General features: G+C 35.8%; 2 protein-coding genes, 1 long non-coding RNA gene and 2 pseudogenes across 3 annotated transcripts; 3 read left to right on the forward strand and 2 right to left on the reverse strand.

Annotated features, from left to right (window-relative positions):
- The first annotated feature begins 2,869 nt into the window (after window positions 1-2,869).
- Window positions 2,870-5,339, forward strand: LOC143532865 (NADH dehydrogenase [ubiquinone] 1 beta subcomplex subunit 2-like). Its single transcript, XM_077027786.1, has 4 exons — window positions 2,870-3,006; window positions 4,080-4,125; window positions 4,439-4,504; window positions 5,150-5,339. Exons 1-3 carry the CDS (start codon window positions 2,900-2,902, stop codon window positions 4,502-4,504), a joined length of 219 nt encoding a protein of 72 aa, XP_076883901.1. The 5' UTR covers window positions 2,870-2,899; the 3' UTR covers window positions 5,150-5,339.
- Window positions 5,340-7,012: 1,673 nt separating this feature from the next.
- Window positions 7,013-8,162, reverse strand: LOC143532854 (uncharacterized; annotated as a pseudogene).
- A 7,418-nt stretch (window positions 8,163-15,580) lies between these two features.
- Window positions 15,581-18,052, forward strand: LOC143532855 (protein FAR1-RELATED SEQUENCE 5-like; annotated as a pseudogene).
- A 12,489-nt stretch (window positions 18,053-30,541) lies between these two features.
- Window positions 30,542-35,519, forward strand: LOC143532866 (uncharacterized). The gene is made up of 6 exons (XM_077027787.1): window positions 30,542-30,793; window positions 31,395-31,574; window positions 33,275-33,356; window positions 33,435-33,542; window positions 33,649-33,807; window positions 35,274-35,519. Exons 1-6 carry the CDS (start codon window positions 30,542-30,544, stop codon window positions 35,468-35,470), a joined length of 978 nt encoding a protein of 325 aa, XP_076883902.1. The 3' UTR covers window positions 35,471-35,519.
- Window positions 35,520-47,476: 11,957 nt separating this feature from the next.
- LOC143532867 (uncharacterized) lies at window positions 47,477-57,278 on the reverse strand. The gene is made up of 2 exons (XR_013135256.1): window positions 57,055-57,278; window positions 47,477-47,845 (listed from the first exon to the last, which is right to left on the reverse strand). It is a non-coding gene; the product is annotated as an uncharacterized LOC143532867 (long non-coding RNA).
- Window positions 57,279-72,089: the final 14,811 nt, after the last annotated feature.

Genomic DNA, 72,089 nt, shown 5'->3' on the forward strand with positions numbered 1-72,089 from the left:
AATGAGGCTCGCCGGCGCCGTGTACCGGCGGCCGGACTTGCTGTTGTGAAACGGGGTGGGTTAGGGGGGCTGGGTGATTTGATTATTATTAAAGTATATTATTTTAAGCTTAAATTACATATTTGGTCCTTGTACTTTCAATAAATTTTAGTTTGAAGGATAAGTTATAATTACCAAACGGACCCTTGATCTTTAGAAATGGTTTTAAGACCAATAATTAAAGTACAATTCACAGGTTGTACCCCGGACCTCGAAATATATTTAAATCGAAATAATGAATTATGAACTTGGATACTATTTGTATTATTCTCAAATAGTTTGCAAATCTGTTTAATCTTTAAAGCTTTAAACTTTAATCCCGGAGTTTCGTTAATTGAACAAAAGGAATAATTAAACAAACGAACAATAATCGTAGATAATCGTGAATATCGGATTAATGATAAGCAACTATTCGCGTAAATAAGAAATCGGGTCGACTTAACGAATTCAATGTAAATCAACAAACATAAAATTATTAAACGAAGCTTAATATATATATATATATAAACAAAATCGAAAATTTTAAAATGGGTCGAGTTTTCGGGTTTGAAAAGTAAAGAAAGTTACAGAGTCAGCCCTAGCTATTCCACGTGGCACGACACATGTCAGGTAACGTGTCATCATTGCGTGACTTCCATGTCGCGTCGCGCGAAGAATATTTTTGCGTCGCGCGAAGGACAAAGGACTTTTTGGATAACTACTACGAGTTCGCGTAGCGCGAAGAATCTTAACCTCATGCCTTCGCGTCGCACGAGCGAAGTGCAAAGTACGTCATCAAAGTGCCACATTGCGCCCGTCGCACTTCGCCCGAGCCCGTGCGCGTCGGGTGCTTCGTACCCTCAGCTAGGACTACCGGGTGTGATTTGGCACATAATAATATTATCATGTGAGCTCTCTTCCTTATAAAGAGCTTACAAGTTTTATAATCTAGCAATGTGGGACCAGAATTAGAAATCTTATTTATACCATGGTGGAAGCCTTACATTTTCTTTCCTCCACCAATGTGGGATGGAAATTTTTTCCTTCCTTTTTCCTTTTTTTTATCTCGTCTCTTTTCCTTATTATTTCTTCACTTCTTCTTTTGATTATTTTATTTTTATTTTTGAATATTCTTGTGGTTTGTTGTATCAAAAACCCTAAATTCTTTGCATTAAGCTTTTAATGAATAATCAATGAGAAAATTTTAAAGTATCATCAAGTCTTTGTTTCCTTGTTTAGTAACTTACTAGTGGATTTCGCCTGTTTTAATTAGTTTCTTTCAATATTTAGTTTGTTCTTGTCTGATTATTATAATAAACAACGATCTTGGCACAACAATTTTCACTTTGTTGTAGTCGGTAGACAGTTTGTAATCGAATACACGTTCCACAATTCAAATCCATTCTACAAATTCATCTAGAACACTCCCCCCTCCCCGTTTTTTCTTTTGTTATGCATGACCTGACCATAATGACCATCCTCATTTGCCTCATTCATCAAGTTTAAAAAAAATAATTTATTTATATTACAAATACATACTAAACTAACCCATTTAAACCAAATTCAACCATTCTTTCCTACAAGATTCCTATACAACCCAAAATGAATCCCAACATTGACCCCGTCCCGGAGGTAACGCAAGGTTTGGTTTTAGCTTTCGACGAATGGCTCAAATATAACGCATACCTCCAATAACAAGGCATTTCAAGTCAAACCCTTCAAACCGAAGAAGATGTTCAAGAGGTAGTACCGGAAACCCAACCTGAACCCGCGTAGAAGAAGAGTTCGAAAAAGCAGACCACTAATGAAACCCAATCCGAACCCATTGAATTGCCGCTTACAGAAAAAGTTTTCATGTGGAATTCGGTCGAAGAAGTCGCTTTGGCAAACTCTTGGGTTAGCGAAAGCGAAAATGCGTCAAAGGGTATTGTTTTTCATTATATAATTTTTTTAACGATCTCAATAGTTTAAATTTGTTTACGTTTTTACATTTTATTTAAATGCTATTAGGTAACGCACAAATGGGAATGAATTTTTGGAAGGCCATCACGAAGAAGTATCATGAAATTTTACAACTCTCCCGTGTATCGGTCGCATGGTTCCATAAACGGAAAGTGGATGGAGATGAATAGAAAGGTAGTATGGTTCAACAATCATTACATCAACACGAAAACTCATCCAAAGAGTGATAATATTGACGTCGATCTTTACAAGTTGGCAAAAGACATAAGCATGTTTTTCCCTACCCAAAAGTTTGGAAATTGATCTGGGTTTGTTCGAAGTGGCATCTAGTACTGAATGAGGTTGAGACGACGAAGCGGACAAAAATGTACGAAAGTGAAGAATATAGCATGGGTGGTTTGGATGGCCGTTGTAACCAAAATCTTAATATGGAGTTTAGCGATGACGATGCGGTTGAACGGGAACGCTCGATTGGGAGGGACAAGGCAGAGGCAAAGGGACAAGGAACGGAGTCGTCTTTAACCGGTGACCCGAAATTGCTTTTTATATAGGATGAGTTTTCAAGTTTTATAGAGTTTCAAATTGAGAAAATGAAAATGAGGCAAAAAATAAGTGATGAGGCGGTCGAGATCGAACAGAAAAAAAATTGTTTATTGGAGGTCGAGCTGCAAGACGAGGCCGGGTAGAAAGATTTGATCTCTTAATGCAAGATCTTAGCCATCTTCACATAAAAAAGCTAGACTTGACGTTAGCATTGAAACGAAAAATCTGTCAAAACCATAACATAACTTTTTTTTTTTTTTTTTTTTAGTTTTATTTTGTATGGTTGGTTAAATAAGGAATCCCAAATACGGCCGACTCAAAAGTATTCCCCATTTCCCCCAAATCAAACAAAACCTAGGGCTCCAATTGAAGATCGATGGCAGGAGGTCATGGGTATGGAGATGGAACATACAAAGGCGTCCATTTGCATCAGCCTAAGCGCTGGCACACCATCACCGGAAAGGGCATGTGCGCCATGATGTGGTACTACGTTTTCTCCTTTTCATTTTCTTCGGTCATTCGATTCACTTGTTTGTTAATTTCATGTTTTTCGTTGCTTGGCTGGTTAAATGCGTCGTAAGTTCGATTTTGTAAGCTGTATCCATAGGATCTAATCAGTGTAGTGGGGTACTGACTAACGAGATTAATTGGATTTGAATTTTATATCTAATTTTTTTAATACTTCCAAGAATCAATCTGACTGGTACCGATCTTAGGTGAAACCGAATCCGAAGGTGCCTTCACAAACTACATTAACGGAAGAAACAAAATGTTTAGACAGTAGTTACATTTGGCTATGAATTTCACATCATCTTTAAGTTTTTTCTTTTTCTCTGGAAAATATTTCCGATCTAGTACTCTTTGAATTGTTAAATGTAATTTATGGACCGACCAACATGCACAAAAGCATACAGTTTTCTTAACTTTAAAGATAAAGAATATAGCAAATGACCACAGATGTCAACTGTTTTCTTATCAAATCCCAGCTGCGATTTGTAATTTAAACTTGCAGCCTTGGAGATAACAATCAAAATTTTTAAATGGTGTTATCATTTTTGCAATGCCTGCTATTGCCTTGAATTGCTCGGTCAACTTTAATGTTTATCATGATAGTGTATGATATACGTCCCATCTTCTATTGTTTGAAACTTTTTTTTTTGAAAGCACTGCATATGCTGTCATCTATATGAGTTTTCTTTTATTAATTGTGTTTATCATGTATAATGTTTACATAACGTTTATGCTTGTAATTGTATTGCATTCATTTGTCTTTTACAATTCCAACCTATAATGCTTGTCTATACTTTTTTTTTCTCAATTCTTTGTTTAAGGTAAAACAACAGAAAATTTTCAGTAAACATGATGACATATGCGATGTTTGCAAAATGTTTCAGTAAACAACAGAAAATTTTGAACTCCGAAAGGTTGGTCATAAGGATTAGATGCAATGAGTTGTTGATCACAAGTTGCAATTTTATGTTATGTTATGACATACTGTACATTGCATGATGCGCATTAACTTTTAATAAAAACTTACTACATGCAATTTGCTTCAGGTTTTGGATTCTTTATCGAGCTAAGCAAGACGGTCTTGTGCTTCTGGTGAGCATTAATCAATTACTTCATTTAGTTTATTAGAAACTGCATGTACATATACTTAAATAACTAAAATGGAAAGAGTTGAGTGATTTAACATTTTTTTTTCATAAAAATGACTGTTCTGACCCCATATTAGACGGGAAGAGTGGTCACATAGTAGATTACTGGTCACCTGTCACTTTTTAATGGGTGGCCTCTTAAGCTGATTAGAACATATTCTTCATGTCATATTCTTGTCTTTCAAAGGTTAAATTGGTACAACATGATAGAAGTAGCTTGAAATATTAGTAAAGTAAATCTGTTTTTACACATTTAGGGATGGCGGCATCCTTGGGAAGGACATGGACATGGACATGGACATGGACATGAAGATGAACATTAGGTAATAATTATCTTCTGCTGCTTATGATATATATGCGTTTGTTAAATTAATATCAGTAGTTAAAATGTGAAGTTATAGTTTTGTTGGTGCGATATTTATTGCCGCCAATCATTTGATTTCGAAAGGAATATTGTTATATGCCTTAAAGCAGCCAAATTAATATTTTATTTACTTAATGTCGCTGATATTTGAAACAATAGGCAACAATCATAATTACCCACCACTGTCCTTAGCCACCATATGAAAATATAGTGGGTGAACCTATTTCAGTATGTTTTTCTAAAACAACTCATTTCAACCAGACTCTGCCTTTTGGCCAGAACCTGTTTTGACCCAATTTCAATTTCCTTAGAACCATTATTGACTTGAACTCGTTCTGACCCATGACCCAATCCGTCTAGTTTGCCAGGCTTATTTGAAACCTTTTCTTATGTGAAACTGGTCAAAAGTTGAAATGATTCCTGCTATTTAATTTAAGAAATAATACTTAAGCCTCAAAACATCAGCCTAAATTTAAGGCATAAAATTTTTGACACATGTTTTAGTCATTTTCTCTCATTGCACTGATGTTTTTGGTCTATGAAGCATTACTTTGGTTTATTATTAATAATCATGCATTTGATGCCATTTTTTGTTGAAATTCAGGTGTTGTGATCATCAAAAGAGACCATAAAACTATCATGTGTTTTATTTAATGATTGTGCATTTGATGCGGTTCAACACAACCTATGTATCTGAGACACCATGCTTTTGTTTGTTAAATAAAATGATGTGACTATGGAACCATGTGAACTGAGTTATGTGATTTTTTTTCTCAATCCTAATGTGGACTTCTACACTTTTAAGGTTGGTACGCTTGTTAAGGTTGGTTACTTAGACTGTTAGACATATGTTTCAGGTGCCCAAAACATAGCTAGGCAACTAGCTATACCAGCTTTATTACACATACAAACCAGCACAATCAATAAACTTGAAACATTCAAAAGTATCTCGGCTTTCCGAGAATCCACCTCTGACCATCTTTTACTTATGTCTGGGTTACTTGGGTTTTGGTGGATCATTTATTCACACAAGACCCAAATTTGTGGCCACAAGTTATTCGGGTGACCTGAATATGTATTTTGACCTAGAGTTTTTATCTGAGTAGTTAATTTATATATGTAGGGAATGATTTATATGAGAACCAAAATTGAATACGAGACCAAGTTCGCTAATGTTAACTGTTTTAGGTGTAGGAAAGAAACGAGTAAAGTCTAAAGAGCGTGTAATAATGCGTAACCATATTTACCTGTGTAAAAAAGAAATCCAGGTACTGGAAACTGTTTGGCAGAAACCATTTAAAAACCAAATCGAACCAGTTAGAAGGCTGAACCAAACCAGTTGATAACAGAACCTATCCTTTTCCACTTGCAGACAGGTTAGAAACCGGAATTGGTTTAAGCTAACAGCGATTTTGACTTCTGTTGACCCAATCAGAAACCGGTTTGGGTAAAGACCCGGTTTGTACATCCCTAAGACCCTAAGGTAGCGTTTGGTATGGAGGCATAACAGGGGGAATTGAATGATTCATTATTGTGTGAGAATGAAAAGTGGTGTTTGGTTGCTCAATGGAATGGAATCACCATTACATATGGAATCTCATTTCATCAAAACCATTCTTTCTCACACCCCTTCTTTTTTTTTTTTTCATTTTATTCCTCTATCTACTTTCTCAAAAAGACCACCACCATCATCACCACCACCACCACCTGACCGCCGCCTCCACCACCTGCGCCACCACCGCCACTGCCACCAACGTCGTCGTAACCACCGCAACCATTGTCAACGCCGCCACCTGACCATCACCGCCACCACCAGTATCACTGCCTGACCACGACCACCGTCGCCGCCATCCTACCATCGCCATCACTACCACACAGCCGTCACCATTTTCGTCGCCGGAGCTACTATCACAGTCGCCATTGCAGTTTTTTTTTCTTTTTTGTAAAAAAGTATTTTGAGATATGGGTGTTTTTATTATTTATATCTTATTTCTACAATTTTTAGATATTGAACAACATAAGGTAATAATTTCATAGGTTAACCAACCAAGATAAAAGAATGGTAAGATTCATTTCATTCTCATGTCCATTTCATTCCTTCTCTCATTCAATTCCCCCTTGATTCCATTACATCCAACCAAACATACCCCGTGAAAACATGATCTCTTGTTTCATTTTTTTTGGAGAGGATAGGAAAAGAAAGCGAGGATCACATTGCTTAATGTATCATACGGTGCTTAAAGTTCAAGAGCGCAAGTGTTCCCTGAAAACATATATGTGGTTTGTAAGTTGTCACAAAACCAAATAGTTCGCACACTAATCGTTGCAAAATTAGGTTTTTTTTTTCTCGCTGTTTTTGATTTCTGGTACAAAAATTAATTGCAAAGCGGACTCAAGACCAAGCTATTTGCTTTGGAAATTTTCCGTCTGTGACGGTTTTGACCATTTTACCCTTCACCATTATCACTCATGGCAAATAACTCTCTTGCTTGTCATACTCTTCCATCGTGTCAAATTCATATTTTGGTTCTTCATTATTCCTATAATACCCTTCACCATTATCACTCACTTCTTCCACATAACTACTTTCCTGATTATTCCCATTGTTGTTTGTACCATAAGAGTACTTACCATTCTCCAAAAACCTTGTGTCACTCATTCCTTGTTTCTCCATCATGTACCCGTTGCCATTGTAGCCGTTGCTTTCTTCTTTAGAGGGTGTGTATCCATTGCCGTTTGTGAAGGTCATGTAATTGTTGTTGTTTCCAACGAAGCTATTGGTCTTGTAACCATTGTTCTCATTCATAGAGCTTGAGTATTCATTGTCATTGTCTTTATAGCTGTTGCTATACAGCTTCTGGTTGTAGCCATTCTCGTTATTCTCATCGTTGCTGTAGACGTTCTCATTATTGTTGTAGGCATTCTCGTTGTTGTAACCATTCTCATTGTTGTTGCTGTTGTAGACATTCTCATTGTTGTAACCGTTCTCATAATTGTTGTAGCCATTCTTCTTGTTGTAGACATTCTCATTGTTGTAACTATTGTAGCCATTCTTGTTGAAACCATAATGGTTGTAGCTGTTCACGTTGGTGTAACCATTTTGGTTATAGCTCGAGTAACCATTATTGTTAGCAGAGTAACTCTGACTACTTAGCAGCTTCTCAAACGGTGTCTGCTTTTGTGAAATGAACTCATCAACATCATTAGTTTCTTTCTCCTCCAAATTCGTCCTTGGAGGTTTCATTTTCAGAAACCTCCAAGGAAGTCGTGCGGTATTCCTCTGAGGAATACTCACTCGACCCTTTACCATAAAGACCATAACCATACTCCTCTTCCGCTGGTGCCGGAGATGGGGCCAATAAGAATGGCTCTGTCTCTGGAGCCGGTGCTGGAGCCAAAAACACTGGCCCAGCCTCTGGCTCCAGACCTGGAACCAGCACTGGAGCTGGTGCTGGTGCCAATGATGACGGTCCTGGTGCTGGTGATGAGGAGGTTATTGGTGAATTTGAAAGGTAATGAATGACTTGGGTGAAAAACTTGCTCTCCCTAGCATGAGGCTGGAGGGTGAGTGAAGAAAATATGAGGAAAAAGAAGAGTGTGTTAGCAATGGAGGCCATGGCACTAAATCTGAGTTTGGCTGGCAAGGGTTTAAGTTCACTAACAAAGTGGTAGATTTATAAGAAGATGTTTAACCGGATTCACAGGAGGAGATTGAGGTGGTGGGGTAGCTTATAAATAATGGAGTCTTCTTGCATGTTCATATAATGAGAATGTTTAAAGTGGTGGGGTTTTGGATGCACCCAATTCACGCTACCATATATTATTACAACTTATTTTTGTTAACTATGGCAGACAAAAAAGGTACTACATTAATGTTTTATATCCATACCTAACTTCAAAGAAAACCTATATGTTAATAAATATTTGACAAAATAATTTGTGTTTTAATAGAGGAGAAATTATCAAAATAGTCATTTTGACAATCACATCTTACCAAAATTACCAAAAAAAAAAAAGAAAAAGAAAAAATTGACCTACCATCTCCAAGAGATTTTTACCAAATCTCGCCTCTTTTAAAAAAATATAATTTAGTTAAAAACATTTTGTGAATACCTTGTAATTATTAATAGTTTTATCAAAAAGAGTATAGTTATATTAAAATCATTTATGTATTCTTTATAATCTCTATATTTCAATACATATTATTTTTTAAACAAATTTATAAAATCTCACATTTTTTTTAAAATGTCACTGTAGTAATTTTTGTATAAACTTATTTAAATCTACTCTGTTTTTCTATAAGTTTATGTATAAACTTATAAATTTTATAATATTCTTTTTTTTAATATAACATTAAAATTTACTAACATCAATAAATTTTTAAAAGTTTGTTATGTTTTAATCTAAAATGTTTTCAAAAGTGACCAGATTTGTTTTGTCTTCTAAAAGGGGCAAGACTTATACAATAAATAAGTTTTTGATTTTAACATGTAATTAGTTTTTTTAATTATAATTTTAAAATTTGATTGCATTTCCATTTTTAAGTTTATAACAATCTAAAATCTTTTAAAAAGAAGTGACAAGATTCGTTTTAAAAAAGATGATCTGTTTGTCTTCATTTTTTTTAAGAGTGGCGAGATTTTCCCTTCTATATTTATAAAAGTTAAATATTTAATGTTTTTCATTAGTCCTATTTATTAAAGAAATTTAATTTGAAAATTCATTTGATTTTCTTTTTTTTTTAATATGATGAAAATTGAAATACATTTTTTTTATTTTTAAATATTTATGAATTATTTTAATATTTTCTATCTTATTAAAGCCTTAGCTTTTTTAAATTATTTTTATTAAAGAATTAAGGGAATTACATAATTATGAAATAATTATAATTTGAAAAAAAAGAAGTTAATTAATTTTTTCTTTTCATTTGAACGCTGAGAAACATATATTTTTTTTAAATGACGAGATATTCCATAATATATCGTTGAGTACGCGATGTCTAATTTAAAAATGCTTTTTTCAAAATAAGAGTGGCCAAATTTTATGAATATTTCTTGCTGAAATTGCGAGAAGGTATGAAAATCCCATAATGTTTTTTGACTGGCTTGAAATGAACATGCGGAGACTCTTGTTGATTAAGTAAATTGGTAAATTTTAAAGCCAAAGTTTATTTTGTATTTCGAGTTGGCCAAAATATTATTTGGTGATTTTCTTTTGTAGGTATAGAATATTTGGTACCAATAGTGCGTATAACTATTAGCAATTTGTATACCCATTATGACTTTTCTTAGGTTGTTGGATCAAAATCTTTTCAAAAGAATATAAATGATCGTACAAATTGCTCCCTCTTTTCAAGTTTTTCAAAACAACAGACAAAAAGTGAGCATTAAAGATATTGATGCATAAATGCTTGTGAGTTATACGTATCAAATAAATTCACAAATTAAAAGGTGACTATGAAAAATTATTGCTGATGATACGTAAAGTTTAGGTTATACCTTTTTTTTTTTTTTTTTTTTTTCAAACGGCAAATTTCATTAAAACAGCTAGCAAGAAGCTAGAAACCGAACAAAAAAAAAACAAGATTACAACATAAAATTACACCAATCTTTCCACAACAAATTTTTGAAAGACGAACGATTTTTTATCCAAAGAAATCCCAACGATTTAATATCTTCCACAGTTTTGGCGAAACAAACCTGCTTATTTGAAAAGATGACTTCGTTTTTAGTCTTCCAAATACACCAACATGCTGTGAGAATGACCTCGTATAAAACCTTGTTTTACTGAGTCCGCAAAGTGCTAATTTCATAATAATATAGCAAGTCGCGCATCGAAAAAGCATAGATGGGAGGAATGTGACACCAATTGCTAACAAATTGCCAAACTAATGTGGCAAAATGACAAGAAGTGAGGAGATGATCACTCGTTTCATCGTATTCTCCACATAATCTACAAGTCACCGAACCTACCTCAATGTTTTTTTTGGATAAAGCCCCGAGGGTCGCTAGTCTATCCATTTTCGCCTTCCAAGCGTGAATGTTTACTTTTTTAGGCACCCAACTATTCCACTTAAAAATAAACGAAACACCCAAATTTGAGTTATTGAACAATATCTTTTTCATGGAGTATACCGAAAAAATTCTGGAAGGTTCGCTATGCCAAATCCAATGGTCTGGGTTGTTGCTTAAAGAGAGTTGTTGCAACAAATTTAAACAACTCGAGAGTTCACTCGATTCACAATGGTTCAATTTCTTTCTCTTCCACCGCCATTTCCAAACCGTGTTGTTGACGGTTCCCTCATAGCACGATATCACCAAACACGCCTTAACTTTTTCATTCAAGAAAAGATTAGGAAAAATAACTCTTAATGGATGTTGCGTTATCCAAGGATCAATCCAAAACCTTGTTTTGTCTCCAACACCCATCTTCCCTTTGATAAGACTCCCCAAATTAAGATTGGAAAAGGCAAGGTGGTTTTCTAGATTAGCTATGGAATTCCACGTACCCGGCTGGTTTTTTGAGTGAGGGAGAGTAGGCCACGACCTATTAGAAGAGTGTAAAGCTAAAATCACCTTTCGCCAAAGAGCATTCGGTTCATTCTTGAATCTCCACCACCACCTAGTGAGGAAGGCTATGTAAGCATCTCTAAGAGGGGTGACACCCAAACCGCCCGCCTCTTTTGATTATACCTAACATCAGCGTTATAATAAGATTTTGATAGTTTCTTTAATGCGTGTAAATATGAAGAATGACGAATTTGTATCTATAATATATATAAATGAAACCCTTAAAATCCTAAGTGTCGCGATGTGGTCGCTCCCTCCTTTTATGAAAGCCACCAGATTGCTGATTTTTAAATGGAGGCCTCTCATTGATTTAACTCAAATTCATGGGTATGAGTCTTACCAAAACCAAATAGCTCTTAAACGGGTTATAACATCTCATTAAATTAAAAATTAATCTTATCAATTATTTGATATGAAAATCTTATAAAATAGGGATATACTAAAATTTAATATCCAATTTAAAAAGAAAAAGATATTATTTATAACTTGTCACACCCCGACCAATGAAGGCGGAAACGTCGAGGCGCGACATGATTGCTCATTGCACAACGACACTATAAAGTTACAATATTTAAACAACTCATTTAAATCCATATCATCATAAATAACACAACAATTGTTCGTACAAAATGCCAAATAGATAGATAAATAAATAACTTGTTCTTTCATTTTCTAAAATCCTAAAGCCAAGATGATAAGTTTCTTCAAGTAATCCAATCAAGCTAACATCAAACCTGTAACATTGCATAAAATAGAGTTTGTCAACACAAAGGTTGGTGAGCAATTTTCATAGTTTTGGACAATAAGTATATAGTATGAAATCCACAACTAGTATATGAAAACAATAAATAATAGCAACAATTTAGATAATAAAACCATCAATAAGAATACATTAACGACAATAATGAAATCGTCAATAAGAATACATTGACGACACCTTTCTATATGGGGATACCACATATACTCAGAATTAACGTATGATCATACTTTGATGAGGCTACCCGCCTTAGCATTCAAGAGGCTACCCGCCTTAGCATTCAAGAATTTGCACATAATCAAGTAAAGCATATAACACCAAATCGAGCATTTATTTAAGTAAACATATACAATAAGTGTTGTGGTTTAAGACTCAAGTATAAATCATTTGAATTTGAATAAGTATGCAATGCCACCCCCAAAACGAAAGATGGAAAACGGGGGATGAAAAAGTACTCACATTAACAAGTAAATTGAAAGATAGTGTCGTGAATAATCGGAGAGATCGGTTTAATGAGCAAGACATATATTAAACGGGTCATGTGTTAGTAGGTAGTCTTGTAAGGGTTTAAAATATAATACAAGACAAATAAAGTAAATAAATAAAGTTTAGGATTTAAAATGTAAATATTTGAGAAATTAAAGAAATGAGTTTTGTAAAATAAGTTTACTCGAAACCGGGTCTCGGTATTCTATTCATTAGTTTTTTTTACTCAACCTATGTTAAGTAATAATGTGGGTTACAATGCTATATTGCAAAACCCTTGGTTATAAGAATACCAAAACAAGGTTTACATGAGTGTTCGGGTTTGTCGGTTCGAGACTTGATAATTGACCAAGCTCAAAGTTAACTTCCCAAAATAATAAATGTTATGAGATAACTCAATAAAATCAAAATAGACTTAACCAAGTATGTAGTTCTATTGTGAAGAACCTTAACGTTCGTTAAGCGAGTATACGACTTTATCGGTCCGAACTTATTATAAGATCAAGTTGGTTACCGACATGCCAAGTATGTTTAGAAATTAACTAAAATTGATTTAAAACATAATCTTGAAGAAAAATATGAGTTTTGGTGGCTAAAAACACACTTGTGTGTCTTAAGCGAGTGAACTCGGTTTAGTTCGGTTTTTGGTTCGGTCCTTGACTCGGAATAAGACCGAGGATGGTTACCACTTACCTAATTACCATGGAACTTGTAAAATAACTTATAAATAATAATACTCAAGTTTTACATTCAAAAAGTTAACAATAAAGCTTTTAAACGAAAGTTCGGTTTTTGGTTCGATTCTCAACTCGGGATGAAACTGAGGCTAGTCACCACATACCTAATACCATGGAACTTGACAAATATGAACAATAAACTAAAATATGTAGAATTTAAGCAAGTATAACAAGTTATATGGTTAGATTTGTTAAATATATAAACAAGGACTACAAAGTCCTCCATGTAACCTTGCCTTACTAGCCTGACATTTCAACCGGTCGAGACCGGAGAAATGAAAGACTGTAGATAAACAAGGAGTGTATATTATATATATGTTGTAACATCAAGCTTTAAGTATCGAGAAGTTAGTTAAAATGAAAGATTAGCTTTGACCTTGAGAGTCAAACTATGAAGAACAACCTTAGAATTCAAGAATTTGAGAGAGAAATGAGCAAGCACAAATGAAGAAGATGGGTGTGTATATATAGGGTAAGTTGAATGGGTCTTTCATAAAGGATGTTTCATGAAAATGGGTTGGTTATAGACCCAAGAAAGCACAGACTACAAACGGGTCTTTCAAGTCTTCATTTTGGTAGTTTTAGTCCATGGAGTTCGTTTTGAGCGTTTTCGAGGCATTTTAAGAACCGAAAAGGGTGTTTTTTTTGAGATCCGACAACTATAAAACAAATATATAACATAAATTTCCTCATTTTGATAATATCGAAAGATTCGGGAAATAAAACGGGTCGGGTTTACATTAAGAATACAAGTATAAAATAACCTGAAATTGACAAATGTCACATAACTAATAAACAATTTTATAGTAAAAAACATAAGCGGGTCATGGGTCACCAAATCCATATAGCTTTTAAACGGGTTATAACATATCATTTATTTATGAAACCTTTTCATCATCAAACCCTAAGTATATTATTAACTTTCTTACAATAAAATCCAAAAAATAAATATTAAAAAACGAAAAATGTAAAACAACCATTCTCTCAAGTTATTAGATTGCTTTATTTGTAAATGAAGTCTTATCACGCATTTGACCCGAATTCACAGGTAAATGTCTCACCAAACTCAGATAGCTCTTAAACGAGTTATAGCATCTCATTATATTAAAAATTAATATTATCAAATATTTAATATGAAAAATCCTATAAAATAGGGATATACTAAAAATTAATATTCTATTTTATTTAAAAAAAGATATTATTTATAATTAAGAAACAATTTTATAATAAAGAAAATTAACGGGTAATGGGTATCACCAAACCCATATAGCTTTTAAACCGGATTATAACATATCATTTATTTGTGAAACCATTTTATCATCAAACCTCAAGTATATTAATTATTAACTTTCTTACAATAAATAAAATTAAAATCCAAATATATATATATATATATATATATATAGAGCAAGGTTATAATAAGAAGTAGAATTATCCTAGGAAGTGTAAGAAGTGTTTTGAACCATTAGATCAAAATATCTAGTCAAGGGCAAGATTGTAATCAACCAACTAATTTTAATTATGTTATTTTCCTTTATATTAATCACAATCAGTTACAATTCTTTAATTATAGTAATCATAATATTTTACAAAATCATTAACAAAAAAGGTCGATCATCTACAACAACCTACGTTTGTGATCCTTTTTTTTCTCATCAATCCATCGCCGATTATACCAGCATTGTGATCCTTTTTTTTCTCATCAATCCATCGCCGATTATACCAGCATTCTTTATCGCCGATCGTACCAGCATTCTTTATCTTCAACATGAGTAATTTCAAGGATGTTGATGAATTAGGTAAACTTGAATACGTTATGGAGTGTTTAATTTTTATTTCATGTTATATAATCATCATATTTGTTCTTCCTTTATACCCTCTTATGATATCCATTAATGGTGTAAAGAAGGATCTTTTTCAAGTGAATTTCTATGTGTATCGTTTTTTTAGGTGTTATGGTTATTTTGTTATCCTTTCCCACGATGATGAGTTTTTCACTCCCCTTAGGTTTCGATGGTTATTTAGTTATCTCCTGGTAACTGTGTTTTTCTTGCTACGTGTAAAATTTCAGATTAAATACTTTTAGAACATCTGTGTGTTTTTTTTGTGTCATTGTAACCAATGCAAGTTATTTGTTTCAGTTAGTGTGTTTTACAAATTTAGGTAATTCTGAACATCTGTTTGTTTTTTTTTGTGTCATTGTAACCAATGCAAATTTTTTGTTTCAGTTAGTGTGTTTTACAAATTTAGGTACTGTTAAGATGTTATAACACTTCAGATTTTATTTTTCTTGTTTTAAATGTGTGTTTTTAAACGTCAATGTCTTATGTGGGCTCTCTGTTTTGGAACTTAATTTTTATTGTTTGTTATATCCGATTATAGATCCACCCGCGTACAAGGAAGTTGGAATTTAGCATGTATCTCCAAATTCTGGTAGGAAGACGTACACTCCACTAGTGTCTGCCTCAATCAAACCTAATGAAGGAATGATCTTTGAAAATCTTCAAGTTGTTGAGTCTTTTTATAGAAGATACGCTTTAGCGGGCGGTTTTTCTATCAGCAAAGGAACACAGTGGGTGGACAAAAATGTTGTCCGTTCGAAGTATTTTGTTTGCACTAAGGAAGGCTCAAGAATTGTTAAGGAAGTGGACACATTAAATGAAGAGTTCAAAGGGGAAAAACAACGTAGGAAGCCATCTCAAAGAACAAATTGTGAAGCCCAAATAAGGTTAATTTTAACCGACAATGGCATGTATAGGGTCAAATATTTTGGTGAAGCACACAATCATCCTTTTGTTGATGAAGACGATATCCACTTCTTAAAGTCTGCTCGCGAGCTTACGTTTACCCACAAAAAGATGTTAGACGATCTTGCTAATATTAACATTGGTCCGGTAAAAGCTTTCAACATTATGAGGACCATGTATGGTAGGTTTGATAAAGTTGGCGCAACCAAGTCTGATTGCAAAAACTACAAAAGAAGTATCAACTTATTCATTGGAGACTACGATGCTGAGATGGCTGTTCAACATCTTTTGGCGAAGAAAGAATTCTGTCCCAATTTCTCATGTGATTATTCTACTGCAGCAGACGGGGCGTTAAAGGGTTTATTTTGGGCCGACGAGCGAGCCAAGATGAATTTCTACGTCTTTAGTGATGTTGTTTCATTTGATGCAACATATCAGCATAACAAGTAATATCATTGACAACCAAAAATTTTATTTCTTTTTTTGTGTTTTATTTATTGATTCATTTGTTTTACAGGTATAACTTGGTTTTTGTTCCATTTACTGGAATTGACAACCATAATAGGAATGTTACCCTTGGTGCAGCGTTGCTTGGATCGGAAACCGCAGAATCTTACACTTGGTTGCTGAATTGTTTTAAGAAGGCTTTTGGCTATGCACCAGCAGTTGTTGTAACTGACCAAGATCCCGCCATGAAACGTGCAATTGAAGACGTTTTTCCTAATTCTAGGCATCGACTCTGCATGTGGCATATTATGGATAAGCTGTCCGGGAAGGTACAAGAGAACTCTTTTTTGTTTATGTTGTTTATTGTTACTGTACATAGTTTGTTTGATTGTGTTATAATATGCCATTATATTATTTCAGGTTGGATCCGGCCTTTGCAACACCACAGATTTTAAGACTCGGTTGTGTGATATTGTTTGGACCAACTCAATAACACCTGAATTGTTTGAAACGGAGTGGGCTTCAATAATGGATGACTTTCAGTTAAACGATCACACTTGGCTAAAAGACATATTCAACATTAGAGAGTCATGGATTCCTGCTTACTATCACGAAGAAACCATGTCTGGTCTTATGCGTACTTCATCCTGATCAGAGAGCGAGAATCATTTTTTTGGCCAGTTTCATAACCCACGTTGCACTTTGGTTGAGTTTCTGGCCCATTTTGAGATTTCATTGGATCATCAAAGACATGAGCATCGTAAGAACGATCATGATTGTAGGTATACAGCAGCCGAGATATGGAGTAACTACACACTTGAGAAACAAGCAGCTGAAATCTATACGAGAACCATTTTTTTTGATGTCCAATTGGAAATACAAGCTGCTCTTCACAATTGCACTTCCAGGTGTTACGTCCCCGTCGATGACTTTCTGAAATTCAATATTCGTGACTTTCTACAATTACCTACTTCTTTTCACGAGGTATATCGGATTGTCAATATGCTAGGTTTATTGTGTTTATATTTTATTTTTACACTTTAAATAACTATACATTGTTCTTCATGGTAGGTTATGATTCGCAACGAAGACATCACTCTTTATTGTAGCTGTAAAAGGTTCGAGCAATTCGGTTTACTGTGCCGTCACATTTTTAAGGTGCTCCACATTTTGGATATCAGGGTATTTCCCAAACAGTACATCAATCGTAGGTGGACAAAAGACACTGTGTCTAACAGCCCTATGCGGTCTATTGGTTTTGACGAGGCCAACATAGACAAAAGTACTGATGTGTATCGTGTTGTTCGAGACATCAACATTGCGCACAACCATATCATAAACAAGCTGGTTGATGACAATGAAAAGTTACATCATTACCGCAACTACATTAACGCGTACAAAAGTACAGTAGACGAGGTTACTTTCGACGCCCCTAGACCTAGTCGTCGAGACAGGTTCGCTGAACTAACCGGTGTGACACAACCAGATCAAATCCATATTCATGCCCCGATTGGTGTTAGGACTAAAGGGTGTGGGCTTCCAATTCGCTTCAGGTCATTACGCGAGCAAGCTATAAGTCAAAAGCAACTGGACAAGCCCCTAAGGACATGCAGAATATGTCGTGAACCTGGTCATGACACCCGCAACCATCACTTGTTCAGTATCAACAACCTCCACAGGATCCTTCACAAGACGGAGCAAGCAGTTCACATGAAGAAAATATGGAAGAGTAGCCCGGTTACGTCTTTTACAAATACACTTTAATCTTATATCACCTTATACTTTATTATGGTTTGTTGATGGGTTTTTATTTTACCATAGACTTTAGTATGTTTTGTTTATTGGTTTTTATTTCACCTTAGTCATTATTATGGATTGTTGATAGTTTTTTCCATTACACTTTAATCTTATTTAACCTTAGACTTTATTATGGTTTGTTGATGGGTTTTTATTTCACTATAGACTTTAGTATGTTTTTATTTTGTTGATGGGGTTTTATTTCACTATAAACTTTAGTATGTTTTGTTGATTGGTTTTTATTTCACCTTAGACTTTAGTATGTTTTGTTTATTGGTTTTTGTTTCACCTTAGACATTATTATGGATTGTTGATGGTACATTATTATGGATAGTTGATGGTTTTTATTTAAGGTTTCATGTTTACTAACTTTTTGTTTTACACAACTGATGGATGTTTTTTTTAGCAACACCTGATGGATGATCATATGGTTTTGTCCAATATTTTCCAAAGCTGTTCAAGTTTAATCTTTGTTCATATGGTGCCTACTCAAACATTTCACATAACACATAACCATGTTTTTTTATTAAAGCGTTTTGTTTTGTAAAATATTTTACTTATAATAAATTGATTCATTAGCTAAACTTGAATTACAAAGCACATGTAAAAAAAAACTAGATGTGTTTTAAACAAAACAAATAACCAAACTATTTTTAACCCCGAGTTTAACACCTACATAATCATCACACACGTTTCAAACATTTCCATATTCCAAAATATGTAAACAGTTCAAACGTTTACCAAATACGTAAACAAGACCAACACATAAACAGTCTACCATTCATAAAACTGTCAAAAACCGTTAACTATTAAAAGAAACATTCATATCTGTCAACAGTCATTCGAGATTTAACCTGTCCATGATTCTTTTAGGAGCTGTCTTGTCCAGATTCGCTTTCTCGGTCGCAGACAACTGGTGATATTCCAACATATCGTGTAATAACATTTCTCTCATCACGTTTACATCGCTAAGTAGAATCTTAGCCACGTATTTCCTTTTAAGATCTTCAAGCTCTTCCTTTTGTTTCCCTAACACCCGTCCACGTTTGTCAAGTTCTTCAGCAAGACCACAATCAACAACCCACTCTTTAGTATTCCCACCTTTAAATGTCTCTATGTGTCTCATAACAAACACCCCGCAATCCACAGTTGTATGTCGTCCTCCACGGTACATCGACCCGCGTTATCTTTGCTGTTTTAAATTTCGACCCCCCTGGTGGTCTACTAAAGCCAAATACCCAGCCATTGTCTCTCACTGAAAATCAATTATTCCAACATAAATTTATGTCTACAAATAATATTACTCGATACGAACATAAGAATAACATACCATTTTTTCGAGCCACCCTCTGTATCTGCTTTTGAAAGACTCCCTTGTCCCCATGCTATCAATAATATGAATCTGGCACGTCTTCAAGTTGAAAGTCATCAGATAAAAGTGTTTACCGCTTATTATCGGTATTAACACCAACTCTACCCCTTGAATGCTTTTCAGCTTTTGAGCTTGAAGCATTTTATCCATCGACTCAGCAAAATTTTTGATTCTCGTGGACACGTTCGGTAGCTGTTCATATACGTTTATTATATACTAAAACCAATTATAATTATATTACATGAAGTGTCACTTACCAACATTCCTGCTGAACAGTATAGCCTAGGCACCGAGTTGTGTTTCGCTCTTATCGATTCCTCATAATTCAGCACACTTGCCCATGCAGACATCACTGATACATGCACCCACACGTCCGGGCGCAAAGTCTCCAAAAAAAACACGCCTGACGCAAACACCTTCATCTGTGCTAAATACAACATCCTTATTTACACAACAAACCGAATAACAAAATTCATCACCGAAACTATAATTTTATAACATACAACCATATAATAATTTACAGCAGTTAACACTTACCTTTGATCCCCATACGCGGCGAAAATATAATCTGCCATGCTACTTCCCCCCTTAGATATTGCAGCTCCCAAACTCACCAAACGTTTAGCAAAAGGCGAGCAAAACGCTTCTGATAGGAACCTATGTCGTCGGGGCCTTTGATCGATACCTGCTGTGTCATTACTTTCAAATACTACTTCCTTTCCCTTACTTACAGATCTTGGTGTTTCGTCAAACGTTTTCCGATCTGCCGACTGCACGTTCACTTCCGGTAAATTAAAAACCACCTTCAGGTTTCTTGGTGTTGTCACAACTTGAGTAGATTCAGGCTTTCGAATGTTCGATTTCACTTCGTGGTACATTTCAACGTTAGACAAACCTTCATTCTTATTCACATCCTCTTCCTTCTTGATGATGTATTTACCCAGAATCGACTTCCACTGTTCCTCAAGTTCTTTTATTAACAAGCTACCTGAACACATGTCGTGTGCTTCTTCAAACTCACGGCATATATCTCCATACACGTTATCAAAATGTTGCATCAAGTCACTTATCCTTTCGGCCCGGTCCTATTATTTTAAGACAATCAACAAAGCGAAAACAAACAATTAGTGCACATCACATACATCTAACTGACCTAAAATACAAAACCCGCAACCAGTACGTACCTCCTCCTCGGTTTGTGTCGGGATGTACAACGGATCTTTAAAATTTGCAACAGGCTCGTCAATTTCTAAAGACTCCACGACACCATCCACATATGCCACGTCATCATCCTTTTTCTGTTCAACCTCACACTCTTTCCTTTTCACGCCCAATTTTTTTTCCTTGATCACCATTTTCTTTAGCTCCTTTTTCGTAAACTTTTTCGCCACATTACCACCAACATCCTCCACCTTCTGTCTCTTTCCACTGTTTTCAAGTTTTCCTAACGAGGCGCGATCACCCACTCGTTTGCTTTCCAATATATCTTGTAGTTTAAAAAGGTCATCGTCTGTAAAGATGTTCACTGGCAGCAAAATTTTTCCCTTCTCCACCACATTTCCAAAGTGTTCGTTTGCGTAAGCAAGCTGCATTACAACAGTTACATTACTAAAATTAACTAATGAAAACTAATTTCAATATAAAAGACATAACGTACCGCAAGCACTGTCATTGATCCGTTGTACTCCTTGTTTTCCTTCCCATTTTTTACGGGTTCTACTCAATGACGTCACCACGTATTCACACCAATTCATCTCCCTAACTGCGTCAATATCTTTAATTGATGGTATAAATCGTTGGTTCACCGTGTTATTACCAGTAATATCTCCCATATATGTCCCAAACACAACGAGAAAGTTCATTTTGAAATGCCATCCACTATCAATCTGGTTTTTGGCATGCTCCATAAACTTTAGCGGGCACACCTTTGCTTTTGGGTCAGGGAATTGATTCCTCCACCTATTTACAACCTCATCTTCTAACCTTGGCTTATTTGTTTCTACTAACTCGACCTTTCCCCTAGGTATTCCTAACAAACGTTCCACCAGTTGCGGAGTTATCTTAACTTCTTTATCCCCCAAATTTAGCACACATCTGTCGGGGTTGTAGTTATTAACTAACCAGTAACCCAACCCCGTTGGTATGTTTGCTACATTGATATCTAGGATGCTACCAAAACCCATTTGCATTACCTTTTTCCTTTGTTCATTTGACAACTTGTTAATGTATTCATGGAACAAACTTGCCCTAACCCTTGGCCTCATATTTTCCCCATTATACTTGTGAAACACACTACTTCTGTCCACCTTTCCTTTACTTCTTTAGGTGGATTTGCGAAATCATCATCCGAATCACTTCTTGAACCTGCTTATTTTATATTAGAAACACACCCAATCAACATTGCATTTCTAACATCATAATACAATTAACTACACAACAACACTTACTTTTATAAAAAGGAGCGTTCACAGGTACGTGCGGTTTTGAACCAACTTCTTTATCTAAAACAACAAATCAACACAGTCAATAATGGGAGCTCATGTTAACTTCAAAAAGTGTTACCTTTTATTTTGTTACCTTTGTTACCTTCTTTATTTGTCCTGAAGATTTTCTTACCTTTGTTACCTTCTTTATTAGTCCCCAAAATTCCCGCACTTGTGTTTTTTTTCTAATCTCAGGCTTCTCCGAACTGATAGTATAATCACAAACACATCAGTTTTTTATTAACCCAAAAAATCATTCGTGTCCAAACTTCACTAAACTGTTCATTAACAACTAACTACCAAACAGAGCACTCACACACATATATCATATCTAATAAACAGAGCGTTAACCATAATAAACTAAACAGAACAGTAGAACATCACATTAAATATGAATCAGAACAGCTTCATATCTTCACTCCATCCCATATAACAATCAAAACGAGTATCAAACTAGAAAAAAACACTTTCGGAATTTACGAGACTAAACAATAGCTTTGACAACAAACTTAACGTCTTATTAACTATAACACAACTTAATCACCCAACATAATAAACATTCATCATCTTTATTTACATTCTATACCCATAACAACACACCGACTAACAAAAAACCCACCTGCTTAATAAGTGTGTGACACACTACAACAAAAAACGTAAACACACTAACCAACAGAACAGATTAATCAAAATCATAACAGAGTACCCAACACACACCAATAGAACAGAGTAATCAAAATCTATACATTCTCGTCGTTCCTCTTTACATTCGCGACCCATATAATAGAGTAATCACACACCAATCCAACACGTAAACACACTAAACATCGAAACACACATCAAATGTTAAAACCAATACAACTACAGACAACACATCGAAACACACATCAAATGTTAAAACCCAGCTTCTCAGGCCTCCAATTAAAAGAGTCAAACCCTAGAAATTGGGGATAATCTACCGACAAAAAACACATTGAACAATCCCAACTACAGACGCACCTTGAAGATTATTAAACCCACCGGCGACCTTCATTGGTGATTTGAGATCTATATTTGTCGACTGAGATGGAAAATCAAGAAACAATTGACTATGTGATTACCGTCATAATATAATTCAACTTTTAGAAGATTTTAGAGAGAGAACAACTATAATCAAATCATAGGCATAAAAGTAGGAGTTTCTAAACAAAATTACTTGCCGGTTTGCATGTCCAGCCATTATAAAAAGACTATAATACCCCTGACACACTTAAATTATCAACTAACAAAAAAACACACCGAGGAAATAACACACCTCCACTCCTAGCCACTAGATTACTCTATCCGACGCACTAGATCCCTTCCTACACTTCTTAGACACATTTCGCTTCTTATTATAACTCCACCCTATATATATATATATATTAAAGACGAATAATGTAAAACAACCCCGTTATACGAGGGATAAAATCTAGTTTAATATATATTAATTACTAAAATTTGATGATACAACTTAAAAGTTAAAACTAGTGAGTGGTGACAATAAAAAAAGATTTATCGATGATCATCTATCAATAATATATATAAACGAAAGCCTTTAAAGGCTCTCTGGTTACTCCCTGAATTCTCTCAAGCCACCAGATTGCTTTATTTATAAATGGATGCTTCTCATGCATTTGACCTGAATTCATGGGTGTGGGTCTCACGAAACCCATATAGCTTTTAAACAGGTTATAATATCTCATTAAATTAAAAATTAATCTTACCAAATATTTGATGTAAAAATCCTATATAATAGGGATATACTAAAAATTAATATCTGATTAAAAAAAAGATATTATTTATAATTAAGAAACAATTTTATAGTAAAAAAATAAGCGGTTCATGGGTCACCAAATCTAGATAGCTTTTAAACGGGTTTTAATATATCATTTATTTGTGAAACCCTTTCATCATCGAATCCTAATGGGGTGTTTGGGATTCCTTATTTTTTCCTTCTTGTAAGTTATTAACTTTTATAAGTTAAAAATGTGTTGGGTAATGTGACTTTTTTAGTTTTTAAAGAAGGAAAGTGGAGGTTTTGATAAGTTTGGAGAGAGCAACTTATCAAAAACAATTTATTTAAGTCAAAAGGAGATGCAAATAAGGAATCCCAAACATGGCCAAAATATATTAATAACTTTCTTAAAATAAAGAAATTTAAAATTCAAAAAATATAAAACAACCCCGTAACGTGAAGGATAAAATCTAGTAATACTATAAGATGAAAAATAGGGTATGGTATATTAAAAAATGATCCCATTGGATACTAAATAAAAGGTCAAAGAAGAAATTATTAAAAAAAGTAAAGGTCTTTGACCTTCTTTCATTTACTTTTCCTTTTCTTTTATAAAGTAGTTCACATCACAGTATCAGGCTGAGGGGTGTGGGGCGCTAACCTGGGCGCGTGAGCCCCTCCGCTCGCGCCCCCAGGCGCTAACCCCACACCACCGGGGCGCGAACCTGGGCGCGAACAGGGCGCGAGCGCGAGCCCCCAGGCAGGCGTGAGTGTGGTCGCGGGAGAAGAGAGAGGAAAAGCTGGTGGGCCCGCCCAAAAGAGCCGTTGAGCTCCGATTTAAAAAAAAAAAAACATTAAAAACTCTATATAATACCCCAAAATCAACCCATTTCAACCATATCAAAACACAACTTCAATCTCCAAACTCATATATAATATCCCAAACTCCTATATAATACCCAAAAATGTCTGGAAATTGGTACCCAAACCTAGATTCAGATTATAGTTACGACGATTTATGGTCGTCACCAGACCAATCGATGTTTTATTCGGGGCCGCAAGAAACATCCGGCTTTCAACCATCCAACATACAACCGTCTCCTAACTTTGTTGTTCCAGAGACACAAGAATCACACGGTGATGCTACGGGAGCAAGAAGACGCGTCCACCGGAAAAAACAACTTGCAACGGACGGGCCGGGACCGGCTTCGACTCCGAGGACGAAACGGAAAACCACTCCGTGGTCATCGGATGAGAAGGAAGCCTTGTGTCGGGCTTGGATAGTCATTTCTGAGGATCGGCGTTGCGGTAATTGTTTTAACGTTTTTAAAAATGATTTTTAATAAAAAAGTTAAATAAAAAAGTTAACTGGAAATCTAATTTAATTATTCATTTTGCAGCCGACTACCAAAAAAAGCAATTATTATTTTTTAATGTGTGTTTTTTTTAATAATTTATGAGTTTTTTTAATAATACGTTTTTTGAATATATTTATAAAAAAATAAAAAAAAAATCCGCTGAAGCCCCTGCTGGAGCCCCTCCACACCAGGGCCAGGGGCTCCAGCGGGGGCTCCAACACCCACCTTATCCAGTTTCTCTCTCTGCCACACGTCACAATATTATTGGCTGGAGCCCCCACTCGCGCCCCCGTTAGAGCCCCCCACACCCCTCAGCCTCACACACATACATAAAGTTAATCAACTAAAATATATTTTATTATCACGAGAAGTAAGTGGATCCCATAACTTAACTTAAAATAATAAAAAAAAAGCAATGGATTTCCTTTTGAAGTTATTTTTGGCGCAATAACCGGATGAAGGAGATGGTCAAAGTTGTTGCATAATCGCTCCAATTAGGTTTGACTTTAACATGAATAAATATGTTGCCAACTAATAAGTTACATAGACCATACAGAAAAGGTACTCTCAACTAATTAAAATATTGAATAAACCTATATAGATTGTATTTACTGATACACAAAGTGTATATACATCGATCGTCTACAGAATACATAATCCATGCATGTTGTTGTCCCTTGTATTTTACTTGCATATTGAAAATGATAAAGGGTGTATAATACAAAGGTTCCTTATTATGCAAAGTATAAGGAGTATTTTGAACTCTTAGATTAAGCAATCAATGTAAAGGACAAGGAAACAACGTTACATACTCAGCATCATCATTTTTCAAACGTGAAAAAGTCTAGAGGGATAAAATTGGTACAGCCTACAATTGTTGGTCTTTTGTTAAGCTCTCTCTTATTTTTTAAGTGTCAATACTTTTTTCATACAACATTATTAAAAAAAAAATTATACCATAGAAACAAACATTTAATTCTTTTTAAAGCAAGTAGCCTATTATTATACTTGTTTTTTTTAAATCAATTAAAAAAACTCAGATGTGTTGTGCATATAACATACACGATTATGTTCATGCGTAATTATGAAATTAGGTTCTGTAATTACTTTTAAAGTTACATAATTATTTATATAAAATGTGTGTTTATTTGTATAAGTTGCATAATTATGTGAGTGCATAATAATATACATGCATAATTTTGATACAAATTGCATGATTATTAGCCTTGTGCTTAATTATGGATCAGACGAACATATACTTGCCCCAAGACACGTGTCACGCCCTGATGACTTCGTATCCTTTCTACTATTAAGAGTATTCGTACATTATCCGACCCCTACTGATAACACTTAAAAAGCATTAAAATTTGATGTATGCTTTTTAAATAACTCGTGATCTAAAACTCGTTTAAAGGTATGAACATTACATCCATCCATAGTCCGCCTTGTTCAAACTCGGTGGAGGTTTTGGATCATGTGTTTAGTGGGGGTCTCATTAGGTTATGTAAAGTCATTGGTTGGAGTTATATTTCCTAGCATTTAGGGCCGAAAAACACTATGAGTTGGTTGGATTCGGCTAGACGGGTGAAGAAGAAAAAGGATGTGGTCGAGGTGATTGTGTTTCACTGCTTGATCGTTTATTTGGAATACACGAAACGAGACTATTTTTGGCTCGAATATTGATAAGAAAGACCTTTTCGATTATGTTGTTTCATAATAGAAGTAGACAAGAAAATATTGAAACATGATAGAAGATGTTACCAAAGCTTTTCGATCAATCCTCAATTCACTCGAAAGTTATAGAAGTTGATTCTAATCCTACTCGACTCTGTCGCAAGCTAATAGTTATCATATTTTGTTATACATCACATGGGTTATGACCGGTCGTCGTCGGACTGGTCAAAGATAAAGAAGAATGTGTTCCTAATCACCTTAAACTGGTTAAAGTAAGAAGGGTGTCGAACCACGAAAAGTTTGTGATCGGTGATCTAAATTAATTGATTAATAATTATGAAGCTTTTTAAGTAGTCATGTAGACCAAATATGATTTGAATTTGAAATATTTATTTTTAAGTTTTAATGAAAACATGTAACAATTTTTAAGAAATATAATTGAGTATTAAACAATGATTATGAAACGAATCACACCTGGGTTCCAAGTTCTATAAGCAATTCGGACAAGACACACTAAAAAAAATGAGTTCATGTAATCACAATAGTTATTTAGGTTCAATACATAATTTCCTAACGAAAAGCATCAATACTCGTCTATCCTAGGCAAATGGTGCAAGAAAACCTTCACGCAAAGAATCTTGGACAAGTATACGCAATATAGATTAATAACATGAATTAACCCTAACACGCATCATGGACACTAGCAACTATCATCTTATGAGGTCAATGGTGTAAGAAATCCTTAACAACATAAGTTCATAATAATAAAAAGTTACACATTCGTGTTCACACCAAACTATTACATAAAATATTATCTCAATTCATAGATGTGAAAAAACCTACACCCGGGAATGATTACGGGTGAATTAGCCTCTCGTGATTGTGGAGATCATCTTCAATTTTGTTTTGCTCTTTTTAAGTGGTGATCTCTTTGGACCTTCAAAATCTTTCTTCTCTTCTTTCTTTCTCTCTACTGCCTGTGATTTTTCCTGTAACTCACAAACAGCCGTTTCCTTTTTTCTCTTGCGTAGTGGCACAGGCCCAAGATCTAATCCTCTTTTTCCTTGGAGCCACAACATTCTTTTAGTAAGTCCATGAAATTATTTGTGAAGAGCCACAACTACCACATGCCTTTGCAATCTGATTACAAGTTCAACTATACATATTTAATTGCAATTGTAATCATATTAACCAAACTAAAACATCTTCACTGTGAAAATCCAAGACTCATGTTATTACTTTTCTTTCTTTTCTTTAGTCTTTTTCACACACGAATGTGTATAGACTTATATTAATGCGTCGTAATAACTATATGAAAATATGGTGGAGATTTACATAAACCATCAGCATATATTTAACTTTGTAAAAATAAGTTATATCATCATTTTTGCTCTTTATCTCTATAACTTACACAATATAAAAACCACTCTATGTAATTGCATTCCAACAGATATTTAAACTAAAAAAAATACAATATTATTAACAATTAGTCACAACCAAACAACCACGCATCAGGTTAAAATATTACTTTTAGCGTTTAAATTATGTTTAGTTTGATTACAACTAATATGTTGAAAACCACTTATTACTACTAAACAAAACAAATAGACGAATATTTCATAAAATTTAAAATATGTGATCAGATTCGTGAAGGTGAGAAGCTTAGGCTTGGTTTAAAACGCTCCATTTGTTTAGTTAATAGAGTTCGTGATCGATAAAAGGAAAATCTGCCTATCATATAAGCACTTGCATACTATCTACGACATTCATGATATGGACAGGTATAAGGTACTACAACCCCCCCCCCCCACCTCGGATGTCAACATCATGACTTGCTTACACTCTTCATACACTTCGCATAAAAGAGTTAGGTATTTATTTTACCCGTTTACTTTCTCATATAAAACATGTCACATTCATCTTTTATCTTCTTTCTTAAGTATGCACACAGCCCCAAGACGTTTAAAGGTGAAAGGGGGCTAGAACTCACTTAGATCCTGTTACGTTCAGAGCTAATGGTAACACCTTTCTTTAACTGGGCATGACTAATCGTGTAACATGTATAAGTGTTAATTAACTATTCTTCTAAGTCTTACTATCTAAGTTAGTAGACCAATTTAACTCAGTTAACGGATTACTGTTCTTAATCGCAATCGCATGGGAATTCAGAATCGCATTTGCATGGTATCCGAATCAGATTTGCATGGGGCTTCAGAATCGCAAACGCATGTCCCGAATCGCATATCCCGGATCACAATCGCATTCATGGAAATGCGACTCGAACTAGGATCAAGTCGTTTCAATCGGTTTCTTCGACCAAGTTCACTACTTTTTGGTCCTTTATAACCCGATTAACTACCATACTATGTTTCGTGCAATACCGACTTCATTTACTTATCCTTTTTACGAATCTTACCTTATTCCTTTAACCCGAACCAAGCCAACTAACCCATTTATTAACATGCTCATTACTTTATCATTAATCGTGACCAATCTATCATCCTACCAAGTTTCATGTAATTTCGTACACGAAAAGTAAACCTTTTTAACAAAAACATACATTTGAGGTTTATGTTCGAAAACACTCGAATAGCCCAAAACTATATCAAACGAACTCTGATTTACGCAATCCAAGCAGACATGGAACCGTCTCGCCAAGATCTACGAACCCCTATGCCCGCCTTCGCCGGAAACCGCCTCTACAGTCGTCGGAAAACTCCATTTTTCACTGTTATGGTTCTCTTTATAAATACTGGACTTCCTAACATTTGATCGAAGATCCGACGGGTGAATATCTTTGTTTATATGCTAAGAACACTCTGTTAAAATTTTAGACCGATCCGACGGTTAGATCTCCGGGAATCATCGGGTCTTTGTGGGTTGCTCACATAAAAACGAGATTTGGGGTTAGAATGGAGGAGTGTGTATGTTTTCTTGAGGTGTAGGTGAAATATGGATGAAATGAAATATAGGGTTTATGAAAGAGGTTTATATACTCCTTGGCTCATGGGCTAAACCCATTTTTTCTCTATGTCCATATTTACTACAATTTCATAATTATTAAAGCTCACTCTCAACTTTAATAATCCCATACCAAGTCAATGCCTTTCTCTCTTATTCAAATAAATAAGAATTTCATAATATTAAATAGTAAATCTTTTATTTATTATTTATTGAACTTTAGGATGTTACATCCTATAAGGGGCCCGAGGGTCTCGCGCTCTCTCCTTTTTTTCTCTTGGCAGTGCAAATTTACACGTTTTTATCTAAAATTTTTATACGTATCGATTCCCTCTGAAATGGGGTCCATCACTTTCAGTCCACCCTATATAAAAGCCCATGCTTCGCCACTTTGGGTGCAAACAAGCCGAGCCGAGCCCAATCTTGGCTCGTTTAACTCACATAGAGTTCGAGCTTGGCTCATTTCGCTCTCCATCATAAAGCTTAAGCTCGAGCCCATGCCCGTTTAAACTCGACTTGTTTGAGTTTTTCATGAGCCGATTAGGATGGTGACTTGTAGGTAGGGGTGCAAACGAGCCGAGCTGCTCGCAAGCCACTTAAAATCGGCCCGTGAAAAAGTTTCATCGAGCTTCACATATTGAGGCTGAGCTAGCTCATAAGCGTAAACAAACTTATCATTTATTATAATTAAAAATATGTATTATAAATAACTATAAACGAGCCGAGCCGAACTGAGCCAAGCCAAAGCTCGAGCTTTGTAGAGATACTGGATACGCGAATGATTGAAGTTCCGTTACATTAGATTACACGTGTGTGTGTGTGTGTTTGAAAAGAAAGAAAGTAAGTTGGACGATGAAGGCTGTGGTAATAACAACTCCGGGAGGCCCAGAGGTCTTAAAACTGCAACAAGTAGAAGAGCCAAAGGTGAAAGACGATGAGGTATTGATCAGAGTGGAAGCCACGGCTCTCAACAGAGCCGATACGCTTCAACGCCAAGGCAAGTACCCTCCGCCACCGGGAGACAGCGACTATCCGGGTCTAGAGTGTTCCGGTACCATCCAAGCAGTCGGCAAGAACGTATCCCGCTGGAATATTGGGGATCAGGTTATTTTATTTATTAATATGTTCAATTTTTTTTTTTTGAAAAAAAAAAATTCTACATACTTAAAATATAGTTTGTTATTAATATGTTATTTTATCAGCAATAATACTTTTTAAAAGATTAGGTTTTGCGATTCAAAAAGGGTAGCGGCGTAGCTTGTTGCCAGCTTGCCTTCTGTTTCGATGTAATCCAATAAACAATTAATAAGGCAATTATTGTTTTTAGATTTTAGATATGTTCAATTAAACCACAAATTTAATTGCCGGACTGTTAGGGTTTATATTATCAGATTGTTGTGCTCGATTACTAGTCAAATCACATAAGATGAAAAGTAAAATTACTGAGAGTTCAACCTATTGACATGAAATGGGTGAATCGTATTGTAGATTTAGGTGACTGTAGCGCAACATATAGGGTTTGAATGATCAGTCTTTACTACAAAACACATGTGTTTTAAGATTCTGCATTTGATGATTGGAGCTGAAAGCTGTGTAGATGACTAAATTTTATATCACAAAGTTTTGTATGAATGGCTAGATGTTCATGTCATTAGATAATATGCAAATCTTCTTGTTCTTCATGTTCGATAATATTGAAGTTTAGGTATGTGCTCTTATAAGTGGTGGAGGATATGCTGAAAAAGTAGCTGTACCCGCGGGTCAGGTTCTTCCAGTCCCGTCTGGTGTTTCTTTGAAAGATGCTGCTAGCTTCCCCGAGGTCGCGTGTACCGTTTGGTCAACTGTTTTCATGTCAAGCAAGCTATCTTCAGGGGAAACATTTCTGGTAAAGTGTAACTTCTCCTCCTTTTCAATTTGATTTGTGTGCATTAAATCCCAAAATGGGGGAAAAAGAATGGGTTAATGACTAGGCCTATAAACGAATCGAATGTTCAATGAACGTTCGGATTTAAAATGAACCAAACATTCAAACAAACAAAAAATCTTGTTTGTTTAATTAAACAAACAAACACGAACACATGCTTCGTTCGTTCATTTACGTTCGTAAACGTTCGTTTGTGTTCATTCGTTCATTTGGTAGAATCATGATGCATTTTTTATTGAATCATGTACATTTGGACCACTAATTTAGATGTTTTAATTGAAAATTATTGGCTTCTTAGTGTATCAGACTTGTTCGTTTGTGTTCATATATGTTTGTTCATTTATGTTCGTTTGTGTTTGTTCATTTATGTTCGCTTGTCTTCATTTATTTTTGTTCATTCATGTTTGTTTGTGTTCATTTATGTTCGTTTATGTTTGTTCATTTATGTTCGCTTGTCTTCATTTATTTTTGTTCATTCATGTTCGTTTGTGTTCATTTATGTTTGTTTAATTATGTCTGTGAACTTGTCGTTTAGATTTTTACTGAACGAACATGAACATGATCATTTTCCTAATGAACAGACATGAACAAATATTTGTTTGATTAACTATTCTTGTTCGGTTAGAGTTAAATAAACGAGCATGGACATGAACATGAACATGCCAATGTTCATGTTCGTTCGGTTCGTTTACAGGCCTACTAATGAGTAATGACACAAAATGGTTTTGTATGTTTCAATTTGACTACCAAGAATTCAAGATTGTGTCAAACCTATATACTGTACCTTCAGTATGGGTTAAGTAGAATAACCGTACACCAGAAAATTAGTTGGTATATAACATTATTATTGAAGGTAGGCGGCGTGAAATATCTCCAAAAAGGAAAAAAGATTTAAGTTAAGTTCGGTTTTCGTCCCTGATATATGCCCATTTTAACTACTTGAGAACCAAGCCTAAATTGTTACATATCATGGCTTGTGGTTTCAAAAGTTTAACCACTTTGGCCCTTTTCATTAACTCTGTTAGATTTTTCTGTTAAACAGGAGGGTATTTCGGTCATTAAACCCAAGGCACTATATATGTAATGACTGAAACACCCTTCTGTTTAGAAAAAAAAATCTAACGGAGTTGGTGCAAAGGATGAAATGGTTAAACTTTTGTAACCACAGGTCATGATACGTTAAGAATTTGGGCTTAGTACTCAAGTAGTTAAAACGGGCAAACCTCATGGACGTAAACAGAACTTAACACAAAAGCTTTTAATTTTCAGACAGTTAAAAAAAATTATCGTGGTTTTCACATTTCACTCTCGAAACATATTTACTCAAAGCTTGTAAAATTTTTTCAGATACATGGTGGTTTTCACATTTCACTCTCGAAACCTCATCGACGAAAACGAAACTTAATACAAAAGTTTTTAATTTTCAGACAGTTAAAAAAAATTATTGTGGTTTTCACATTTCACTCTCGAAACATATTTACTCAAAGCTTGTAAAACTTTTCAGATACATGGTGGTTTTCACATTTCACTCTCGAAACGTCATGGACGAAAACGGAACTTAATACAATAGTTTTTAATTTTCAGACAGTTAAAATAAATTATTGTGGTTTTCACATTTCACTCTCGAAACATATTTACTCAAAGCTTGTAAAATTTTTCAGATACATGGTGGTTCTAGTGGAATTGGTACATTTGCAATTCAAATTGCTAAATACCTTGGTATTAAAGTGTTTGTTACAGCAGGTATACTATCGTTAAATCATTCATTCAATTAACCATGGTTATTTGCAACCATACAGCAATAATATATTTGTTTTTTAGGGAGCGAGGAAAAATTGAAGGCGTGTAAGGAGCTCGGAGCCGATGTTGCCATCAACTACAAAACTGAAGATTTTGTTGCACGAGTAAAGGAGGAAACCGGAGGGAAAGGTGATAACCATTTGACTCAAAAATTGACTTTTCAAACCATTGTTCTCGATGGTTCTTTGCATATCTTAATGTTTAACCTTTTAAACTTGGATGAGCCGAAAAACAGGTGTTGATGTTATATTGGATAATGTTGGTGGGCCCTACTTCCAGAAGAATCTAGAGAGTTTAGGCATGGATGGCAGACTTTTCATCATTGGTTTCATGGGTGGAGTGAAAACTGAAGCAAATTTATCATTGATGCTTGGAAAGCGGCTCACTGTGCAAGGTATAACACTAAAGATCCCTTTGCATTTATTTTTTAATTTTGTTTGTTTACCCTTCCAAGATGACTGAAAAGATGTTTTGGTTTACTTCATCTTGGATAATTACAGTTCATTGAAAAATCCATGTACCAAACACCATGCCCTTTAAAACTTATTTTATGGATATTCTTTATGTAAAAAAGTGGTGTTTTTTGAAAAAAATTATGTAAATTGTGTTTTCTGGAAAATATTGATGGCTCTTATATATATAGGGTTTGGATCAAATTCAAGTTAAATTAACGTGCTAACTGTGATAATCAAGTAGTGTAATTATATATAACATAGTGTAATATAGTGTAGTGTAATTACGACATTTTGTAATTACACTACGATTTAATTACATAATTTCACTACTTGTAAATATAATTTCACTACTTGATTCTTACGGTTAGCACGCTAATTTAATTTGTACGTTGACTTCCCTATATATATATATATATAGGGAAAGTATAGAATGAACACCTATGTAACATCGTTTTTTTTACATGTAATATATGTTACATTTAATACAAAACATCGAAAAAAAAATTTGTTTTACTATTTTTTTTACATTTTTTACTTATTTTTATATATGTTTTCAGGAGAGAGAAAATGTAAATTTACTTTTACATTTTTTATTAATTTTAATTGTGGACCACAAGATTTAATCTTTAAAAACATGTAGTTGAGAATGGGTTTCTAGAGTTTTCACAACTCAAGTGAGTTTTTATTCTAACCTAACCCTATATATATATATATTTGTCTGAGTTGTTAAAAATAGGGATGTGCATGGGTCGCTTTTGTGCTCAAACCCAACCAAAAACCGAAAATTTGGTTTTTGAGTTGTTGAAAGCCTTTTGGTTTAGGTCTTTTTGGTGTCCGGTTTGGGTTCAGCTTGGTTTCGGTTTTTTCGGTTTTACCATTTGGCCTTGAAACTTTTGGGCTGAAAAACATTGGTCCAAAATAATGAATTTGGTACTAAAACTTTGGGTCTAAATCCTTTTAATAGTTAATAATGAATTGATTATCATAATTTGGGCTAAATATTTTCGCAATACTATATAATAAGTTCTTATAAAGTAGTTATACTCAATTAAAAATTGAAAACCTATAAATTCAGTTTGCTTCGTTTTTTTTTTCTGGTTTTAGTTACATGCAAAACCGAACCGAAAGTTCGTTTTTTACGGAAACATAAAACGAAACTGCTAGTTTTTATTTGGGGTTCGTATTTTCAAACAATGGATTTTCTCTCAATTCTTACAAAATCTCATTTTATTGTTTCTTTCTCTTTTCATTTAACATATATAAGTTTTTTCTCTAATAATTTGTAACATTAAATAAAAAATCTAAATAAGCAATATTGTTCGGTCTTATTATGTCTACACTTCGATATAAATTTTATTGAAAACTTATTTGTATACAAAACAACGTTTTATTTTTGTGGATGCAGCTGCGGGTCTGAGAACCCGAAGTATAGAAAAGAAAGCGGAAATCGTGAGTGATGTGGAGAAGAACGTATGGCCTGCAATCGCACAAGGGAAGGTGAAGCCTGTTGTTTACAAGTACTTCCCTTTATCTGAAGCAGGGGAAGCTCACAAGCTTATGGAGACCAGTACACATGTTGGCAAGATACTCCTACTTGCATGAATCTCGTGTCTTGTTTGTACTTCAAATGATGATATTCATTCATCATACAAAAGGGCAATGTAGCAGGAAAATTGTGTTTGTATTCAGTATGAAACTTGTGTGTTGGTGATACTTTCAAAAATCAAGTTCAAAGTATAATAAAAGGGTTTGAGGTAGTACAACTAAACTAGGGGTGAGCAATAAATGAACCGTTAACCAAAAACCAATGAAACTGAACTGAACTAACAGAAAATCAGTTATCGGTTATTTTCGTACCCTTGGTTAAATGAACTGGACTGAACCGGAGAATTCATCTTTTCATATACATCTGGCTTTTATACACCCATTTCATGTATTTAATGTTTAAACCTCTATTTCATGTGTTTTACACATCATGTGTTTTATCTCCATTTTATGTAATTATAAGCAAAAACTTTAACCAAAGTATGGTTTTGGTTGTTAACCGAAATTAACCAAACATAATTTTATGTAATTATAACCAAAAACTTTAGCCCCAGTTGTGTTGGTTATTAATCGAAATTAACCAAACCGAAAACTGTCAAACTAAGTGAACGAACCAAACCGAATAAACGAAAACCGATTGGTAAGTAAAATAGATTAAACGATGGCATTGGTTACGTTTTTGGTTTAAGCAAATAACAACCGTGCACACCATAGGTAAAACAACGTGTCTAGCGAATTAGAACGACGCGTCTAACCTTCCAGGCTTGGTTTGCTGTTGTAATAAGATTTGCTTCGCATTTATATGACGATACGTCTTTTAACCCTCTAGAACGGTGCATCAACTTCCAGGTTTGATTCACTATTGTAAGGATGTAATGAGTTTTGACATAAATGATAACTTTTTATATTGTAATGATTTTGAGTTTTGATACACATGTATATTAAAACCTCTATAAATTAATAATGTTGAAACCGGGATATTTTATTATTAATTTAGCGAGATATTATTACATCGATAAATTAATAAATTATTAATTTAAAAAGTTGGTTTATATTTGTGAGCAACTCACAAATTAATGCATCGACCTTCAAAATTTTCATGTTCGTTCACTTTACCTATTTGAATAAAATAGAAACAAGGACCTTCAAAATTCCCATATACATTTACACATTAATGAAATTATCAAGTTCAATCTACATAGATTTAGATTTATAATTTATTAATCCAACTGGCTCAAATAATTTAAACGATGTAAATTCTAGAGTAGGCATTCGTAAGCTTGAGAACTTGATTACGAGAACGCATTATCGGCACATACTGGATGTGAATGAGTTGTTGGATTATCCAGATGAAAATATTGAATGTTACGAGGTTCAAAGCATTGAAGATATTATGACGGATACCGTTCAAAATACGGTTAATAATGAAGTTGATAATGATTCAGTACGTTTGGAACCGGTCACTCAGAAAGAAGCATTACAGGTGGCAACAATTCTTCACAACTTTTTGTTGTAATATGAGAATACGGTGCCTCAACTCTTTAAGTGCAACGTGGAGATTTAAAGATAAACTCAATATAGATTTGAAGTTCATAAAAAAACAAGTGACTATAGATTCATTTTTTACTAGACAATCCTAGAATTTTAGAATATTTTAATAATTATTAATTTATAGTTTCGTCGGAACAAATATATTTACATCGGGTTTTCAAAAAAATTATTATTTTATTATTTTATCGATTGTGGTCCAATTTTGTACTGGTCCCAAGTTAGAATCGAACAAATTATTAATTTTATCGAAATTATTAATTTATCGAGCATTAAAGGTTTTTGATAGTGTCTAAATGCATGACTAACTAAAACGAAGCACCCAAATATCAAAACAAACGTAAGATATCAACAACTCTATAAAACGTGTGTACTTGCCATGCCTCAATATGTATTATGAGATTTATTTATTTTTTTGTTGAAAACTATTATGAATAGTTATTAATGTGGTTATCAATACCTAATATAGATTATATATTTTTTCTTCAAGTTTTCTTCTTTTATATTTACACTAGTTTGAGACCTGTGTAATACACGAGGAATTGATGAAAATTTTAAACTTTAAACATTAAGTGAAATACAATTCTATACGTTTATCATATATTGTTAGTACAGTTACAACTTATATTAAAATTACAGCAATTACAAAACGGACATTACACAAATATTTACAAATAAGTAAAAATTTCTTTGTATACTACATATATGGTTGTATTAGTCAATATACCTCGGTTATCAAGATTCAAAATCTTTAGTCCATGTCTGCTTGTAACTCTTGATAAGACGACGTATAGCTGTCTGTGTGCGAATACGGGTTCTTTAAAGTTTATTGATTATTTTACCGACTTTACCTTCTTATATGCAAGTGCAATCAATATGGATCATCTATTCAAATCATATAAGTAGAAGCAATATAACACTTGCCCAGATTGATTTTCCCGGGATGAAAAATTAAAAAAATAATAATTGAATAAAAAATTCAGTTAAAAGTTGGTTTAGAACGACTACCTGCTATTAATAAACATCCATTATTTAACATCTATGTCCATACCGACATAGAGGAAAATAAACACTTCTGCAACGTACGACATTGTTGCAAATATCTAAATATTTTTTTTATATAAATGTGAATTAAATTTAAAATATTATATATTGAAAAAACTAAATTTTAAATTACACAGCAAATAATATTATATAAATGTAAAATAAATTTAAAAAATTATAAGGTGAACAAAAATAATTGGAAAGCACTATATATGAAAACAAAACTTCTTCTTAAATTCATCGATCTCATGCATGTCTTCGTTGATGTACATCTTACTAACATTAATTGAATTGGAAAAAAAAAGAGATGACCTTTATTAACAAAAATAATAAAGTAGTCAAATTTTTAATAATTTTTAAAGATATCTAAATTTAACATTAATTACCAATAAGAAGAAGTCAATATATCAAACCTTCATGAATCTTGAATAAGCCAAATTGTAACACGACAACTACTAGGGTTTGATCAGAATTTGACAGAATATAAGTTGGCATGTCAATTGCGTACGATCCATATAGAGTTAAAGGTAATTCTTTTTTGCTTTATAAAGCATGTAAGCAAGATACACCATTACCATTTACAAAGTTAACATATAACATAAAATGAAACTAAAAATAAGTTACCTCAAACCTTTTAACCTCATATACATCTTATTAGTTTGAACTCCATTAGATTTTGTAATTTTCTCAATTGGTGAATAATTAGCAACAACGTCAATTACATATATATTGACAAGAATACATCATAAATAAGCGATGATAAAAGAATAAAAAGTAGACTAAAATAGAGACCAAGTCAATTCATATAAATTAATCTTTATTTAAACTATAGAATGGAAATTAACATATATTTGCAGAAAGTCATAAAAAATATTAGGAACAACAGTTTAATCAAAGATAGGAAACTATAAAGGAACAATAGTTTAACAAAGACATGAAATGTCTGCTCATTATATGCACCGAATTTGATCCCCAGATGACAATAAAAGTCAAGTACTTCTATTATAATATAAAAAAAAGAATTAACAAATTACCATTTATATGAAAAAAAATTGAAAGTATAAAATTTAAGTCACCCTAGAATTGTGGCTAAAAAGGTAAAGTGATATCCAAACACATAAACAACTTATAGTTAGGGGTGTGTGTGGTGCGTTTGGTGTGCTTTTTTGCTAAAACCAAGCCGAAAACCAAAATTTTGGTTTTCGTAGTTTTTGAAACCGTTAGGTTTCGGTTTTTCGGTTTTCTGTTTTATTTCGGTTCGGTTTCGGTTATTTTTGTTTTTGCTATTTGACCAAAAATATTCGAATCACGTATTTATTAAATTCTTATAAATTACTTAAATAAAATATAAAAAAAACAAAAAGTTAAGAATTTGATTCGGTTCGACTCAATTTTTTTGGTTTTTATTACATGCAAAAACAAAGCCGAACCGTTAGTTTGGTTTTTACAAAACCATAAAACCAAAATAGTCAGTTTTTGTTTTGGTTCGGTTTTTTCGGTTTGGATTTTCCGATTTTTTCAGTTTCGGATCGGGTTTTTTTTGGTTTCTTGCACACCCCTTACTTATAGTCATACCATATTTGTAGTTACTAAGATGTTGAAAAAATTGGTGAGAAATCATTAATTTATAGCAAATCTATCACACAAAGGTATAATAAAGTTGTTAATCTAAAATTTATTCATAGATGCTAAAATTTAAGTTCATTTGCAAATTTAACAATTTTTATAACAGTCAGGTTGTAGCAAAACAGTGAAGAATGTGATAGTGATTCATATGTTATTGTTTCATGAGAGTAGAATTGAATAGAAGACTCACAAAACAAATGATAAAAACAATGGATAATGATTTAAACCGAATTTAATATCAAAAGCGATGTACAACTTTTTGAATGATGAGCAAATAGTTTTAACTATAAATTTCCCTTTTTTAATAACCTTGTTAATAAATGCATCAATGTCATGAAATTTGAATCTTCACAATGTCATGAAATTTGAATCCGTGTAAATCAACACCAAAATCCTCACAAGGTGTAACAGTTGACTTCATAAAGAGATTGAGTTTCTTTGTCATTATTCACATACTTGTATTTAGTACTGTAGTCACAAACAGAAACATTTTTTTATAATATAACATATCTTTAGATATGTATCTCTCAAATCTGTATATAAACTTTTTTTAATATACTCCCAACCATGTTTCCTCACATTTAAAGAAATTAAAAATTCTAACATATTAAAAAAATAAAAACAATATAGGTGACAATAACCACCAAGTAGTATATAATTAACACACATATCAATGACCTTTGAGATGATTTGCTCAGCTTTATCTAAAACATGATTATCCCAATGCTCGATTACACGAACTTTCATGAGAGAACTTTACAAATAATCAAAGAATTTGGATTTACATGTAATTAAATTTGGTAAATGATATGACCGGATGAAACAAACAGATTTTTAGGGATAAACATCAAGTTAAAAGATAAAAAGATAAAACAACCTATACATCTCGGAAAATTTTAATATTAAAAATATTATGTTTTAAATAATACGTTACCTAATAAACCAGGATTGTAGCTTTCCAAAATAAACATAAACAAAGAGGGAAGTAAGGTAAATGTTTCGATCTGATTAAACAAAATTTTAGTTTTGAATTTATGAGTTTTAATTTATTGTGTTAAATTTATCTTTTTGAAATTTTGAGGGAAATATGATAGATAGGGACACGAAATAATAAGTTTGAATACATATATTGAAAATGGGTTAAAAAGAGGAGAATGGTTGAGAGAGTGACATGTACAAAAAAGTATTCTTTTATTAGAGTAGTAAATCTTATTATACCTCATTATATTACATACATGATTAATGAAATCTTTATCTTTCTCCCTACATTTCTTTCTCACATGTTTGGTTACTAGGCTTTTTTCACAACACGTTATCGATAGTGTTTTGTTCCAAACCATAATCCCTAACCCCTTTCTTAGTTATCATACCCATAAATTTTAACGTGAGAAAACATGGAGGGTTCTAGCAAAATTTATGTTTCAACATGTGAGAAAAAAACCGATAGTTTTCGTTGATGCTCTTAGTTGCCTCTGGTTATTCAAAGGTACGCAAATTGCAGCTGCTGATCATATAGGTTTCCAAAATTTGTTTTATTTTACTTGTATGTTAATTAGATATTTTGATTGGTAAGGGGTTGTCGGTGGGATGGTGAAAGTTTAATTATTACAAAGTTTAGTTGTATGCATTGTATTGAATTAGATTGGATTGTTACAGTAAGCTTTTCATATGCACCTTAAAAAACAAAATAATTAAATAGCTTTTGAAGTTGGGAGTGTGTATCCTTTTCGATGAATTTTCAAACATTGTGAATTTGAGTAAATAAGATCATGAAAACTTTAGTCAAAAGGATAAATTTCAATGCAATATTGGTAAGAAAATATATGAAAAATCAATAGGTATTGGATTTTTAATTATTGTCTATTATATTATAAACTAGAAAGCAGTCCCCGCGCATTGCGGCGGGGTTGAGATGACCATTGACCAACATTGTGATTCAAATAGATGGTACAAAACAGATGAATCATCAATTTGTTGTCAAGATAATCAAACAATTTCTTACACTAAACCAAGCAAAGGGAAGAAGAGGCACATAACAACTACCAAAAAGTCGGATGCTGCTGCAATTTGTACATTCAATATTTCACCAAACCATGGGAGTGTGACAAAAAAAGGTACAAAAAATACTGCCTTTTGTGGTGTTAAGTGGCATGTTGAGTAATCACCTAGTTACGTTGGTGGTGTTAAGTGGCATGTTTTATGTTTAACATAATACCAACTGTGATGCATTAATATATATTTCATTCAAACCAAAACTTCAAAAAGTAAGTTCGAAATAATGAACAAAATTAGATCAAATTTTTAGCATAAGTCTTTACAGAAAAACATATGCTTAATAGACAACTTAAAATCAATAAAAGCATTCCTTCAATCACACAGAATAAACAGGCAGAAACGGGAAAAAAGACAAAGGAGTTACCTCTGGCGTACAATGGAAATAAATGAACCACGAAGACGATTAAGAGGAAAAATCCGCATGCTAACCTTCAGATCTTGAACTTTTGAGCCCTAATCGAGATCAATTGACAACTCATAATGTACCGAAGATGTAGAAGGAGCATGGGCGGCAGCTGTCGACGATTAGGTGTGGGTGTAACAGTGGCAGCTGGTGTGGCCGGAGCCGTCAATACGTTAAAAGAAAGAAGACGACGGATGAAATACAAACACGTGCTCAAACTGGTACAAACAAATAGAGCATGTTGTACAACCCACTAATTAAAAAACCTAAGGTACAACTCACAATGCAGAACGTACAACCTGTTATGCAACACAAAGTTGCAAATTGCATATATACTAGTATTTTGACCCCCCGCGCTGCGGGGTTGGGGGTGGGGGTGATCGATCTGAATGTGACGGGAAAAAAAGGTTTCACAAATTAAAGTAAACCAATAAATAAATGCAGCTAGTCATGCACAACCTATAGTGACCAGGTGCAATGTTTGAATATTTAGAATGTTTTACACTTTCCATCTTAAGAAATTACACTTTCATCTTCATTGTTTAGTTTTTAAACATCAGAATACAAAGTACTTAATAGACATTCATACCGTTTACTTTGGACTTGCATCCATAAGAATGGCATTGGTAGAGATGCTGGTTGCAACATCTGTAATTATACAGAACCCTCTGAGGTCAATTGCTGTAAGGGTTAGCTGCAGTTGGAAGTCACGAAAGAAGGCAGCCTTTCAAGAAAATGGGGAGTCTTTAAATTTGTAGAGATTAAATCATGCCATCAGCAAAATGTTTCTCTTTCGCACACGACTTGTTACCTACAATTTATTCATTACATATAAAAAGAAAGACGGCAATAATTAGAAGTCAAAACAAAAAAAATGTGAATATAATTTAAGGTTGACGGATCTTAATTAAGAACACCAACCTCTTATGTGCGGTCATCACGGCCGTCCTTTTTATGCTTTCCTGGTTGATTTGGGTTATGTTTCTTAAGTCAACTTCCACGGTTGTTGTCATTTGCCCATAACATAGGTGAAGTGCAGGTTCCATAAGGCATGCTTATTACGTTTATCATTATTAAGTAACTAATCTATGGGAACTTATCAGCTTTGGTTTATGCTTTTCAATGATTTCTGATAATACGTGTATGCTTGTCATTATTTTTGTTTGAGTTGCTGTTATTTTATCACTGTTGGAAGTATGGCGTCACCTGTATAATGATATATGTTGTGACATCTTGTAACAAACAGTAGTTGAATAAATATGTATGTATCAGTGATGTTAAAGAATAACTTATTGTCTAATTATATATGATGCTATTATATAGGTTAAGAATGCATATCATTTAAAATATAATACACAAATGGTAATCTAAAAGAGAAAAGAAAATGCAAACAAATAGAAACACAAACTAAATATTTGAAGATATGCCAAACAAAAGGGCACTCCTAAAGCAACCTGCAGCCAAACGCTATGACCACTAATATTGGTCAACAACTCAACAAACACAAAACCCAAAAGTTGATAGCAACATCCAACGTGTACCAAAACAAAATTGGGGATAAAATTAGGGTTACCTTTGATTTTGAGTTAGAGAAAAACTGATCATCGCCATGTTCATCCTCTTCACAATCTGTGATTCGTGCTGCCACCACCAACAAACACCACAATTAGCTCAGTAACCTCAAAATCGATGTCGATCGAACGCTCGGAGATGGAACCATCGTGATAACAAACATAAAGTTAGGCCAAAACCCTAAATCATGGTACATAAGTGAAATTCGAAATTACCTGGATTAGAGATGGATCGAACGTAACATAAATGAGGTCGACCTAACCTTTTCAACACAATCAACGGCTTGATGAAGAGCCCATCCATGGTGTTGTTGGAGTCGCCAGAGAGAGATCAGTGATGGTGAGAAAGAACGGGGAGCCAGAGACACGTGGTTAAATGTGAGATAGTGAGGGGGTGAATAACACGTGGAGTTGTATACAAGTTTCATTGAAGAAGGTACAACAATAGAAAGTTTGTAATTGTTATATATATAACTACATTAGGTTAGAACCCGCGTAATACACGGATTATGTTAAAAAAAAACGTAAAACAATTTTCTTATTTTGATAATATGAAAATGAAAATAAGAAACTTTATTATTGCAAGGCATAACAATTAATCATGAACAAAGTTATAACTGTCAAATGTCAAGCCAATAATAATAATAATAATAAAAAGCTAACCATGTAAGCGTGTTTACCTATAAAACAGAATTGAAATATAGAAATAAAACTAACAAAATATTGTTATTTTATTGCAAAACATTATTCATAAACCCTTAAAAAGTTTGAAATGTCAAAGCAACCAAACAACCAATATGATACGTAGCAATAAAAAAAACCCACAAACGCAAATGTATATACCGGAAAAAAACGACCGGCAAGTTCAAAAAGAAAATAAAAACAAAAACTATTTTAAAAGTGACGACAGCATATCTAGTTTTCCTTTTTTGGTATTAATAGATTGTGTTATCTCCAGAATTGTCACATGAAACATGTTTTTCTTTGGATTTATTACTTGAATTTGCAACAGGTGGATCATCAACGCCATATATGTCTCTAAGTTTTCTTTTTAAATTGAATGGTGGAGAACTCTGACGGTTTGTTTCAACATCTGAAATTGGAGTTATGCTATGGTTGTACACAAATAATGATATAAAATTTAGAAATAAGTTAAAATAAACGTTATTTTAATGCCACTCTTGAACTGGTTGAATGTACACAATAGTTGCAAAGATAACGACTGATTTTATCTGTTTGAAAAAAAATTATAAAAATGTAATTATGTTATATAAAAACGTAAAAATATATACATTTGGAACAAAAAATGGAAATAATAATAACAAACCTGGTCAAGTTCAATCTTTGCTATTGAGTTAAATGGTGTTCGTTCTAGAAAATCCTCATTCGTCGTGCAAACGGACGATGATGAAATTGACCTTTGAGTTGAGGAAGACAGCGCACATCCTTGTCCAATCTAGCTTTTAAATAATGATATAAAATGTAGAAATAAGTTAAAATAAATTTTAGTGGTGGACAAACAACCAATATAAAAATAATATTTGATGTTATAACCTTTGTTTAAAGACATTAATAGCAGGAATGTCTTCATTGATAAAAAGTTTAAACACATAGTAGTTGTTTAAGACTCAAGGTGCCCCTACATATAACAAAATATAAATAATTAATTTATCTCCAAATCCATTTCAAATTTAAATCCTATTATTTTTGTAATTCATATCTCTAAACCTAGTATATAATTTGAATATGACATAATTTTTTAATATGATATTCATTTTAAATATTATTGTAATTTTAACAATAATAATAATAGGGGTAACTTTCCCTAATGATCATAATATTATTATAGTGTGACAACGGGGACAACCGGACTCTCCAAATTTGAAGAGTGCGATAACGTAACACATAAAAAAGTCATTGTGATATAAAAGATATTGTAATTTTGCATCTAAATGTTGACATTTGTGTTCAACAAAACTGCAATATTTTTCAAACGATTTGTATACATTCACTTTGTTCGTATTTTATTTATGTCAATTTTAATAATTAGTAGAAACTCAAAAAAAAAAAAAACTATTCCTGTCAGTTTTATGAATTAGTAGAAACTAAAAAAAAACCTATTCCTGTCAATTTAATGAAATAACAAAATCATTTTTTTTGTCTTAGTCTTTCGATTAACCCGTTTTTTTTTAATTCTACTAATTTGTTACTTATACATATTCTTGATTATGATTGAACTACATACAAATATTCATTCTTAATTCAAATAATAAGTTAATTATCATTAAATGATAAATGACAAGTTAATTATCCTCTGTATATTATACTTTGTATTACTTGTTATATAGTTATTAACTCTTAATTATTTTTTCTTTTGTTTTATTTAAATCGTATCAGCAGTTATAAGTTATAATACCTGTTCAAATATAATATAACGCCTTAATACTTTGTAAATTAAATTTAGATGCAAGCATTAAGATTATTCACATATTTGTTTTATTTTATTATTTGATTAACCAGTGTATTATGTGGGTTCTAACCTAGTATCTAACCATATATTTATATAAATATATGGTTGATTCATTTTATATAAAATATAACTTTTATAAAACGTAAAACAATTGATTTGTTATTCTCAGATCAACGACCTTTGAAGAAGACATAATGTTGTTGTATTGATAATAATATTTTGAGAGCATAAAAGGATGAATAATAATAGGTAATTTGTTAATAATAATCGTTAAGAGTATAAATAGGTAATCTGTTAAATTTGAAAGTAAAATAATTATGGTAATTGGAGATAATTTGGGAATTTAAAATTCAAAAGTTGAAATAAAATATATGAATTTTGAGTTCAATTAGTTATAAAATCACGGTTTATTTAGTTAAGAATTATAGAAAATTTGAATATTAAATAATATGATTACCGAGAAATAGGTAAATATTTATTGAATGAGGAAAACAAAAACCTGAAGATGTTGGTTATTTTAAAAATGAATTCGATTTCCAAGTTAAATTAACAATTAGTTTGGGGATAAATAATTTGTAAATTTTGGGAATCCCATAAATATTTTGATCACAACAGTAATTATTTGATAGTTGTTAAATATTTTGTTCTCACAATTTCAATTGCCAATTAACATTTAGACAATTTTTTGAAATGTCTACATTTTTGCAATTAACTTAAAATATGACGTTTTTATATGATCTTTTATTGATATCCGTTATTTAGGATATGATTTTGTTGGAGTACGTCTTTTTAATGATTGATCAAAAGTCAAAATGTAGGATTAGGAAAGTTGTTAACAAAAAAGTTTTCAACTTTGAGTGATGAAAGAGTCTTTGTCTTAATATCGATTTTTGAATATAAATTTAACAAAAAATATTAGAAATTGCCATGTGGCATTTTGAAGAGATGTTGTGAATTATAAAAAGGAAGGTTTGGTAAAATCAATTCTTTTATTATATAGGTAGATAGCTAGAAGAATTTATCAATAACTAATTATTTGATCTATTTGTGTTATTATGTTTATGCCATTGTAATATGCTTTTATTTGTTTTTATAAATTTAAACCAACATATATTTTACATATAAAATAAAAGTTTAGGATGTATTTCTTAGTCAAACATTTATGCATGGAAACTGTTATGTAATTATATTGTATTAATATGTATTTATTTGTTTCCTTTCTAGTTCTTTAGTTAGTTAGAAATATGTGTATATATGTTAATATCCTTGAGAAAAGGCATTCAAATCATTTACTTTCATGGTATCGAGCGAGGTCTGATTAACTTCTCTTTTTATATTTTTTTCCCTTGGCTGTGCAACATATCTTCTCCATCACCATTAACATGGATGATGCTAAACAAGAAACCTCCACCAAAACCACCCTCCATCCGGTATACACCGTTACCAACATCCAACAGAAAGTTCACGAGTTGGAGACAAGAAACTTACCTACTCGTCTCGGGTAAAACTCTTCAAGCTTCATGCCCAAGGTTACGAGGTTTCGCATCACATTGATGGCACTCCGGCTCCGGCCAATGACGATCCGAATTTTGCCTCTTGGAAGAAAATTGATTCCATTGTGTTACAATGGATTTATGGTACCATATCGGATGAGATACTCGACCGTGTTCTAGAAAACGAATCCACCGTTTACGAAGTGTGGAACTGAAGAAACACTAACCGGACCCCGGGCAGATTACGGGTAACCTGGGGGTTAGATAGATGTTTCCCACGAGGGGTTAGACCCGGTAAAGATGGTTCTTCTGATAACCTGCAAAACAGACACCGTGAGCTTGTCACTGAGAAGGGGGGGTGGTTCCTCCTTGTGACCACCCTCCGGCGTGAGAATCAGACTAGATTGCTCTTTAAATATAAATGTATATTAAGAGATTGCTAGAGCAGATATCAGGTATAATATGATGATAATATGTTAAGATAAGATGATCATACCATTTGTGGTATTTATAGCCGGAGGTAGGTTTCCAAGGAGGTGTGGCCTGCTGAATAGTATTCCTGTTCAACCAACAGTGGCCTACGCACGTGCCATGCTGGTAGTTGGTGAGTAGGCAGCGGCTGATAGTGACCAGGCCTGCTGTGTACTATTCCTTTTTCACCAACTACAGGCTAGGCACGTGGTATGTCAGGAGTTGGTGAGTAGGTAGCGGCTAATAGTGACATACAGTACAAGAGCATGCTGCTCGCCATAATGTTGTCAATGAGCTGTCGTATCTTTGGACAGATCTTTTGCCCATACCTCGTCAGGTACAGTAAAAGATCCTCAGTATCGTACGGACTGGCTCATTTGGGCGGGAGTATTCCCCCTCCCGCCTTTGTGCGGGAATGTTCCCGGCTTGCTCATTCCTTCTTCAGGTGACTGCTGAATTATTATGAGAGTTAAGCCTTGTGCGTGTAGCCATGCTGCGCGGGTGGCCTTCCCTGATGGCCGGTATCCGTAACTGCGGGAACAGGCGGAGTACCTGAAAACCATTGGTAGGCGTTTCCTGCGGGGACAGCTTGCGTACCGCACGTGAGGACGTCACGTCTCTGAGCGTGGTGGGTCCTGCTGATCCAGTTGGTTTCTGCGCAGACGTTCCTTTAGTTTAGTCTTGCGGGTTCAACCGCGCAGACGTCCGTTAAGGAGTCTTGCGGGTTGAACTGCGCAGACGTCCCTTTTCAAGGTGAGTCTGTGGGTCCAACTGGGCTCTGCTGGGACCTACCTCTTCAAGTCCCCCCAGTCCAATGTTCTTCTCATGAATGTTTAATAAAGTGAGGTGAACTTTTGGACTTAAGCAAAGGGTTTTTGAAAAGGGTTTAGTTTTAAGGTTTTCCATGGGGATTCTTCCCACGGAAGTCCTAATGTCACGCAGAATTTCCCACTGTTCTGCTTGATCTTTGGGTATGATGCGGGTAGGTCTGTAACCTCCTCGCAAGTCAGGAGCGTTGAGTACCTCTTGTGTAGATTCTCCATGAGGTTTTGGTAGTTTTGAACATAGTGATCAATTATGTTAAAACCACCAATTCCATCTTGAAGTTTCAAACAATGTAGTTCTCGACGTTCCCGCTATGCGGGGATGTTATTCCCGTTTGCGCAAGCATGGCCCAGAAGATCCTTCTTGGTTTCATTTCCCTGCGGAGTGCTAGGTATGTGAAGGGTTTCGCCTTGACACTGTACCCACAACCGTCTTATAGTTACTTTACTCCCAAGGTATTCCTGGCGTCAATTCCCTGCAGGTGCTAGGTATGTGAAGGGTTTTGCCTTAACACTGTACCCGCACCCGTCTTATAGTTACTTGGTTGCCGAGGTATTCCTGGCGTCAATTCCCTGCAGGTGCTAGGTATGTGAAGGGTTTTGCCTTAACACTGTACCCGCACCCGTCTTATAGTTACTTGGTTGCCGAGTTATTTTTGGCTTCAATTCCCTGCGGGTGCTAAGTATGTGAAGGGTTTTGCCTTGACACTGTACCCGCACCCGTCTTATAGTTACTTGGTTGCCAAGGTAAGGGGTATATTCCCGCTTACTTTTGAATCTTTTTGAATTTTTTTTTTGAAATTTGAAGAGTTGGTGAAAGGATAAGAACAGTCCAAACCTCTGAAACGTCGTGCGACGGTTTCTTCTGACTGTGTCAGGACGTGCAGGAAGTTATGGTGACGTGACAGTACATGGTCATTCCAGACGCTTTTTCAGGCGCGTGGGCGCGTTTTTTTGGGCGCGTGGCCGCGAAATTAATGGTACGCGTCCTTTCAACAGCTGTTGCCAGCTTGCTTTTCGCCACGTGTCATAGTTTCATTGCACCTTTGATTTCTCTCTCTTCCGCATTAAATTCATCGCATTAATTGCGATTAGTATATAAAGGGGGAGAGAGTTCTTTGTAATCCACACTTTCACTCTTCATCTTCATCTTCAAAACGATTTCCGGCGAATACTCATCTTTTTAGTCGAGCATTCCCTTGAAATCGTTTTCTTCTTTCTGCAAGATGTCTTCACGTGATCTCGAGTCTACAGCCGATGACAAGAGTACTGCTGGCGAGTGCCAGTGTGCTCTGCCTGTCGATCTGTATCAGTACGTCGTCAGGAAGTTCATGCTCGAGTCTCTCGAGCCTGAGTTTCCTGAACCCCATCAGACGGTGTACGATGCCCCCAGAGGCAAGATCGGGGTATATGCTGCATTCTTTGTTTATGGGAATCTTAGGTTCCCATTAACAAAGTTTGTTTACCGTGTCCTTGAGAGGCACGGTGTGCACCTGACCGAGGTGCATCCGATGGCGATTGCCAAGATTCGCCACTTCGAGTGGGTCTGCCGGATTCTGGGCATTGAGCCCTATGTTGACCGCCTGATGACCTTCTACTCTTGGAGGTGCATCCAGGGGTGGTATACGTTGATAACCCGGATAAAGGGTTTGAAGATTTGCGCAACCGAGCGCAGTCTTCGCTCGTGGAAGCGGGAGTTCTTCTACATCTCCGCTCGCGCCATCCCCCTTGCCATGAAATTCAAGAATGGGCAAGCACTTCCCAGCCTTCACGCCTCCAACTACCAGGAGGCGGAATGGTTTGCGAAGATATCCCGAGTCCAATCTCCGGTTTACCGGTTTGCGGAGTCCGGGATGGTGATGCTGGGGATAAGCCGGGTGTGGAAGGCTGCGGATGCGCAAAAGATCCCAATCGTCCTTGAATACGGTTCGAACTCTGTTCCTTACGGTATGCTCTGTTTCCTTTTGTTGATTTAGAATTTCTTCTAATCTTTCCTGTTTATTTCAGAGGGGAACGACTTGCAGTCGCTCATGTACCCGCGGGAAGCTGACGGTCCCGCTCGGATGGGTACTCGCGCTCTAGACGAGAACGAGTTGCCCATCCTAGAACAAACGGCGGATCGGTTCGTGGAGGTCTATCCGCTAGGCCATGAGATCCTTAGCGCCAGGCGGCCAGGTAAGGCGCTATTCGACCCTCGACCCCTCAATGTTGAAACCTTTGCTGGAATTCCTCTAATCGTATGTTCTGATGAGGAATCCGCAGATGGTCCTCCGTTGGTGCGGAAGAAGAAGGCTGCCGGCGGGAAGGGGAAGGAGAAGGTGGCCTCCACTGCCGATCCAGTGCCTCGGTCTGACTCGGAGACCGAGAGCGAAGAGGTGGCGGGGAACCCCGGTGGTGATAAGATCACCATTCCGGAGGCTGTGACAACTGTCACCGAAGAGCCCAGGATGACAACGGTGACCGGCGTGAAGAGGCCGGCTCCATCGGGTTCATCCCCGCCCGTCCGCACTTTCAGGCTCAAGAAAACCCGTAAGTACAAACTTCCTTTATCTTTAACTTCATAGCTTAATATCATTAACACTTATCTTCTTTACGCAGGCGTGGATGTTGACGCATTCCAGGGTGGAGCGCAGAGTACTCCGCCCATGACGGTAGGCTTGGTCAGCCTACCTGAGGCGGCGACCCAGGCGCCTGCGCCTGCTTCCGTTGGTTCAGTTGCTCACTCCTTTGAGCCGACTGTTCCAGCTGTGATGACGTCACCGCCGGCTGTGAGTGCTATTTTTACCGCATCTTTCACCGAGCCGGCGGTTACATTTGCTGCGGATTCCGCGGCGGCGACCGCGGCGGCTTCTACCATGCCTCCGTCATCAGCAACGACGGCCGAACCTTCAGGTATGCATGGGGCTTATCGCCAACCTCTGCCTCCTTCCCATCTGCCTGACCTCTTGGATGGATTTCCGTTGGGTTCAGGTGATGGGTTTGGCGGCTATCGGCCTGTTATTGACCCTACAGGTGCGTAGGGTTCTTTTGGCCCATTTTATATATTTTTTTATCATCTTTTCCTAACTGCTTTGTTTTTTGCAGTGTCGGATTCCAATGAAGTGTATGTTTCACGATGGAACATTCGCCGAGGAACAACCCTTTGCACCCCTGTGGAGTGCGTGGAATGGGCTCGCCACGCTGCTCCCAGTGGTGCGTTGGGGGAAGCCATGGCTAGCTACCAGGAGGGTAGGCTAACCAATGAGCTTCGGGTTCTCCTGGCCCGGATGCAGCCGCGCGTCGAGCTGCTTTGTCGTGAAAACGACAAGTTAAAAGCAGCTCGCATTAAAGAAGTGGCTCAGGCGCGGGCTGTCCGGGAGGAGAACCAAAGGCTTTCCGCAGTGGCTGCGGAAAAGGAGAAGGCCTTCAAGGCCCTCGAGGTTGAAGTTCAGGCTCGGCTCGAGGCCCGTTCCAAGGCTGCCCAAGCTGTTAATGAACAGCTTCGGCTGGCTAAGGAAACTGCAAGGAACGCAACCGAGAGGGCCACCAAGGCTGAAGCTGTTGCTGAGCCTCTACGCGTGGAGAATGAAGAGCTTAAAGCCAAATTAGAGGCTCTCCAGCAGGCTCATGATGCCTTGGCGATGGAAGACGCCAAAAAGCTCCAGGAGATCTTGGACCAGAGGGGGGTGCTTGACCATGCTGAGCGGAAGCTAAAGGGCGTCGAAGAGGCTGCGGCTAAAGAAGTGTTGCTTGCCAACCTCAACAAGAGTGAAGCCGAACGCGCCCGTAACGAAGCTCAAGCTGCCCTCCAAGAAGCTCTGGTTGCCAAGGAATGGCTTCTTCGAGAAGCGTTGTCTCAGGTATGCTTTTCATGTCTTTACGCTTTTCCTTGTAAATAGAAAAGGTTCTGATACTTGTATATTTTCTTGTAGGTTGTGCATCGGGTCTTCTCAGAGACCTCATATGATGATGCTATGAGCGCAGCCCTCAACGCTTCTCATGAGGATGGGGAAAAGGCCGGCTTCCTGCTTGGTCTAGGGTTCGTTGAGAAAGGCATCCCGCCTTCCAACTTCCCTTTGTATAATGTTGATACCGAAGCTGTTTACGACCAAGCAGTGAATCAGTATGCCGCCTTCCCGCATCCGGTGGTGGAGAAGGTGAACCAAGTTGCTGCTGCTGATGATGGGCTAGCTATCCTTAAAGCTTTCCTTGAACTGCCACGATCTACTGATGGTGCTGGTCCAAGTGGAAGTGGCCCTGAAGCCTGATCCTGAAGATCCCTTCCCACTGCTAGGATAGATTTAGCTTGTATAGATTTATTTTCTTGTAGGCGGGTAGTTACCCGGCCATTCTTGTAATGAATCATTGTGAAATATAAATCTTTTTGCGGGTAAGACCGCTACTTTCGTTGGATTCCTTGCTTTGTAAACGTTGTATGACTTGCATACTTTAGTTTAAATTAGCAATTTTCCAAGTGTTTAGAATAAGTTAACCTTTGAACGTGGTAGATAATAGGTGTGAAGTTTTGCTTCCTCTTTCGTGATTGTGCGGGTAGGACCGTCACTTGCACTTAGTAGGATGGCTAAACTTTACCTATATCTGACCTGCGTGTAGGTTTTCCTCATCCTTTTTTGAAATTTCTAAGTGTTTAGGATAAGTTAACCTTTGAACGTGGTAGATAATAGGTGTGAAGTTTTGCTTCCTCTTTCGTGATTGTGCGGGTAGGACCGTCACTTGCACTTAGTAGGATGGCTAAACTTTACCTATATCTGACCTGCGTGTAGGTTTTCCTCATCCTTTTGTTAGAAATTCTGTTTTGAACCGTTCGACGCGCGGTTGTCAATAGGTTAGTGTTCAGTTTCCTCTCATGATTCATGCGGATAGACCGGCACTTTCATTTAGTAGGATGACTGAACTTTTCCCCTTCAACTGACCTGCGTGAAGGTTTGCCGTTTTTTGGGTTTATGCGGGTTTTGCCGCCTTCCCCACGCAACGACTTTCCACGTAATTATGCGGTGAAGACCTGCATATCCGTGTTGAATAAATTAACCGTTCGACGCGCGGTTGTTAATAGGTTAGTGTTCAGTTTCCTCTATCATGATTCATGCGGATAGACCGGCACTTTCATTTAGTAGGATGACTGAACTTTTCCCCTTCAACTGACCTGCGTGAAGGTTTGCCGTTTTTTGGGTTTATGCGGGTTTTGCCGCCTTCCCCATGCAACGACTTTCACACTTATGTATGCGGTGAAAACCGGCATCAGTGTTGATAGTTCATAAAGTATAAATGTAAAATCATCAGCGTCGATGTTCTAAGGAGAATCATTTCCATTAGAAGTGGCTCTTGGCCTTTTCTTTACAAATTTGGAATTGATCTACATGCAAACTGTGTAATTGAGCTCCCTTCCATGTTGTTGGGATGGGAGTGCCATCGAGCCGATACGCACCTGGTTCGGGATCTCGTTCTTTACGCAGCATGTAGTCTCCACATTGAAGCTGGAATTTTTATTCGTGTTTTCCCCAGCTGGGGTTCTACACGCATCAGCCTGCTCAGCGTTCATTGCGCCACGAGGTGCGCGAGCGTCCCATCTCTGACAAATGCTTCGACCATGTCCTTTACGTCTATGCATTCTTCGGTGTTGTGGCCTTTTGTCCTGTGAAAGTCACAGTATTTGCTCCGATCAGCATTGTGACGATGTCGGATTATTTGAGGCTTTGGCCATGGGAGCTCCTCAGTAGCGAATATCTCGGTGACGCTTTTGGTGAGCGGCGTCCATCTGGAGTTCTTGTTTGACTGTACGTTATCCCTTCCGCCTAACCGATGCTGCAAGCCGGATGAGGTGTCAAAGTTTACCCTTGACTGCCAAATGCCTAGCTTCCGCTTTTTGTTTAATCGGGCGGTAAGGACGTTGTCTTCTCTTGTTTTCTGGGTGTAGAGGTTTGTGCTCTGTGGGAGATCTCTACCCAGTTGCTTCTCCGTTTCCGCAAAGCGTTTAGCTGCTGTCATGATGGCATCCCATGTGGATGGCATGCCATCTTTACCCGTTAAGGTGCGGATGAGCTCTGGGTCGTTCGCGCCCTGGATAAAGGCAGCGCGAACAAGATCTTCGCTGATATTACCCAGACTTAGCTTCTTTGAGTTGAAGCGAGTGATGAAGTCTGGCAAAGATTCATCTTTTTCTCGAATGCACTTGAGGATTGTCCATTGCTCCTCGGTATACTTTCGTTGTTGGCTGAAGTGTTGGCTAAACTTCTGTTGGAAGTCAGCCCAGTCGTAGATGTGGTTGACCGGTAGACGATCGAACCACGCTCTAGCTGGCCCAACAAGCGTCATTTGGAACATGTAACACCACGTGGGTTCCGTCCAATTGCTGACGGTTGCCCCCGCTATGAATCTGTTCAAATGATCGTCTGGATCAGATATACCATCATAAGTGCCGATGTTGGACATCTGTTTGGCACTTTTTGGGGCGATTGCTTCTGCAATGTCCCTTGCAAATTTGGACGTTCCCGCATTTGCCACAGTTGGTCTGAATGTTTTGGAGAAGTCACGTGGACTTCCACCTGTGTTTTTTGGTTTGAAGGCTTCTCCAAAATGCCTTCTCGGTTGGGAGTCCGTTTCTTTACGCTTCCCTTTTGCCCTATGGCGAGGGTTCGCGTCGGTGTCGGATTCCTCCGAGTCATCATCCAAGTATTCTTCGAATTCGTCAGCCTGTTGGACGGAACGCAAGCGTTCGTCCAACTCAGCTTGGAATTCCCTCTGACGTGCCTCCGCCCATGCCTTAACTTCATCGAGTGTTTGGCGGGGGAGTCTTGTTCGTTTCTCTAACTGGGTATCGGTGAATTCCAGTGAGCGATTATTTACTGCACTTGCCCCAGCTTGGGTAGCTGGGGTAGTGTTCGTAAAATTTACTTCACTTGCCCCGGCTTGGGTAACCGGGGTAGTGTTCGTAAAAACTGTGTAGCCGGTATTTCCCCCAGTAGCTGGGGTTGTGGTTACCGGAGTTTCTTTAACCATCTTTCCAGAAGTTTGAAAAAACTGGAGAAAAATGAAGTTCTAGCTTTTATGCACGGATGGCGCCAATGAAGAAACACTAACCGGACCCCGGGCAGATTACGGGTAACCTGGGGGTTAGATAGATGTTTCCCACGAGGGGTTAGACCCGGTAAAGATGGTTCTTCTGATAACCTGCAAAACAGACACCGTGAGCTTGTCACTGAGAAGGGGGGGGGGGGGTTCCTCCTTGTGACCACCCTCCGGCGTGAGAATCAGACTAGATTGCTCTTTAAATATAAATGTATATTAAGAGATTGCTAGAGCAGATATCAGGTATAATATGATGATAATATGTTAAGATAAGATGATCATACCATTTGTGGTATTTATAGCCGGAGGTAGGTTTCCAAGGAGGTGTGGCCTGCTGAATAGTATTCCTGTTCAACCAACAGTGGCCTACGCACGTGCCATGCTGGTAGTTGGTGAGTAGGCAGCGGCTGATAGTGACCAGGCCTGCTGTGTACTATTCCTTTTTCACCAACTACAGGCTAGGCACGTGGTATGTCAGGAGTTGGTGAGTAGGTAGCGGCTAATAGTGACATACAGTACAAGAGCATGCTGCTCGCCATAATGTTGTCAATGAGCTGTCGTATCTTTGGACAGATCTTTTGCCCATACCTCGTCAGGTACAGTAAAAGATCCTCAGTATCGTACGGACTGGCTCATTTGGGCGGGAGTATTCCCCCTCCCGCCTTTGTGCGGGAATGTTCCCGGCTTGCTCATTCCTTCTTCAGGTGACTGCTGAATTATTATGAGTTAAGCCTTGTGCGTGTAGCCATGCTGCGCGGGTGGCCTTCCCTGATGGCCGGTATCCGTAACTGCGGGAACAGGCGGAGTACCTGAAAACCATTGGTAGGCGTTTCCTGCGGGGACAGCTTGCGTACCGCACGTGAGGACGTCACGTCTCTGAGCGTGGTGGGTCCTGCTGATCCAGTTGGTTTCTGCGCAGACGTTCCTTTAGTTTAGTCTTGCGGGTTCAACCGCGCAGACGTCCGTTAAGGAGTCTTGCGGGTTGAACTGCGCAGACGTCCCTTTTCAAGGTGAGTCTGTGGGTCCAACTGGGCTCTGCTGGGACCTACCTCTTCAGGAACCGTATCCAACAATTGTTTCTCAACAACAAAGGCACTCGAATCGCCACCCTCGAGCAATAATTCGTGACCCTCAAGCTTCGCTAAATGCCCTCGGTTGAATCCTATTGTCAACAACTGCGGGAAATCGGGAATCAACTAACCGGTTTGGGTGTTCCGGTTCCTAACGAACGATTGGTGACTCAACGTGGTCACGTGTTACCAAATGAGTACGACGCCACTGGTGCGCTAATCAATCACGATCTTCCGACATGGGCAGAGGCATGCGACATGTTGCAAAAAGAATATGATCGGCAACATGCACGAGACCAGTCCGATTCAATTGTGGTTGCCGCGGTCCAAGAACAGCCCCCTCCCAACCACCGCCGCCACTATCCTTCCAAAGGTGACTCCAGCCGTGGTGGTTCCCGAACTAACAATCCAAATCGCTGCACCTCCAATAGAACCGACCCACCTTCAAATTACCCTAAATCCACTAAGCAAAAATTTCACTCAATCATGCATGCATCGTCCAGCAATCCCTACAGCCCAACATGGAATTTCCCAGGTCCATTAAACAATTGGCCCAACAATTATAACTTACCTCCACCACCACCAAGCCCATACCCCACTCAATCGGGCTGGGCCCCTTATCCATGGGCTGCACCTTACCCGACTGGGCTGACTCCACCATCCACCACTCGGCCCACTGGAAATACTACCGCTACTCCTGCGGCCCAAGCTCATATCACAGAATTTGATGCAATGGACCCCATAGATCTATCTAACGCCTTTGCAGCAATGGGTACCAATAATGAGGAGGGTCAATGGCATATGGACACGGGCGCTACGTCTAACATTACAGGTGATCAAGGTAAAATTGCTTCCCCTTTGTTATCTAGTTCAATAACATCTATTCTTGTAGGAACTGGACAACGCATTCCAATCCTTGGATCGGGCAATAGCACAATCCCCATTCCACCAAACCCATCCATCTTAAAAATATACTTTATGCTCCTAACATTATTAAAAATTTACTTAGTGTCCGTCAGTTTAATATTGACAATTGGACATCAATTGAGTTTGACCCTTTTGGCTTTTCTGTGAAGGACTTCAGGGATGGGAAGATCCTAACGAGGCATGACAGTAACAGCCACCTTTACCCGCTCACTAACACCACTACTTCCGCATTTCATTTTTCTCATGATCAAGATTTTTGGCATCATTGTCTTGGTCATCCCGGTTTATCTATTTTTAATTCTCTTGTTATGAATAAATTTATCACTTGTAATAAACGTGGTCGTGAGCTTGTTTGTCATTCTTGTCAATTATCCAAGAGTAAACTTTTACCTTTTTCATTATCATTGTCACAAACATTATTACCTTTTGATATCATTCACTGTGACTTATGAATATCCCCAGTCATAAGTGAAACGGGCTACAAATATTATATGGTTTTAGTTGATGACAAAACCCAATACACTTGGATATTCCCTTTAAAATTTAAATCCGAAACTTTTGAAAAATTTTCCAAGTTTCACAAATTCATCCGAACCCAATTTAATATCCATATAAAATCATTCCAATGTGATTTAGGGGGTGAATTTGACAACCATAATTTTAAACACCTAGCAAATGCACAAGGGCTTCGATTTCGGTTCTCATGTCCTCAAACCTCCCAACAAAACGGGAAATCTGAACGCATGATTCGACGGATAAATGAAATCATGTTTACTCTTTTAACACATGCCTCATTACCTCCAAACTATTGGGTTGAAGCCCTCCATGTCGCCACCTATCTCCATAATATTCTACCCTCCAAACTCCTAAATTTTCACTCGCCTATGGCCGCGTTCTACCAACGACACCCCACGTATAATCATTTACGTGTTTTTGGTTGCGCTTGCTATCCAAACATTTCGGCTACACGACCATACAAACTGAGTCCACGCTCCACTCTATGTGTTTTTCTCGGCTATCCAGCAAATTTTCGTGGATATCAATGTCTTGAGCTCTCAACGGGCAAGATTATTTTGTCTCGCCATGTCATTTTTGACGAAACCCATTTCCCATTTAAAACCATATCACAACATACACCAACCGACTACTCGTTCCTTGATAATGATCCATCCCCACTATTGTTCCAACAACACTCTTCCACTCCCACAACACCACACCAACAACCCATGACCCACACTACACCAACCCCTAACCCACCTTTGGCCCACAATCCATTACCTCACAATGAAGTCAACCTACTCACAACAAATATACACGAGACCAGTAGCCACCCTACCCCACATACTGTTAATCAATCAGATACACCAACACCACCACATATACCACCTACCTCACTTCACTCTATGACTACTCGCTTGCGTGCCGGTATTTCCAAACCTAAAACCCATTTCAATCTTCACACAAGTTCCATATCACCCCTACCCACTTCCCACCTTACTGCATTGTCCGATCCAAACTGGAAGGCTGCCATGGATGACGAGTATAGTGCATTAATGAGCAATAACACTTGGGAATTGGTTCCTCGGCCTCCCGAAGCCCATGTCATTCATTGTATGTGGCTGTTTCGACACAAGTTTAATGCCACAGGACAACTACAAAGATACAAAGCCCAGCTTGTGGCTAACGGTAAATCTCAACAAGCGGGAATTGACTGTGATGAAACATTTAGTCCGGTCGTAAAGCCGACCACCATTCGCACCGTACTCTGCCTTGCTACATCACGTTCTTGGCCGATTCATCAATTAGATGTTAGGAATGCGTTCTTACATGGTGATCTCAAAGAAACCGTATACATGTTTCAACCACCCGGGTTTAAAGACCCTCAACGACCCGACACATATTTGCAAGTTACAAAAATCATTGTACGGTCTAAAGTAAGCACCTCGTGCGTGGTTTCAACAGTTTGCCACTTACTTACTTAAATGTGGATTTAAAGGTGCCGTGTCGGACTCCTCTCTATTTATCTACAAAAAGGGCGATCACTTTGCATACCTTTTACTATATGTAGATGACATTATTTTGACAGCATCACACGAGACTCTTTTACACAGTATCATCAAGTCTCTCTAAAAAGAATTTGCCATGTCCGACCTTGGTAAACTTTCATTTTCTTGGCATCTATGTCAAACATCAAAATGGAGGTTTGTTTCTTTCTTAGTAGACATATGCCGAAGACATATTAGCCCGAGCGAACATGACCACCTGCAAACTGGCAGCAACACCGGTTGACACCTCATCCAAAGTGAGTGCCAACTCCGGCCCCCATTCACCGACGCTACTCTTTACCGCAGTTTAGCTGGCGCACTTCAGTATCTCACCTTCACCCGACCAGACATCTCTTATGCGGTTCAACAAATCTGCCTTTTTATGCATGACCCCCGTGAACCTCATTTTCACTTCCTTAAGCGTGTTTTGCGCTACTTACGTGGTACCACTTCACACGGGTTACATACTGGTTCATCCCGATCCACGTCACTCATTGCATACTCAGACGCCGACTGGGGCGGTTGTCCAGATTCACGCTGGTCTACATCGGGATATTGTATATTTTTAGGTACTAACTTGGTCTCATGGTCTTCCAAACCTCAAGCTACCATCTCAAGATCAAGCGCCGAGGCAGAATATCGTGGTGTTGCAAACACGGTCGCTGAAACGAGTTGGCTATGGAACCTCCTTCTCGAATTATATGTTCCGAATCGTCAGGCTACGATTGTGTATTGCGATAATTTATCCACCGTTTATCTTTCAGAAAACCCGGTACAACAACAACAAACCAAACACGTTGAAATTGATATTCATTTTGTTCCTGACAAAGTACGGGTCGGTTACATACGGGTTATTCACATTCCCGCGGACTATCAGTATGCAAATATCTTTACAAAAGGGCTACCATGGGCGTTGTTCTCGAAGTTAAAGTCTAGTCTTTGCGTTCGTGGTCCTACCGCTAAAACTGAGGGGGTGTCTTAGTCAAACATTTATACATGGAAACTGTTATGTAATTATATTGTATTAATATGTATTTATTTGTTTCCTTTCTAGTTCTTTAGTTAGTTAGAAATATGTGTATATATGTTAATATCCTTCAATAAGAAAAGGCATTCAAAATCATTTACTTTCGGTATTATTTCTAATTAATTTATTGCTTATGAGTCCCTTTTTACAAGGTTTATGGATATTATATTATACTATATATTAATTCTCAAGTTTCTTATGCATTTTAGGTTATATTATACTACATATTAATTTTCAAGTTTTTTATGCATATTAGGTTGTAGATGGGGTTGTATATTTGTTTTGTTTTCGGTCCCTAGCCACACGCTTAAATGGTTTGTATGTTGTGCGCCATGTACTGCAACTATGTATCTAAAACTATCCACGCAGCAGCAGCATCATCATCATCATCACCATCATCATCATCCATAACACACGTGTATGTAAACTATGTGTATAAATCTAGCCAGATATCACCATCCATCACACGTGTTAAATTCCCCTTTTTCCCACTTCCGTCTTATAATTTCCTTGACTTTTATTTCTTTTAATAACTCTACATCACCGGTTCTTCCTTTATTATTCGATCTTTCGTTTGGATTATGCAGTGATATGTGTCGTTGGATGATGCTTTTCAGGCAAGGACAACCTACGCCGCTTCGAATGGCAGCGATGGTGCTGTTGTGACAATCTACGGTGCTTCGAACGCCATTATAGATGGTGGCGTTGCGGGTTCATCGTGGCGGCTAAAATATAACAGTTTTAAAAAGAGGTTGTGGGGTCGGAGTATTGGAAGGCATGGAGGTGGTTCCGTAAGTCGGTGGTCCATTGATGGCGGTCGACTAAAGAGCCGGCGAGGAGTTTGGTTCCATCAAATTTATGTAAACTCGGATCTATCAGATGATTTTAAATTTGTTGGAGTGTTAATTTTTGTTTAATATATGTCTTCAAACAAAAGGTTTGTCTAATTGTGATTAATTTTTGTACTAAACTAGTTGTTTAACACGGCCGCATCTATGCGGCCACGGAGGGGTGTGGTATAAGTCTTTTGTATTTCTTTGTTCACTAATATTAAATGGCCATATACACTTACGACATGATTCAGCAACCTACATTAACCCTGATTCGTTGTTTCTTGCCGGTTCAATAAACTGAAGCGTTTTGTCAATTGAGGATCAAAGAAATGCAATTGAAAGATTAAGATACAATTGAGCCATGAATCAAGGGAGAGGAACTATATACCTATATACTCAAATAATGGCTAAATTTAAGAACCATCTACTTTGTAAAACCTAATAATTATTTCACGCTTGTTTTGAGACTTTTATAATTATTTCACGCTTCTGTAAAACCTAATTATTATTTCACGCTTGTTTGAGACTTTATTTGATTAGCCTTTGCATATAATCATATATAAAAGTATAAAAGTATTCCGATTGGGTTGTGACTGGTTATCGGGTTAAGGGGTCTGTGTGTACCTGCTTATCAATGGTGGAAGTTTCGGTATATTTAGGTTGATTGTTACTAGGGTTGAGCTCAGTTGCAGGTTGCTTGTTTCAACACAAAACCACTGAATATTAAAAAATAAGTTGACATGAATGTAGTCAAACTACCGGTTGGACTGTTTTTGAACAACTACGGTTCGGCTTTACACTTTTGTAGTTAATAAAGCATACCTGCTGACTTTAGTGCAAGTGATCACCGTGATGGTAGGCTTTTCTGCATTTTACATTACCCAATAGTTGAATTTATCTCTTCCCTACAATGTTGATAATTTTGGAGTTCAGCTACAATAACTTACATAAACTAATTCATTTGCTTAAACAAAACTTAAAAACACAGTGCATAGCCAGTCAAAATCACATGCAATCAAAATCGGAAATACCTATCAAAAGCATAACGGAGCCGTACGCTATGAAAGCCAGAAAGTTTTAAACCAAAAATCCCTAATCGTTAACAAAAAGTACAGAAGCTTATGGCAAGAAATCTTAAAGTCTTGCCGGAGATGAAAACCATCTCCACCATCATCACTCGGAAACCCGCCTGTCACCACCATCATCTGGCACCGACGGAACAACCACCACCCTCCGTCTGGAATCTTGAATAGGAAGTTCACTCTTTTCGTAGCTCCGACGATTCTTATGTTTCAATTCATATTTGAATTGACACAAGAGGAGATACGTGGAAAGCTTAAACACACGTGTTCACACAACAATCTATGTTAGATCAAATCGATGGGCGAAACTGACAAAGGAGACCCTGGTTTTGCTGTACAGCATCACTTGCATCGTGTATAAAATGTTAATGCACAACTTAGTGTACAACATCACTTGCATAGGGTAGAAAGTGTTAATGCATAACTCAGTTGAAATTGTAATATTATAAATAAATATATTAGTGTAATTCAAACAGATTGTTTATGGTAAATTTGTTTTGTGATGCATAACAAATACTTATGTTATTGTTATACTTATATTATTATGTAAGAACGATGAACTAAACATTATAACCCTATACGTCTATGGTCTTTACAAACGTAATAACAAACCGATGCGTTTACTAAACATGTATGGTATTTACTAAACATTATAATGCTAAACTTCTATGGTCTTTATAAACTTAACAACAACCCGTGCGTTTAGTTATAAAAACTAGTTGTTAACAAATTTATAAATTATCAAATTATTAGTAACCTTATTATAATTGAAAAAAAATATTTATAAACTTAGTTGATTTATTCATAAAGTATATACAGTAGAAACTTGATAAATTAATACTCGATTATTTAATAAACTCTCTAAGATAATATTTTTTGCCGGTCCCGACTTGGGGATAGGGTGCTAAATTAATAATTCGCTAAAATTATAAGATAATACATTTTTGATAATTTCTTTAGACCCCATATAAAATATAAATTAATAATTCCTTATATAGAGCATATTACATAAATGATTTATGAAGGTTTCTTGAAAATTGACTCAATTGTGTTTTGTTTTTTGTTGAAATCAATTTCCCCTTGAATCTCGTCTCTAATTCTCCTTAGCATGGTAAGAACTTCTGGTGTTGTTTTCTCATAGCTCAACAAGAAATTGTTCAATGTGATTGCCGCTTTAATAGCTTCGTTTCGCGAAGGGGGCTCCATTGTAGAACTTTCATCATCTTCTTCATCGATATCATCTTTATTAATTCCAATAACGCTTTCAATAATTTCTTCATCAGTCAACAACTGTGCAACTACATTTTCTTCTGGATGAGTCAGAACATTCTACTATAAATTAATAATTATTAATTTATCGATTAATTAATAACTATTTTAATTAATAAATTTTGGTGGTCCGAAGTATATTATTTTATAGAGTTTTTACTGTAATAAGATTTATAAAGCATATATAAGGTTTGTTGATAATTTAAAATGCCTTAATGATTGAGTATTATACATACCATTTACATATTCAAATAATTTATTTTAAACCAGCTACAAAATTATTTGTTTAAATAAATGCAAGCTATTTTAGTTTCAGACCAATAGACATGAAGTAAAAGAGTTACATTCTATTGGTATATATATACACTAGGATAGAGCCCGTGTGATATACGGGTGGTTAAAAAGTAAAACAAAAAAGTTAACTTTAATAATACAGGTAAAGTTAAAATACAAAGGACAACAAAAATGAGAAGGGTGAAAAGGAATCTGATTTATTGATCTTTGATTTGAATGGTAGAGATTAATTTAAGAAAATAAATTAACGAGAAGGGCATAAAAATAATAACCCACTTTTGTTGACTTTTTCTTTCCACATGCAAGGCACATGCCAATTCCTCTATCATTTTAAAACGTCCATAACTTTTTCATGTAACATTATTTTTTTAAAAAAATTTCACCATAATAACAAGCGTTTTTTTATCTTTAATATGAGTATCATATTGTTATATAAAAATAAAAAAAATTATTGGGTTTTTTAAATTATGTTATTGGTTGTCCATTATGATTTTGAATTGGGTTTTTTTATACATTGTGTTATCAATTGATAATCATATTAAATTTAACAATTAAAACAAATATTACGACATTGAGTGTTTTTGTTTGTCATTGTGTCTTTGTGCTCATCATTTGTCTTTCTACTTATCGTTGTGTTTTAGTCATTGTATATTACGTTCATGTCATTGTATAATATCTAGTTACCATTGTGTTTTACGTTTAAAGTCATTGTGTTATGTGTATTCACCATTGTGTTTTATGTTTTAGGTCCTTGTGTTATATGTATTCATTATTGTGTTTTACGTTTCATGTAATTGTGTAACATGTATTCATCATTGTGTTTTATGTATTAGATAATCTGTTGTTATTTTATCATTGTATTTGTCACACCCCGACTAGCACAATGCGGAAGCGTAAAACGGGAATGTAACAGACACCTCTGATATCAATACATTGTTTATAAAGAAACATTACAAACTAATTTACAATATATTACATTTCTTTGTTCTATCATTGTTTAACAGTCTAAGCGATACAAACAAAACTAGTTCGTTAATTAAACGTTCTTACTACTATCGCCCTTGCTTCTATTCACGTAGTATCAACCACACACTTCAATCAAGTAACAGGTCACCAAATCATTCCAATTTAGGTACACCTGAAAAGCAGTTTAAAACGGGTCAACTACTAGAGTTGGCGAGTTTCAAGAAATCAGTAATGAGTATTCACAAGTCAACACTTGTAATCATGAAACAAGTATGTATGTATGTAAATGATGTATGTGATGTAATTATGCTAAGCTACAGTGAAGCCTGGACTGTTTGTGCTGCGTGCCTCCATTTCCCACGCTCAATCAACCACTGTGGCCCCTTTCCGCCCACAACATGCCCCGGTAGCTATGTCTAACACTACATAGCCTGTTTGTATAAATATGGTCATGTGCAAACGGCGCTATGTGACACGGCAACCAGGCCGATTCCGTTTGGGTTTGTCAAACCAATAGTACTATTCACAAGCCACCGGCTCGAAGTTAATCACTGTGATCGTTGGGAGTTTCGTGTGTTAGCACTTAGATAATTCACATCATCACATGTTTCAGATAAGTATATAGATATAAGCACACATGCTTTTCACCCCAAAAGTTCGTAAAACAGTTTAAAAGTGGGGTCATGAAACTCACGGTTTTGTAGATATTCCGTACTGTATCAACTCGTGGTTTGTTCAGTCCGCTATCAGTAGTTCCTATAATTAATATTATAATAATATTAATATTTTAATATTATTATAATCTCAATACTAAACTGGGCTGTATAACTAACCTGGGTGTAGCTGGAACGTCCAGAAAGTGGCCATAGGCTTAGGTTGTGATGTTGTTCAATGTCTAATACTTAAAACTGAACTTGGCTCAGACTCCCGATTTCCCAGCTGGGCCAAGTTGCTCGTTTACGCGTTTAGAAAACACTTATGGGAAAATAAGCTTGAGTAAATGTATTGGTTAATAAAATGATTAAATTATAAAGAAGGATCACATACTGGGGTCCCGGATTAGCCACGGGGCCCGTTTCCGTTTATACAGTTTGATTTAAGAAGAAACGCGCACAATCCATCAGGACTGTCCAGGTTTTTCATAGAAAAATTCGTTTTTACTTAATTAGTCCAAAAATATGATTTTTGATCACTCTTGGTGTTTTGATTTTCCCGCAGGTTCACTAGTCGCGAACTTGCCGGTTGTTGTAAGAACTGAATTTGTTTAATATTCAGATTAGCATAATTAATTAAACGTTAATCATTAATTTATGAAAATTTAACCACTTATCAATTAAAATATGTAGATTTTAATAAAAATATTTCTGGAATTTATTTACTGATTTATTAATTTATAAAAATTCATTTTATCAGCTATATTTCGCCTGAAAATCGTCCGTTTACCCCAAACAATTTCCAAAAATTCACCAAAAATTCCTGAATACTCAAATCATATCCCAAAACAACATGTATCAATTCCAGAATGTAAAAAGTTCGTGCAATATTATTTTCGGCCCAAATTCGGCTATAAAAATTCACACGAACGCAAATAAACAAAACACCTTTAAACTTCCAAATGATCCCAAAATTCATATGTGATCAAAATACATCAAATATGAGTTCCCAGAAAAATTTCATAATTTTTGAAGTATTTTAGCTATTTTTCCCAAATAAACGTCCCAATTAGGTAATAAATTCGCCAAATATTCTCGGATGGTCGAAAAATTACCAAATTTAAACAGGGACTCACTGACATGATCCCTGATGTCCCTGCAAAATTTCAAGTCCTAAAAATATGCACAACACAACCTTAACCTAAATAGCCCGTAAGCGAGTGTTTCGGCATTACCTTAGCGGGTTTGGCTCGTTTCCGACCTTTTAATCAAGTTTTCAGGTTCTTGTGCTTCTAAGCAAGCTAGGTACAAGTCCTATATCACAAACGAAGTAATATTTCATCAACATAACAGCCCTTAAGTTAGGGTTTCGGCTAGTGCACAAAAACGAACTTTTGAACCGTAAAAACGTCGTTTCAACCCTTTAATCCGTGTTTATGGCCAAAAAAACTATCAAAACAGGTTCCTTACCATGTGTATGATCAAAACATGTTTATGGACCATTTTTAGGATTTTTACACGGTTAGGAATGATTTTTAGTAATCAAGACATGTTTTTATGGTATTAAACAAGTTTAAACAAGTTCAAAAGCTACTTATTTAAGCTCTTACCTTAGGGTTTTGGAAGTTTTCTGGTTGAAACAGAAGTGGTGTCCAGAGTTTTCCAAGAAATGATGTTAAAAATGGCTTGAACCTAGTTTAAATGTGAAAGAATAAACAAGGGGGGGGGGGGGGGGGTGGCGGCTGCGATCGGACCATCATGGGCCCACTTTGGGCCCATTTTGGCCCAAGTTTCTGATTTCTCAAGCCCAAATACGAAAAGCTCGGTCCAAATTTAGTTCAGGTTCGGTTTTTGGCGCGAAAAACTTATCGGGTGCGTTAAACAACGCGAAAACAAGTGTTTTTCGGCTAGTTTTGTGTAAAATTATAAAAACATACTATATGTTTGTAAAAATAAAAAATATTTTCACGGATCGCTTAAAACATTTCAAATAAGTGTTTGGTAAGTCTTTTTCGGCTTAACGGATGATACAATGCTTGGTTTGTAACTATCTTTCGCGTTTAAATCTATAGCGGGTGGTTAAACGAGCATGTTTTCGTTTAACTTGTTTGCTATCAAACTAAGACCATATTTCTAATATTTTAGCTTGTATAGATCGTATGTCACTTATAAATGGCCCCCCGAGATATCTGGGTCATAACCCGACCCGTTCGGTTAATCGTTCGTTTGTTACGCAAAAGGCGTTTATTTGCTTAATCGGTAAATACGTACTGAGGTGTACCTTGTTTTGGCTCAAATGTCACAGTATTTTACGTATTATTATTACACAACCGTATTATTAGCATTTATAAAAAACACAATGATGATTTGAAAAACTTAATGACGAAAAAAACACAATGATAAACAAAATGACACAATGACGACAAGATACAATGACAAACACAAAGACACAAAGACACAATGATGTAATTTTTGTTTTAATTTTTATATAACAAAGTCATACTCATATTAAAGATAAAAAACCACTTGTTATTATGGTAATATTTGTTTTAAAAACTAATATCATATGAAAAAGTAATATACGTTTTAAAATGATGGGGTAATTGACATGTGACTTGCATGTGGAGAGAGAAAATATGTAGTATTACTTACATACACTTTTTGCTTTGGTCCCCACTTTATACATGTCAATCAATTATGGCTTCTCATACTTCTTATTTTTGTTGGCCTTTGTAAAATAACTCAACTCTTAATAATATATATAATAACATATCTTGTGAATCTATACCAATTAAGAAAAAAATAAGGTTAACATCAAATCCTCATAGTTGAGTTGGTAAGTTACAAACATTTTAAAAGGAAGGTATTAAGTTTGATTCCCACCAATAACATATTTTCATTTATTATTCATGAAGTGAAATTATAAAAATGGAAACTTATGTGTAAATTATAATCTTGGAAATTGTTGAGGTGGAATCCTATGTGGACAGCTTAGTTAAAGGCCATTGAGATATGTATTTATTTAATATAGTAGTTAGATGTTTTAGTATGCATTAAATTCTTAAAAGAGTTACATTCTATCTTACATCTTACATAAGTAATGAAAGAAAACCTCTAATCATAACACCTCTCTATCCTATGTGCACTACATAATGCTTACTAATCTCTCACTTTGGCACATGTGAACTAATAAATACAAATAAATAATAAATAATCATAATAAATATAAACTAATAATTAATAAATATGGAATAAAAATAATATTATTGTTACTAATATTATTTATATCATCATTATTACTATTATAAGTAGTTTTTTTTAGTAATCAACAAAGACATGTGAAAAAGCAACCAAGTAGCTATGAAAATAAGTATTGATCATCGGAATTTTATAAGTTTATGAGTGCAAAAGAGTATTTTGTCATAGTCATTTTTTTTACAATACATTGGTTAAACTGAATCAAGGGTTTTGGACAATTCGGGAAAAAAAATTGATTTCAGGTTATAATCTCTAGCAGGGGCAAATTAGGAACAACGTTTTTTTTGCTACAAAAATATTGTTAATCGATTCATAATTTGATATAGGTCGAGGAGGTTTTTTAAAATCATTTTTATTTAAAAAGAATTAGCGGGCTAAAGTGTGTTTCAACTTTCAGGCCATGACTTTGGTGACAAATCTTTAGGGTCATGACTTTGGTGATAAATTAAAAGACTGATTTGGAAATTTAAAAATTGGTTTTGGATTATGTAACACCCCGGCTTAAAGCGGAAACGCCCGAGTGTGACGTACATATTGTTTAAACACATGTGACACTATTGGGTGACAATAATAACATTAATTCATTTAAGCATCAAATAACACAATGTTTGAAGGTAACAATACAAATCAAAAATACAATCAAATACGATAATTTTGTTTATTAAATAACCTATGATTCTAGGTGTCTTCTCGTCTTCAGCCTCTAATGATAGTACCTATAACATATATATAAAATATGGTCAACTAACTTAATAGTTGGTGAGTTTCCCACAAGTTTGAATAATTACATAAAAATCTTGCAATTCCATGAAACTTGTGATAATTAAACTACTTCGCATGCAATGTCCTTTCCAGTTGGCGACAGCCAACGTACTCGTATCGGGGGTCCCTTTTCCACTCATAACAAAATGGTCCTAAGGGCAAAGGGGGGCGTATGATCATACTTATTGAGGCAACCACTTGCAGAGCACATAATCAAGTAAGCACATATAACACATAAGTCCACGATATGAATTGCAATTTAATAGCTGAGTATAAAATCGATTTGCGTTTAATATGATATATATGCTACCCCAAAAAGTAAAAGCGTTAAAAAGGGGGTGTGAGGAACTCACTTTAGTAATTGAGGTAAACGGATATCCGAAAACGTTGATAAGATTAATAACGACCAAAGAACCGAACGCGTCACGAACTTCGAGATGAGCGATTCGCACTAACTATGATAAAGAATTACAAGACTTAATCGCTAATCTTACGGGGTTATTTATTGTGTAAACTCATATCGAGAATTAATTAATATTATAGCTTTTGATTATTATATTAATGTTTATGTTTTAACGGCAACTTGATTAATATTATGGTATATATATTTAGACGACAAAGGTACGAGGTTTGCATGTTCAAATTACTTGAACAAAGGATTATAAGTTGGTACAAAATTTATTGTTTAAGCGAAATGATTTTTAAAGAATTAAAGTTTACTTTTATCATTAAGAAATGATTTTTAATTACGGTTTACGAAAACGGAAATTTTGGTTTTTAAGTGTAAAAAGGTGAGATATATTTTATATTTAATTTATATAATTTTTATGTAGTTTATAAATAATTTTATAGTTTTATTATGATTTTTAATTGATTAAATATAAATATTAAATTATTGTTTAATAGTATCTAATAAAAAAAAATGGTGTCTGACCCGGGTTTCGAACCCGGGTCTCTAGGTTACAAGGTCCAAGTGTTAATCAACTGTTATGTAGCTTATATTCGTTAAAGTTATGGTTTTTATTGCTTAAATATAATAACAGTTCATGATATACTGATTACTTATATATAACAAAAAAATGTTAAAAAACCGTCTGACCCGGGTTTCGAACCCGGGTTTCGCGCGAAATACAAACATGCTCTAACCAGTAGACCAGCAATGGAATTCAATTATGTTATGAAAACATTTATAGGGGTTTTGTTCATCGCATTGAAACTGTTAATATTCATATGTCAATTACCTGAAAGTGTTTTGGTTTAGTTGATAATTAGTTTTCCGGAAAAACAGAGTCTTGAGCTTATGATTACGACTAGAAGAGAGTGATAGTGAGAAATTGAAGGGTATGAGCGAGTTGTAAAGGTCGTGAAGTGTCCTGTTTATAGTCTAATTATAACGAGGTGGTCAAAATTGTGGAGTTTATGTCCGTGAGATAAGTCCGACTATTGTTACGGGATCTACGACGGTTATACGTTATACTTAATCAAATTAAATTGTTAATCATAATATAATATCGACGGTGGAGTATCTTGATATAATTAAATGGGTCAAACAACGAATTTTATGGCGTAAGAGGCGTTTTCCGGTGACGTCTCCGGTGGCCAGATACTCCACCGGAAAAGCGGGCGACGGGGAGGGGCTGGGTTGGGTAATTAATATAATTAAAAGTTTTAGTTTAGTCCCTAGAGTTTTATAATTGTTTTAATATGAAAATAAAAGTATAATTTTCACAATCAGCCCTTGGACTATTGAATGTTATAATTTCTGAATTATATTAAGGCTTTGGAGTATTTATGTGTTAAACCCGTAAGCTTGATTAACGATAAAGTTCGGGATTTCATCAATAAGTTGAATATATAAATAAATGAACGAACATCGAACATAAACGTCGGGAATACTTTATTAATGATAAATAATAATGA

Source organism: Bidens hawaiensis, unplaced genomic scaffold, assembly GCF_021521415.1.
Source record: "Bidens hawaiensis isolate Kalapana, Puna unplaced genomic scaffold, B.hawaiensis_p1.1 tig00009566_1, whole genome shotgun sequence".
NCBI lineage: Eukaryota > Viridiplantae > Streptophyta > Magnoliopsida > Asterales > Asteraceae > Bidens > Bidens hawaiensis.

What these genes read in the sequence shown, in the direction of transcription:
- LOC143532866 (XM_077027787.1), top strand. Translation starts at nt 30,542, where the DNA reads ATGAAGGCTGTGGTAATAACAACTCCGGGAGGCCCAGAGGTCTTAAAA. An exon ending in GCTGGAATATTGGGGATCAG is followed by an intron (nt 30,794 to 31,394) that starts GTTATTTTATTT and finishes ATTGAAGTTTAG; the next exon opens with GTATGTGCTCTTATAAGTGG. An exon ending in AAAGCGGCTCACTGTGCAAG is followed by an intron (nt 33,808 to 35,273) that starts GTATAACACTAA and finishes TTGTGGATGCAG; the next exon opens with CTGCGGGTCTGAGAACCCGA.
- LOC143532865 (XM_077027786.1), top strand. Translation starts at nt 2,900, where the DNA reads ATGGCAGGAGGTCATGGGTATGGAGATGGAACATACAAAGGCGTCCAT. An exon ending in GGCATGTGCGCCATGATGTG is followed by an intron (nt 3,007 to 4,079) that starts GTACTACGTTTT and finishes AATTTGCTTCAG; the next exon opens with GTTTTGGATTCTTTATCGAG. An exon ending in AAGACGGTCTTGTGCTTCTG is followed by an intron (nt 4,126 to 4,438) that starts GTGAGCATTAAT and finishes TTACACATTTAG; the next exon opens with GGATGGCGGCATCCTTGGGA.